Source organism: Portunus trituberculatus, chromosome 46 (assembly GCF_017591435.1).
Source record: "Portunus trituberculatus isolate SZX2019 chromosome 46, ASM1759143v1, whole genome shotgun sequence".
Lineage (NCBI taxonomy): Eukaryota > Metazoa > Arthropoda > Malacostraca > Decapoda > Portunidae > Portunus > Portunus trituberculatus.
In genome coordinates, this window is record NC_059300.1 from 22,045,516 (window position 1) to 22,110,799 (window position 65,284).

Sequence of the window (65,284 nt, forward strand, 5' to 3'; positions counted from 1 at the left end):
TATCTACACTTATCCAATCTTACTTTAAAAGTGTGCACACTCGTTGCAGACACTACTTCTTCATCTAAACTGTTCCACGTCTCAATACATCTCTGCGGAAACTATATTTTTAATATCTCTCAGACATCTTCCTTTCTCAGCTTTTTACTATGCGATCTTGTGCTTGATGTCATATTCTTCTCTCAGGATCAGTTTCTCATTATCCACTTGGTCCATTCCGTTGATCAATTTATAAACTTGTATCAGGTCTCCTCTCTCCTTCTTTGTTCCAAGGTTGGTAGATCCATAGCCTTTAGTCTCTCCTCATATGTCATCCCTTCAAATTCTGGAACCATTCTTGTAGCCATTTTTTGTAGCCTCTCCAATTTCCTTATGTGTTTCTTTTTATGAGGGGTCCACACTACTCCTGCATATTCCAATCTGGGTCTTATTATAGTACTTATCAATTTCTTCATCATTTCTTTGTCCATGTAGTGAAATGCTACTCCAATATTCCTTAGCAAATTATATGTTTCTCTAAAAATTCTATCAATATGGCTTACTGGTTGATTGTTTTCTTCCATCGTCACTCCTAAGTCCTTTTCCTTTTTGACTTTCTCCAGTTCTACTCCATCTCCCATCTTATAGATTCCCACAGGTCGTCTTTCACTCTTTCCCATTTCCATGACATGGCTTTTGTTCACATTGAATTCCATTTCCACTTCTTACTCCATTCCCAGATCTTATTTAGGTCTTCTTGCAGTATTTCACAATCCTCCTTTTGCTTTATAACTCTGCACAGTTTCGTATCATCCATAAACAAATTTATGTAGCTGTTCACTCCTTCTGGCATGTCGTTAATATAAATGAGGAAAAGTATTGGTGCCAATACTGACCCCTGTGGCACTCCGCTTTCTACTGCTCTCCACTTGGACTTCATATCTTTAACTACCGTCCTTATTTCTCTCCCCTCAAATAATTTTCTATCCATCTCAATGTGCTTCCTTTTAAGCCACCCTTCTCCTCTAACTTCCACAGTAATCTTGCATGTGGCACTTTGTCAAACGCCTTTTTAAATCCAAATAAATGCAGTCAACCCATCCTCTCTCTCTTGTACTCTATCAACTATTCTAGAATAGAAACTCAATAAATTAGTTACACAAGACCGTCCTTTTCTAAAACCAAATTGGCTATTTGATATTAATTTGTTGTCTTCAAGGAACTCGATCCATTGTTTCTTTATTATTCTTTCACACATCTTGCATATTACACTAGTTAGTGATACCGGTCTGTAATTTAAAGGTTCTTCTTCCTTCCACTCTTATATATGGGAACCACCTCAGCTCTTTTCCATTCTACTGGCACTGTTCCATTTTCTATTGAGCATTTTATGATGTTGTATATAGGACTTGCTAGTTCTTCCCTACATTCTTTCAGTATTCTGCCTGAGACTTCATCTGGTCCCATTGCCTTCTCTTCATCCAGTTCCTTCATTAACTCTTTTATTTCAAGCTTGGTTACTTTAATCTCTTTCATATAGATTGTCTCTCTATTACCCTGTGGCCTCTCAAATTTGGATTCTTTAGTAAAGACCTCCTGGAATTTTTATTTAATAGTTCTGCCATACTTTTGGGTCTTCCACCATCCCGTTCTCTCCTTTTAACCTTTCTATTGTTTCTTTTTGCCTAATTTTTCCATTTATGAATCTATAGAACAATTTTGGTTGCTCCTTACATTTTTCGACAATATCTTTTTCAAGTTCTTTTCCTCTTCCTTCCTCATCTTAATATATTCATTTCTCGCTGCCTTGAAGTTTTCCTTGTTTGTTGGATTCCTATTTCTCCTCCACCTTTTCCATGCTCCATCTCTTTTCTCCTTTGCCCTAGCACACCTTGCATTAAACCAATCTTTCTTTCCTTCTTCTTTTGGTCTATATTTTGGGACATATTCCTGACTCCTGATTTGTATATTTCCAAAAATAAGTTATATTTGTCTTGCATTGTCTCTGAGTTTTCCATCTCTTCCCATTCTACGTTTTTAAAATAGTTCTTGAGATTCTCAATATCAGCCTTTCTGTAATTTAATCGGTCTCCTTTGTATGAATCGTCTCTATCTTCCTTTCCTTCTTCTATATCTATTTCTAATATTGCATGGTCACTCTTTCCCAATGGGCACTTATATCTTATATTGTCATTCGTGTGTGTGTGTGTGTGTGTGTGTGTGTGTGTGTGTGTGTGTGTGTGTGTGTGTGTGTGTGTGTGTGTGTGTGTTGGTCCACTGGTACCTAAGATGACCAATAATGTAGAGATGAAAATATTTGTTTCTTCCTATGGCCATATTCTGCTTGCTACTGTTGTAATGAAATGTGTGAGGTCTTCTATCTGCCTACCAGCCAACAGTTCAGTTCTACTCTGCTGGTCATGTCCTCTCCCATAAAGTATGTAGCTTGAACTTTACTAATAACCTCTTTTTCTCACATATGATAATACATTTACATAAAACAATATGCAATATAACCATTCAAACCAACACATTTCAAGAATCTAAAATAAATATATTAATGCAAAATGACTTAATATGGTATATGTTTCTTCCTGACAGTAATATAAAACTGCACTATGACACAAATTACATAAAGTACAGCCAAACACATCAGTAAGCCATGAAATAAACTAAGAATCAAGCTCAATCAAAATAATTAACAAAAAATCAATGAAGCACACACATACTATATGTCTAATGTAGAACAGCACACACACACACACACACACAGTGTGTGTGTGTGTGTGTGTGTTTCGCATCGTAGCATTGATAAGTGGAATAAACTGAGCAGTGATGTCGTTGATGCGGTGTGTGTCAATCAGATGAAAGAGACATATGACAGGAATGGACAAGGAGACAGGACACAGAGAGCTTAGTTTGGGCCCTGTAATACACAAATAGGTAAATACAAATAGGTAAATACACACACACACACACACAGATGGGATGGGACCAGATGAAGTTTCAGGAAAATTATTGAAGGAATGTAGAGAAGAATTGATACATCCATTATATGATATTATAAGGTGCTCATTAGAAACCGGGGAAGTACCGGTATAGTGGAAAAGAGCTGAAGTGGTGCCCATTTATAAGGGAGGCAGTAAGGAAGAGCCTCTTAACTATAGACCTGTGTCTTTAACAAGTGTGGTTGGTAAGATTTGTGAGAGGGTGATAAAGAAATATTGGATACGGTTCCTGGAGGATCATAAGTTATTATCGGATCATCAATTTGGCTTTAGGAAAGGGAGGTCATGTGTAACAAATCTACTGAGCTTTTATTCAAGAGTGGTTGACAAAATACAAGAGAGAGAGGGATGGATGGACTGTGTATATTTGGATTTATAAAAAGCTTTTGACAAGGTACCTCACATGAGACTGTTATGGAAATTAGAGATTTAAGGAGGACTGAAAGGAAAAGTGTTAAAGTGGATGGAAAACTACTTGAGATGGAGGAGATGAGAACGGTAATAAGGGATGCAAAGTCGGACTGGTTGGTGGTGGAGAGTGGAGTCCCACAAGGTTCAGTGCTGGCACCAATACTTTTCCTTGTCTATATTAATGATATGCCAGAGGAGTAAACAGTTATATTAATTTGTTTGCGGATGATGCGAAGTTGTGTAGGTGTGTGAAGAGTGAAGAAGATTGTGAAATTTTACAGGCAGATCTGGATAAGATTTGGGAGTGGAGCAAGAGGTGGGAGATGGAATTTAATCTGAGCAAAAGTCATGTGATGGAGATGGGGAAGAGTGGAAGACAGCCAAGAGGGTCATATAAGATGGGTGAAGAAGTAGTGTTGAAAAAGGTGGAAAAGGAAAAGGATTTGGGAGTGATAATACAAGACCATGGGCAGTTTGAGGCTCATATTGACAAGATGTTTGGAGAAACATATAATTTGATTAGAAATATTGGATTAGCCTTTCATTATATGGATAAAGATATGATGAAGAAATTAATTAGTACGGTAATTAGACCAAGATTGGAATATGCTGGAGTGGTTTGGTCCCCTTATAAAAAGAAGCATATAAGGAAGTTGGAGAGATTGCAGAGAATGGCAACAAAAATGGTTCCGGAATTGGCAGAAACGACCTATGAGGAGAGATTAAAAGAAATGAATTTGCTTACCTTGGAACAAAGAAGAGAAAGGAGATTTGATACAGGTTTATAAACTGTTGAACGGTCTGGATGAAGTGGATAATGAGCAAATGATGTTGAGAGAGGAAAATTTAAATAGAACTACGAGATCGCATAGTAAAAAGATAGCCAAGGGAATATGCTTGAAGGATGTGAAGAAATATAGTTTCCCACAAAGATGTGTGGAGGTGTGGAATAGTTTGAGTGAGGAGGTGGTGTCAGCAAGGAGTGTGCATAGTTTTAAAGGAAAGTTGGATGTGTGTAGATATGGAGACAGGGCCACACGAGTATGATACCCAGGCCCTGTAAAATTACAACTAGGTGAATACAACTAGGTGAACACACACACACACACACACACACACACACACACACACACACACACACACACACACACACACACACAGTAATACATCCAGCCTTACGAATAAGCAAGTTGTAGAAAAAGTGTCACTTTTCATTGATATGGTAATTAGATGATTTTTTTTTTTCAGACTTCTGCCATGATTGTTCTGCACAGTACAGAGAATTACCAGGCCACTTCAAGAGACTCCCTCAAACAGCAGCCCTCAGGTAAGAAAGGATAATCTGTTAATCTGTCTTATCTAAAATTAGTTTTCAAACAAAACAAAATAAATACATATACATATTTCCAACTTAATGAACTTTTGTAACCAGGATGCTGATGAAGTTTTGCACTTTGCTTTGCAGGAAATAAGAAAGTATATGACAATACTTATAAATATATATATATATATATATATATATATATATATATATATATATATATATATATATATATATATATATATATATATATATATTTAAACATAGTAGTTGTATGTTGTAGAGGTGAAAAGCTGTACATATCAACTTGCCAGTATACTTTATTCAACATGCTTCTCCAAACAATTCACATAAAATCAAGATAAATGCAGGAATCAACTTATGATACTGTAAAAACATCTATACATAATAATTATAATAAATAAATTCTATAAAATAATAATCATAAGTTCTGAACCAAATGAACTACTGTAAAACAAGTTCAGAAAAGAATTAAAATCATGACAAAAAGGTTTTTCACTTATTTTAAAAGGTCTAGATCATCCAAGAGATTTTCTAAATCATTTGCATATAATTAGTTCACTTCAAAATTATCTTACTAAATTCTCTGACAATTATCACACTCAGCTTCTTGGTAACAATACTGCTACATACTAAACTGTTGAGACATGATGACCAACATTGTTATTTTGGGCATTAAAATATTAAGTGTGTGTTTGTGTGTGTGTGTGTGTGTGTGTGTGTGTATATATATATATATATATATATATATATATATATATATATATATATATATATATATATATATATATATATATATATATATATATATACTTATATCTTCCAAATATATTTTACAATGCATCTGAGATTCTTTGCTGTAATACATTTTTCAATATGTCACAACTCACTTTTTTCCTAAACAAAAGTTGAGCTCTCATATGTGCAAAGATGGGAATGCACTAAATAGTTGTACATATTTTCATACACCACAAAAAAAAAAATGTATCATGTTAAATATGATACTTAAACAGATGAATAAAAAATAAATACAATCTCAAATTATACTGTCTTGCAACATGGCAATTCACACATCATAAAGATAACACTTCTGCCTGTTTTGAAAAAAAAGTTAATCTACATGACTTGATCAAATGTAAAACATCACAAAACTGCACATTTCAGATTTCAAGATATCTGATTTCTTTGGCAAACTTCTAGGAATGGTGACAAGCTACTGCATTATGTTAGACTTAAGCTTCTAACCATTCCCATAGATATTATACATTCACTGTTCTCAAACTAGTTTTACCAATTCATATGCAAAATATGAGATTCTATACGGAAGTTGTACATGAAGAACGAATAACTAATCCAATGCACATACAATGCACTACACCATATAAAATTTTTCAATGCATTCAAAATATTCAACTTCTGTTATGTTATACAAATTCCTCAGACAGATCTATGAGGTTCCTGAAACCTATCCTTATGCATAAAATTGAATTTGAGATACATCACTCCTTTCCATCAAATCGGTACCATAACTGGTAAAGATACAATTTATTCCAATAAGTGACTGCTTATCCACAACAAAGCTAACTGGGAACTTCTAAAACCACACAAAAATTTTGAGCAAAGCACGGATTATAAAGCTGTAGAAGGAAAAGCAAAATGCTGACTTTTTGTTGGATTGACTGAAATACCCACCCTCTTCTATGAAAACAAAACATGGTTTAGAACCATGAAGCAACACTAGTGACAAAGACTAATGTAACATTATATTCAATGAAAGATTATAAATATGATAAAACAGTCATGCTAAGTATTAATTTTTTCCCATGGAATGTGTGTAATGAATAATGACTGACAATGTATTCAGACAGCAACACACAGGAGTTTGCAAGAAACAATTTATATGATTGGCCTCTGTACTGATCATACATTCTTTTTTCCTAAATGCTAGGAAGCCCAATGGTATAACAAACACTGTCCCCAACAAGTTTAACCATATGTTGTGTTCCTTTACTTCAATGAATCTATAGGAAATGACAAAACTGTTCAAATGTATTGATATTTGTGATAAAATCAACTAGGGGAGGGGTGGAGGCCAGTTATACAGAATTAAGGTGATATTAAGGAAGATGAAAAGAAAATAGAGATAACAGCCCATAGGGTTAAAAGATTACTTCTGACAATTAAGTATGACCATTCAATATGTACTATATATGGATGAGAAAGGGGGAGCATTTCCATAACAAGATGTCAATAAATTAAAACTACACTTCAAAATTTTGTATTTTATACCAATACAAGTTTCTGGAATGGATTTTCACCTTAGGAGATAAATTTTTCAATCAGATTTATAATAGTGTGTGTGTGTGTGTGTTTTATATATATATATATATATATATATATATATATATATATATATATATATATATATATATATATATATATATATAAATATACACACATTGATAACAGCAGTTGTAGTTGTAGTGTATTGGCATGAAAAGGGAGAAAGTAATGTGCAAGAGTGATAATGTGAGACAAAAGGAGCATTCAAAAGTGATGTTCACTGAAGTGATTACATAAAACACAGGAAATCAATCTGATGTTAAAAGGAAATAGTACAGTATGTTCTAAAATTGAATCCTTTCTCTTTTCTTATATGAACCACATAATATACAGTTAGATAAGATAATATTGTCTCTAATACCCATATTTATCTCTGACTGCCACTCTTATCCCATAACACAATGAAACAAATTTCACTGCCTTTCTTTTCAAATGTAAGTTTCTCTCAAATGCTCTACAGCTTTTTCTTTTTTTTCCTTTCCTACAATAAATCAGTTACTCATTCCAGTGACTAAATTATATTTACATAAAAGTATACCTTTCTCGCCACATAATATGCTATTTGTTTCCTTGTTAAAAGAAAGAGAGAGAGAGAGAGAGAGAGAGAGAGAGAGAGAGAGAGAGAGAGAGAGAGAGAGAGAGAGAGAGAGAGAGAGAGAGAGAGAGAGAGAGAGAGAGAGAGAGAGAGAGAGAGAGAGAGAGAGAGAGAGCGCCTGTAAGTAATCATCCCGAGTTTGGCACTGGAGGTATATATCTTTTATGGATCTCAAACATGTTCATGGAAAGTGTCATCATAAATTCCACTCAGGCGAACATGGTACATCACAATACTAGATCATTACCAATTTCAAACCACTAGACTGTCTCTTATTTGTTCTCTTCCATGTCATTGTGCGTACCATACTTTCTTCTCCCATTAAGAAGACTATTGGCCCAGTAATGACTTCACTCATCACGGCCCAGAAACCTTCATAAATTCCAACATGAGAATGAACTCTCCCTTTCTTTACATCCAGGTGGTAAGTATAAAAAAAATAATAATAATAAATACATAAATAAAAATATTTATCTTGCAACCTTAGATTGTTATCAACATTTTATTTTCTCTATGGTTCACTTTATTTCAATTATGTTCCAGTCCAACAAATTTTAGCAAGTAGCAGCTAATAGAATTAATATCGATGTCTATAACAGTGCAATGCAAGATTATATCTACAGTGGTATCTTGAGATAAAAGTTTAATTTGTTCCATGATTGTGCTCGTATCTTAAAAAGTTTGTATCTCAAAACAGTTTTTCCCACTGAAATGCATTGAAATGCCATTAATCCGTTCCAGCCTCCTTGAAAAGAGCACCCCTATTTTTTTTTTCAGATAAGAAAAAAGTCATTATAAATAATAATTATTGCACTGAAACATAATACAACATAACAAAAGATGATATAAATAGATAAAATACTATTATAAAGTATGTTTATCTCAGAGGGTGTGTTCCATGGGATGTTACCCTACCGCATTCCCAACTCTCACTTGGGACTGTTGATCAGCTGGAGTGTACAAATATAGCCACACACAGAAGACTGGGTGCTCTAATAATCACAGAAGAGCTCATTGACGATCCTGTAAACATTATTCATTGAATAAATGAAGTTTTAAGTAGGAGAGAGAGAGAGAGAGAGAGAGAGAGAGAGAGAGAGAGAGAGAGAGAGAGAGAGAGAGAGAGAGAGAGAGAGAGAGAAAATAGAGGCTAAGCCGCCAAGGCCGTAGAGGTTTGCTTACATTGTTCTTCCCTTTCCGTGATAAAAATTGGTGGAGGAGGTGGTAGGTGGAGATAGAAGAAATTTGTTTTGCCTTTTCAGTTATATATACATGCATACTTTATCAATGCATGAAAATATATGAGATAATAGCAAAAGTTTATTTAGTGTTCTTACCTTGAAGATACACGTTTTCGGCTAATGGTGGCAAATGGTGGAGGAGGAGGAGGGAGGGAGGAAAAGAGGCAGGCACCATTCACACATAAACTTTAAACCCTTCCTGGCGGCAGGGCAGATGAGCGAACTACCAAATAAAAAATCATCTATATATAGATGCTCCCAACTTTCATCCGTACATCTATACAGGCAACCCCACTTAACGAAGATTCACACAACGAAATTTTGCTACAACGAAGGTTTCATTTTACTACTATCTGCTCATTTAATGAACACCAAACTCGCTTTAACAAAGTTTTATCCAGGTAATTTTTTCCAAGTTTGAAAGCCCCGCCGTATCACGCAAGCCAACAGGCTTTTGAATACACCAGCACCTCTCATGGACAACACGTGCACCATTCATTCCCCCTGTTCAAAACAATAACAGCGTTAGCAGCAGCTCATCTTCCCTCGCTCAACTTACCACTAAAACGCCCTGCTATGTCGCCTAGCGTTGCTAAGAAGACCAGGAAGTCTCTTACTCTCGAAGTGAAGCTGGATATTATTCACAGAAACGAGGTGAGAAAACTAATAGCATTGCTTGCCACCATCTTGACTCCATCTATTGTCTCTACTATTTTCAAGTCAGCAGACTCTATAAAGAATGTTGGTGAGACCGTATCTTCCTTGCAAGGCAAAAGAACCACCTGAACTCGTGACTCTACAATGGATAAAATGGAAAGCCTTGTGGATATGTGGTACATAAGTTTTGTATGTGATACAATAATGCGCCCTTTGTTTACATTCCACAGGTTGTTGGTTAGTGTCTTTCCCGTTTCACTCTCCCTCCCTTCTCCCTTCATAAATTTAAGATCATCAACATTATAAAGTTATGTACAAACATACATTAGTGTACATTATAATGACTTAAATTAAACTACCTAAATGTTTAACTTCATAATTTTTACTTTCATTAAACCTTTCACTGTACTATGATGCACTCTCATTTTGTTTACTCTCAAAGTTCAAGTCAGGGGTTAAACTTGTTATAATTGGTTCGCTTAACAAAGTTTCGCTTAACGAAGGGTTTTTTAGGAAAGCAAACCCTTCGTTAAGTGGGGGTTGCCTGTATATAGTTTTCCCGCAAATGAGTATTCCTGATTGACATCTATATATAGACTCTGCCACAAAACTGAACACACAATTGAATCTATATATTATAGACTCTGCCACAAAACTGAGCAAGTGACATCTATATGTAGACTCTGCCGCAAAACTGAACAAACAATTGAATCTATATGTAAGTGTTGTTTGTGTTTGATTGCTGATAATACATGTCAATATGCTTGTATGCTTGTATTTTAATTACTTCCACTTTTCTTCATATTTTTCACATACATACTTGTTTTGTACCTATTCACTTTTAGGCAATGTTGCTGGCGTGTGATAGTTCTTTCTCTTTGATATGATAGACTAATGATAAAAAAAAAAAAGTGTAAATAATGCAAAAATTACCAGTATTAGCTTACAAGCGTAGCACATCCACCCTCAACAAAGCACAAGCGGTGACTGGCCTTGAGAGGCCATTCTGACCAGTGTTTGGGTGGTTGAGATGCCAAATAATTATTTATTTTATGAATTTTGTTATTTGTAGGGAATCGTCTATATATACATGATGCTACCACTTAGTGCAGTAAAATAAGAACAAACGTCTATATATAGACGATCTGACAAAAAATTCTGTTTTCGAAAAATCTATATATAGATCCTCCGCCAGGAAGGGGTTAAACATGAATTAAAACTGCACTTTCTTTAGAAAAAAAAAAAAGGTCAGTAAATAGTGTGACAATGATGAAAGAACAATCACAGTGTATGAGATCCACAGGAAACACGTAGATACTGGCTCAGCTGAGGCTGGAACGATGCACTGAGCCAATGACTATAGGGGCAACATCCCCAAGCATGACTCGTATCTCAAAATTTTGCTCGTATCTCAAAATAAAGAAATGACCGAATCGTAACTCATATCTCAAAAAACTTGTATCTCAAGGTACATACCACTGTATTATAAATATTTGGTCCCAAAGTCACTGTGCAGGAACATTCAATACCCTTCAATGCAAACCAGTGGAGAACATAAAGGTAACTTCAGACAGAGACAGAGAGAGAGAGAGAGAGAGAGAGAGAGAGAGAGAGAGAGAGAGAGAGAGAGAATGTGTGTATTTGCAGCTCCAGGTTTCCCTGAATCTAAGAGATTTACAGAGAACATATTATATATAGTGGCAGTAGTGTTTCTTTCAGTTCTCAGATGTTTAAGGAAGCCTCACATTTCTATACTAAAAAAGAATAATAAAATAAATAATTAAACGATTAATAAAATAAAAGATAAAAACTCACTAATATTATAATACATACTGCATGTATTCCCACAAGTTAACAATTCAATTTCTACATCTGTACTCTTGAAAACAACAAATTTACTAAAAATTCTGAAATTTGTGATACATGACTATCATTTCCTTTGGACAGAATTATACAGGGCATTATAACAATATATTCAGTATAGGCTTCTTCATCATGCTATTGTTATTGTTGGCTGTGAAATATAAATTGAACATTGATACTTCAATATTGTTTTAATCTAGAACATCATCTAATCTGGCATATTTTCTTTGTCTTTTAAGTATTCTGTAGACATGTGATACATTCACTGTAAACAGCTGCAACTGGCACTACAATCTCTGTACAATACCATGTACTACAGTGGCACAAATTTTCCTTTGTGAATGTGCACTACAGTGAGAGCATAAAAACATCTACCATGTATTTATACATTATTAATATGTGTCCATACTGAATTATATAGGCAAAACACACTCTTGTTGCTGAAATGTAAGGACTGCAGTAAATCAAGAAAGAAAGCATAATGAGTAATAATAAAGCACCAAAACATACTCAGTATGTGTAACTGTAAAAGTTCCACCACCGATCTGTATTGTAGTAGATTTTACATACTGTATAACATTACATTGACGAATTAGCATTAACAGAATGTTTTGACATATGTGGAGCAAGTAAACCTGAGAAGAATCTCAATAATGGGAATGATTCCACACTGCACTACCAACCCATTTTGTTCCACAGTGTGTGTGTGTGTGTGTGTGTGTGTGTGTGTGTGTGTGTGTGTGTGTGTGTGTGTGTGTGTGTAATTCACCTTGGTCGCCTGCTGGTCACCCAGCCAGTCTTCCCCATTACGGAGCGAGCTCAGAGCTCATAGACTGATCTTTGGCTAGGACTGAGACCACAACACACTCCACACACCGGGAAAGCGAGGCCACAACCCCTCGAGTTACATCCCGTACCTATTTACTGCTAGGTGAAGAGGGGCCACACATTAAGAGGCTTGCCCATTTGCCTCGCCACGCCGGGACTCGAACCCGGGCCTCTCGATTGTGAGTTGAGTGTGCTAACCACTACACTACGCGGTGTGTGTGTGTGTGTGTGTGTATGTGTAACTGGTGACAAAGAAAATTTTTCTACTGCTATAAGAGCAAAAGAAAAGTGAAAGTGTTGTAAAAGCTGGGCTGTGGTGTATCTGTTTGTTACCTGTGTAAAGGTTGTGACAGGATCACCAGCTGTGTGTGATATAAAGAGGCAGGAAAAGTTGAAGTAGTTCTTTGCTGATAATAATTCATAAAACCGTGAAAGATTGAAGGAGTACAGATCATGACTGATTAATGATGCACTGGTTTTAACACTGAGAGAGTGATGGCATGGGCATATTAAGCACAATGATGATGTACACGTTAAGGTGTTTAATTGAGAGTATAGTGAGGGATGGTTGCAGATTCAATAAGCACCATACCCCTACCATGTGTAAAGTGTGAGGAGAAAAATAAGAAGCAAACCAGGAAGGAACAGCAGACTATGTTGACAAATTCAGGCTTGTTTCTTATTTCTAGTTTTATGATATTTAGATATAACTTACATAATTTAGTACTGTAGCTGTTCAATTTCGTGTGAAAATATTTTTTGGCACATCAGGAAAACTAAAGGTGTTTTCAGTAATGTCACCAACAAGCCAAACACTTTGCTTGCAAGGCATATAGAACCAAACATACCCAGGATAGTGTTTGCCTTTCAGGACCTAAAAGGTAAACATCCAACCAGTGAATATTAACCACAGCAACACAGCATTTCAGGTTGCATGGGAATGTATTTTGAAGAATAAAAATATAGAATATATAATGCTCTTTGAGATGAGAGAGTGAAAGTTGATGTATAAAGAAATATTTTTTATTGTCATTTCACATAAAAAAGAACGTGAAAGTGACATAAGGGAAAATGCTTGCTTGCCTCCAGCCTAAGTTGTCAGTCACACTCGCTTCCCTCTAGTCTCAACTGTGGGTCACACTTGCTCGTCTCCAGTCTCAACAGTGAGTCGCACTCATTCGCCTTCAGCCTGAGCTGTGGAGTTGTACTCACTCACTTCCAGTCTGAGCTGTGGGTCACACTTGTTCACCTCCAGTCTCAACTGTGGGTCACACTCATTCACCTCCAGCCTGAGCTATGGTTTGCACTCGCTCACCTGCAGCCTGAGCTGTTACTTGCAACTTTTGAGTTAACATAATCATGTGTGGGTGAGGAAATATATATTTTCCAATATCATAACTGACATGAATCTAAAACAAGGGAAAAATTAAACTTGACTCATAACTCACACACGCAAACTCTACACATAAGTGCAAGATACTACCACCTCCCAAGTCTCTCCTCTGATCTGTCTGCTGCTCTACCCAAGAAAATTGACAGAGAACTTTACCTAATGGAAGAGTCTATTAATAATTCTTCCTGTATTATACGGAATTTCTACCCAGAGTCAGTTGGGTGTAAAGAAATTTTTTTCAAGGGAGGTGGCACTTTTTATCTGGCAGTGGGGCTGTGATTCAATTTCAGTCAAAACTCAAGCACTGTATGCCATGGCAGGCCACTACTGAAAATGCCTTATTTGCCCTTTTAGACAATAAGTGTACTAGAGATGACATGGTGTAAATTTCTAGAAATCTGGAAAAACTGCTAATACAGGATGGCTCTAGAGGTGAGTCATTTTACTTGAAGAATATGCATTCTTTGGCACACCACATTAATCTTTTCAGGCATATTGAATGTGTTTAGCATCCATGGATCAACTGTGTTAATCTGGGAAAATGGCTAATCTGATATGATTGTAGATCAGTAATTTGTACTGTGTGGCATGGCACACTTATGTTCTGTGGCTATTACCAAAGTGTGCCACATAATTTTCCTAGATAGGTATGTGTTCATAAGTTAGTGGTTTTTAGTAAAGTTGAACTACTCTGACTACAAGTGGTGTGTCATAAAAGTTCAAGTACCTTTAGTGCATCATTAAGATACTAAGTTTAAGAACCAATGCTCTGGAACCAAGGATGCAAAAATAATGATAAACAATCTTTTTTAATATGCATATAGAGAGGATCATGTGACTTATATCATCATATAAAGCTGTAGAGAAATACATACTAAACCCATTCCACATGGGAAGCAATGCTTCATGACACTCCATTAGTGACATATAGCCATAGGTATATTTCCAGCATTTACTTTTATTGTTCTCAATGAAGCTTCTCAAACTACAAATATTTTGTTACTTATAGAACATCTGACTACAACATAAGTAATTTTTTCAACTAAAGCACTTCAAAAGCCTTTCATTCCCATCCTTAGTAAGCTGCCAGTATGTTTAGTGAATTGTGATATATCACCTGAGACAGCAGCCTTTGGCTGGCAAGAACTAAAGCACTAGATGAAAAAAAGTATAGAAATACCTGTAAGTACTTATAAATAGAAGCACAGACTATAAAAGACAGCTATATGTATGTGACCAAGTTGTTGGGTAACTGATAGCTCAAGAAGAATACATATAGCCATACAACCTTGGTCTCTTCCAATTAGTTTGATGAGCTACCCACTTTTTTTTTATCCGTATGTTAATCATGGCTGTGGTAAGCATTAAGGGAATAGAATACTACTTTTCAGGGGTGCAGTAGTTCAATTGAGCGATGTGACTATAGTCCTGCTCCTCCAACAATGTGGATTGGGTGCGGCCCCCATGGGAAATAGCGGGAGGACAGCGCTGCCATACCTTTAATCCCTCGTTGGCTACCCCCCCTCTCTCCCTCTTCCTCCCTCTCTCTTACCCCTCCCTCTTCCTCCCCCTCTCTTTCTTCCTGGTCAAGGACACCGCAGCTGACCTCCCATCACCTGTATGGATGGCGGGCGTGATTGGTGTTGCTGCCGTGAAGATTTTAATGTAGTTTTTTTCTTACTTATGTCAGCTTATTTTAAAGTACTTTCCTTCACGATATAATCTAATTATAACTATGGAACTATTTACCCATCCCAAACCACAAGGAAACCTCTTTATAAGTATATATTTTTTTTTTAGAAACACTGTAAAATATGTATGCCACGTTTCTTGCCAGGCTTATGAATATATTATCAATAATAAGTTTACTGCTCTCTCATATGTTGTAATACTAAGGCTAAATGCGTATGCATATTTGCTGACCATATTTGCTAAAGTTTTACTACTATTAGAACTCTGCTGCATCACTGGCTATGAGACATGATTCACCACTGTACAGCGGGAATTCCCCAACAAGCCGCACCCAATCCACATTGTTGGAGGAGCAGGACTATGGTATCTCACAAAATACCCATAATTGCAAAATAACATTAATTCCTACATGAAAATTCATATAGCAAACACTGCAGGTAGACATCTATGTCACAGCAAGCATTGTGTAGCATCACTCCCAGAGAAAATATGGCCTTCATGCTCTTTCATCTTTATAGCTGATTAGCCACAACAAAATTATTCAACTGATACATTATATATTACAATTACTTTACTTCCTGCTTGACCACTAAAAACTATTTATGAATTAAATAATTTCAGTGTTTATTCTATCAGATCAATGTAAATGTAAAGGTCATGCTGTCCCTTGCATGAGTAGTCACTTGCTAAGTGTAAATTCACTATTACATTTAGCACAGGACACAACCCTATGTCACTTTTACTAGCTTTTACAGTGATTTCTCATTTTAATTACTCTATTAATATTTCTTTTTCTTTTTTTTTCAGATTTTTTTCACATCCTAACCAAAAAAAATAACCAATGTTTTGGGGAGAAGCTTAGAGAAAACAGCCAACTTTCAGAAACAGTATCCTCATACACTGTTACAATGCAGCCATGACACCAAACACCTACACCTACTATTCTCATTTAATTGAAAATAAATCACTGATAATAAGAAAGGTAACAAAATACTCTAGAATGAGGAATTTCACTAGTACAGTATCATGGAGTCATTCAACACACTGCAGTGCACCAAGTTTTGTGCTTAAATGGTTCCAAAAAAGTGCACAAAATCTGACTTCACAAGCAGAAGCATTGATCCTATGGAAAGAATCGTTGTTGGTCCTAGGGTCATCCAAAAATTTATCTAAATACTAGACATGTTACAAGACACTTTTTCTTTCCAAAATATCCATAAAAATCCCTATACATTCAGGATAATGGAGGTAGATGGTTAGCCAAGTTAGTTAAGTGAAAACAGACTTCACATGACATTATACATATACAGTGGAGACTCAATACTCAAACTTAATTCATTCCAAATGGCTGTTCGAGTATCAAAAAAAGTTTGACTACTGATTCCTATAAATCAGGTTATTCGTTCTAATCTTAGCAAAACATTAAGTTTACAAAAATTTCAATGTAATACTTTTTTACTATTTTTATTTGTACATACCATAAGTGAAGGCTAGTGACTGATAACATGGAAGAGGAGGGGAGAAAGGTGGGGAGAAGGAGGGAGGTCGTCAGAGAATGAGTCACCATCCATGAAAATGTTTGGTAACTTTTCTCCTGGTGTGATTCCTGTGAATCCATTAGTGGAGGGCTGTTGCTCTCAACTCTTGCACTCTCACTCAATTCCTTAGTTTTACCAATAATAAACCTCTTTGGTGCCATTATAAGTTTCTAAATGAAAAACTACAGCCAGACAGCAGAATATTGTTTTTCTCACTACTGCAGGCCTAGGGATCCGGTATACTGGAATATGTACTGGTATTTTGCTTCGGTATTATCGGTATCAGAACAGGACAATGGCGGTGGCAGGAAGGGAGAGGACAGTGCTTTGTTTACAACCATGTGTGCAGCCATTCGATTACCAGGTATTTTCACAAATAATAAGCCTTTGGTGCTATTGCAAGTTTCTAAATGAAAAACTAGACAGAACACAGGAAAATGTTAATCTGATGACTGCAACAGCACAACTGGCAGAGGGGGGGAAGGAGAGGCCAGGGAGCCTTTATTTACAACCATGTGTGTTGACGTTCGACTACCAAGTATATTTTTTGAGTATTAAATCAAACTTTTGCTTTCAAGTATTGAAAAGTTTGACTATTAAGACATTCAAGTACCGAGTCTCCACTGTACTCATTGTCATTAATTTCAATACTATTAGACCCAATGTAACCAATATGCTGTGCAAAAGAACAAGTATTTAACTAACTGACCTTAAGTAAAGTGAGATGGATAGCACATGATCCTCATATAGAGCTGTTTACTACACTGGTGATGGATGCCTCATGTGATTACCACTAACACAACAATGCAACAGCTCATTTTCTAGTTCATTTTAGAAACTGCTTTGATGAATATAGTAGACAAATGTTTCATACAATACTATGTATATGAATGAATTAATTCAAATGAAATTTCTACTGTCCATAAGAAATGCATTTTCTTTGTATTGATCAGTTTCTAGAAACAAATCCTCCTATATCAAAGGGCCATGGTGACAAAACTGGATGTAGCAGAGGTTAGCAACATTCTTATACTGTTGAAGTCATTTTTACAGGGAAATCTAATCATGGGAAATGGGGAGTTTTCATAACAAATCTACCAGATGTCACAGCTGCTACATGTCCCCTACTGACATGAAATAAAATATTGTTGTATTAAATCCTAGGCACATACAGATGCATAGAATATTAATTATTATGATACTGTTGACATTATATATCTACTTTTAAATATCCTGTATGGATATTTTTGGGAGACGTCGGTCAAAAAAAATATTTTTTGTGATTATCTTGCAATACTGCTATCAATATCTTAAATATGGCATATTACAGGTCTAAAATCTATTGATTTGGACAATGAAAAAGGTAAAAACTTTGACTGTACTATATAGGATGACCTTGCATACTCAGTAACATCTTGATATATGGATATAGTTATTTTGGTGGGGTTTTTATCATCACTTTCATAAGTCAAGGACTACTGTGGAGTGAGGGGAGAGGAATACGTATGTAAAGCTTTCCTCTTCCTCATGGCATAGTGGCATGGACATTACTGCAGGAAGTAACTGGATGTCCAACAATGTGTTTGTTAAGTTAAACAGGTGGTTAGCCCAGGTTAGGTTAGACAGCAACACTCTTGCCAGGATACTCAAGTTACCTATTCTTAATTAGAATTGTTGTTTCCATATACTAGGAAGTTGATCCGATCGGTCTGAACTTTTTAGTGACACAGACATGTCTTCATGTTTACAGTCAACTGGATCAATACACTCCAGATCAAGGGTGTACTCTTTTGGAAATGTGGACATGACCAAATAAGCCTCAATGCCAATTCACTAGAAATTCAACTTGTATACATTTGTTCATGAATACAGTTTACTTAGAAGGAATTATGTAGAAAAACATATTATATTGACTTATTGCATCTGTATGTTTATGGAATGACACTGTAGGTATATTCTATCTTACCCTTGTGTGAGCGAAGGGGACATGTATTGTACTGTCACCTGGTGGCAATCATTAGTTTTGAAAACTCCCTATTATGGAGCAGCTACAAACTAAGATGCTGGAAAATAACACATAACTGTATGTCATAAGTTAATAAGTTTTCTTCTACGCAAATCTTTAACAATTCTATTACTTTACACTAAATCAGAGATTCTTAGCCATTATTCAATGCTATCATCATTTTTACCCAAAAATCCAAATAATCTCTCCTCAACTATATAATGTATTCACATTTCAAATTTTTGTTTTTATTTCTTTAGTGTTTCAGGAAGAAAATAGCCAAACAGGTAATGCTGCAATTAAGAATAAATAGCAAAGAACAGACATTGCTTGAAAGACATTTTCAGAAAAGAGAAAAGGAAAAAAAAAAATAAATAAATAAATAAGACTAAAATATACCAGACTTTTTTTCTTTCAGTCAAAAGAAACTATATATGAAATGATTAAAGGGATCAAGCACAGCAGTCTGAAGTTTGGCCACAAAGAAAGAAAGCAACAAGACAACTAGGGATGTATTAGAGTGCAACACACGGTATGTGCAAAAAGACCTGCAGGGAAAGCAGGGTTATGGTATAAGAGAACAAGAGGAGGAAAAATAAGATGATTTGTGGATGCAATGAGAGAATGGAGAGAGAGAGAGAGAGAGAGAGAGAGAGAGAGAGAGAGAGAGAGAGAGAGAGAGAGAGAGAGAGAGAGAGAGAGAGAGAGAGAGAGAGAGAGAGAGAGAGAGAGAGAGAGAGAGGACATTTGCTACAAGTATTCTCTTGTAGGTCTTTGGAACAGGTATCATACTTAGTTATATGGTTATAATTGATGAATGTGTACTAAATAGGAAAATGTGGGAAAATATTTTTGAAGAATATATTCAAGAGAGTTCAAACTGGATAAAATTCTCAAGTTTCCTAGTTAACACTGGTTGACATTTGAATTTATAGCTATTCTACATTTGCATATGTGGGGACATAAGTCTGGTATACTGATATAAACAAGCAAAATGTTCAAAATAATTTTGAATGACACAAGTTTAGTTGCATGAAATTATAAATTAATCTAGCTACTAGTTAGCAATAGCTGAAGAGAGCCTGACATAACTATCAGAAATGTTTATTTAGAGGCCTAAAACTTATACAAGCAGTAAATCAAATCTATTAAGTGAAATTACTGATGTGTAAATCAGTACAAACTAGTATATCATAGGTTCCAAAAAAACATGCAATATGATCCTATTAAAATATTACTATCCAAGACTGGAGTTCTTGTGTGTAGAACAGAGATTGAAAACGAGTGGTTTTGAAGAATCAAATATGCATGACTACAAAAGAAACCAAGGTTAGAAATTGTTTAATATATCATGAGTCAAGTTTTATATAATGATGTTTCACCTAAACATGTACTATTTGAACCTTCACCTGTATATTTCTGAAACTATCTTCAGCAAAACATTTTTGATAATTGAACATTAACATTTATATTGCTATTCCCAGCTTAATGGAGATTGCAATTCCTCACAACATTAGATATATAAAGCAATTGCACAAAAGTAATCAAAGAATAGTTCAATCAATCTGCAAATATTAATTGTTTGGACAAAAAGGTGCCAAGCTGTAAATAAAGAGTAATTCTGTACTTCATGTCATCCAAAGACCAAATAAGATGAATGTTTCAGAAAATAAATATAATTTTGTGGTTTACAAATCTATAAAAACTTCTTCAATGCATAAATTAGGCTTACTAAAATTTTTAGCATGAAAGCATAACAATCTTTTAGTTATACATGGCAAAAAACAATTACATGGTAAGTATAGCATATTCGTGTGGAAGTCTTGTTAATAACATTTGCACACATGTTCAACCATTATCTGATGTTACTATCAAATCACAAGACATGTTCCATATTCTTATCAGGCAAACAATCTTCTTGCATAGCAAAAAGATACTATGCACTCTTTCCTCTCCTTCATGGAACAACAAACACAACACAACAATATTGCATAAAACATTTTAGGTATGAATTCTCAGCCAATGATGAAAATCTTTTGGGTAAGAATGCAATACCTATCAAAGCTGTTAAATACCATCATTTTATGTTGCTTTCTGTTAGTGTCAAATTTGTCACTGCTTCAATGTAACAACTCAGGTATGTAAGTATATTGTACAAGGCACTTTAGCAACAATCAGTGTAATTCTCATGCAGTCACAATACTCACTACACTTCATAAACAGTGCAATGCAGTTATATGTTGACAAAAGTAATATTTTTATGGTATGTCAAATGCAGACCATATAAATTCAGTTTGACAAAAAATATGTTCTACAATATATATTTACCCACTGCCACAACAGCCTACAGTCTGGTATGAGATCTCAACTACTAACCTAGAAGCCTTTCTTATCCTCATTATAAGAATATTTCTTTTACATGTAATTGCTAATGATCACTGAGAGGTACAGTACCAGGGAATCATTCACAGGCAACTAGTCATCTCTAATGAGATAAAAATAAATATCTTCAAGTTGGCCCACTGTGTTGTGCAAGTTGCTCCCTTTAGATAACATATACTCCAGTTTCCAGCTTCCAACAAACTGCTGGATAGCCAGTGGAAACAATGACTTAAGTAACACTTTACTTTTCACTCAATATATCACCATTGTAACTGACAAGTTCCATATATGACTTAGAAAAAATTTGACAAAAACCATTCAAAATATTCATAAACTAACAAGCACTTCCAGCATTCATATAAGTATGTGTATACACACACACACACACACACACACACACACACACACACACACACACACACACACACACACACACACACACACACACACACACACACACTGCCTTTGAAATATAATAGTATTTTCTTGTATACAACATTAAGAGAATGGGGAGAAAGAAAGTTAAGTATAAGAAAAAATTTAAAAAATAAAATAAAAAATACGAACAAGAATGTGACACTCGAGACGAGAGAGGTAAACAAGTGCAAGTAGCTTTTCTAATTCTCCTTCTTATTCTCTTCTCCCTCTAGTGAGTGGTCTGAAGGATCCGAGGAAGATCGGTTGTCTTCAACATTGCCTTTAGTGAGCGTGGTGGCAATGATACGCAAAATGAGGTAAGTCCAGTACACATGCAATACTAGCAATGTGCAAAGTAGCCCATTAAAAATATAGTAAGCAGGGAACATGGGCACAATGGTGGGAGCCTCAAAGAGTGTGCTATTAAGAATCCACAGTGGATAGATACCAACCCGTGTTATAATCCACAAGACAGCAAAGGTGGCAAACACAGCATCACAGAATGCTTTGTGGCCTGAGTAAATGCTCATTTTGGCCAGTTGAAGGGGGATATCTGCACAGTCATGAACAATGAGGACCAGCGTACCAATGCGAGTCAAGTTGCAGGTCCAGGAAAATGTGATGAGTGCAATAGTGACCAAGTGATGAAAAACATTTGCCAGAAGTCCTTACGTCGAATCTCAAAGAAGTGAGTGAAGGTCATCGACCAGTAGAAGGAAAGGGAGACCATATAGTACCACCACACATCTGTGTCCACACTGTGATTTGGATATTCATACCAGCAGTACCTGATGTCCCATAACCATGATTTGCCAGACATTACCCATAGGCCATAAACAAAAATGAATGTGTAGTATGTGCATTGCCAGGCACACTCCATGAACTTTGTGAATTTGTTGATTCGAGTGTGAGCTGTCCTCAGCCTCAGCCAGCGTTCCACCTGTCGTTCTGACCACCCAAGGAGGCTAGCACTGGCACTCACCTCGCCATCAGGAATCTTGGCCTTGTATTTAATAAACAGCTGTTCCAGAACCTCATTGGGTTCTACTGGGCGTGGCTTTACATCCCTTAAACCCACTGCTGTTGCAATGCGAGAGTATACCAGTTTATTCAGCACTAAGAAACGGAGAGCAATGGCAATGAACGCCATGACAATAGGATATGTCCACAAGTCACTCCAGTTGGCATAGTGGACCTTCTCATTGGGCACCAGGTCCTCCCAGGAGTAGTTCGGAGGCAGCCACACCCTTCGGTTCCAAAACCAAGATGAAAAACTGCGCCACATCCACGCTGCCATTCTGGGGAGAGGAAACTCCATCACCAACTTTCTCTTTTCTTCAATGGTATGTTAAAATGGGCATTCTTAGTTAAATAAGAACAGATAATCTGTTTGATCAACAGAGGCAAGTAACTATGCAAGGGTGGAGCTCCTTTAATTTCTGAATGAAGACAAGACTTCATTTCCTCAAAAAGACAAAAAAAAAAAATTTGCAAAACATCAACATATTTCAATTACAAGGAAAATTAAGTAAATTGGTAATAAAAAAAAACATAATCAAATAAAAAATTAAATTAAGGTATGATATATACCAAAGAATATATGCATACTTTAAAAGCCTGAAAATTTCTTGAAAAAAAATAACAGCCCAATGGGATCAGATTTCTAGTGTCATCTTCTCTTATGGCTCCTAAGTATATTGCATGCTGTGATATCTAATCCTCACACTGCTTCACCTGCCATGACATCTCTTCCTGGGTCTGTAATCAGTCAATCACTTAATGCATAAACTTGTACAGTATATCACTGCCATACACAAGAGCAATATGGCCACTACAATGAAGCATTCAAAGGATAGAGAATTGATCCTTAATCATAAAACTACTGAAAAAAATTATATATACAGTGGTACCTTGAGATATGAGTTTAATTCGTTCCATGATGGACCTCGTATATCAAAACAATTTTTCCCATTGAAATGCACTGAAATGCCATTAATCCATTCCAGCCTCCCCAAAAAGAGTGCCTATATTTTTTATAAGTGTTTTCAGGTAAGAAAAGGTAATATATAAATAATAATTATTGCACAGAAACATGATAAAACATAACAAAAGATAATATAAAATAGATAAAATACTCTTATAAAGTATGTTTATCTCAGAGGGTGCATTCCATGGGATGTTACCCTACCGCATCCCTAACCCTCACTTAGGACTGTCGATCAGTTGGAGTGTACAAATATAGCCACACAGAGAAGACTGGGTGCTCTAATAATCATAGAACTCGTTGATGATCCTGTAAACATTATTCATTGAATAAATGAAGTTTTAAGTAAGAGAGAGAGAGAGAGAGAGAGAGAGAGAGAGAGAGAGAGAGAGAGAGAGAGAGAGAGAGAGAGAGAGAGAGAGAGAGAGAGAGAGAGAGAGAGAGAGTGAGGGGTGTTGAAGTTTGTTTCCATTGTTCTCCCACCTCCGGGCTAAGCATGTCGGTGGAGGAGGTAGGCGGAGATAGGAGAAATATGTTTTGCCTTTTCAGGCAGCAGCTTGTATCTCAAGGTACCACTGTATATATATACAGTAAAGACTCAATACTCGAACTTTTCAATACTCAAACGCAAAAGTTTGATTTAATACAGTCAAACCTCGCCGAACACGAATCTCACGTATACACGAATCGGTAAAATATACCATATTTCGCCGAGCACGACTTTGACTCACGATTGCACGATTTGGTCCCCATTTTAATCTCCCGCTGGTCCTGTGGTTCTGTCTTATATATGCATATATGTTCACAAAACAACATTTCTATTAGCTTTTTACAAGCCTTGCCCCCAAGAAAGAATTGTTTCATAATGCATAAAGTGAAATCTTAATATAATACCAAAAAATAAAGCAGAGATGAGATGAGCCACAGACGAAGCGGGAGACTTGCGGCCACTCGGCCGCTTCTTCTTTTTCTTGTGACCCTTGTAGGTTGCGTGTTACTTTCATCATGATGTTTATGTTTCCACTCCTCTATTACCTGCTATAATGGATATCATATCTTAGTATTCACATATGCTCATGCCATGAAGATAACCTGGACTCTGTGGCAGTGAGTGATAATGAATTACAAATGAAATACCACGGTAATTCATACGCAGTCTTGAGATAAACAACAATCTTCTGCGTTGTCAGTAATGTTTCATTTAGAAATTTTTGACGACACTAAAGAGGCTTAATAGTGAGAGTGCAAGTGTTAGTGAGCCACAGCACTCCATTAGTTGATTAACAGGAATCACACCAGGAGAAAAGTTACAAAAGACATTTTCATGGATGGTGACTCATCCTCCAGGGACCTCCCTCCTCCTCCCCACCCTTCTCCCATCCTCTTCTATAGTCCTGCTCGTCTAAGAATGTGGATTGGGTGCGGCCCCCATGGGAAATAGCGGGAGTATAGCACTGCCATACCTTTAATCCCTCGTTGACCCCCCCTCTCCCTCTTCCTTCCTCTCTCTTACCCCTCCCTCTTCCTCCCCCTCTCTTTCTTCCTGGTCAAGGACACCGCAGCTGACCTCCCATCACCTGTATGGATGGCGGGTGTGATTGGTATTGCTGCCGTGAGGATTTGAATGTAGTTTTTTTCTTACTTATGTCAGCTTATTTTAAAGTACTTTCCTTCACGATATAATCTAATTATAACTATGGAACTATTTACCCATCCCAAACTGCAAGGAAACCTCTTTATAAGTATATTATTTTTTTTTAGCAACACTGTAAAATATGTATGCCACGTTTCTTGCCAGGCTTATGAATATATTATCAATAATAAGTTTACTGCTCTCTCATACGTTGTAATACTAAGGTTAAATGCATACGTATATTTGCTGACCATATTTGCTAAAGTTTTACTAATATTAGAACTCTGCTGCATCACTGGCTATAAGACATGCTTCATCACTGTACAGTGGGAATTCCCCAACACAGCCGCACCCAATCCACATTGTTGGAGGAGCAGGACTATAAGTTATCCATCACCAGCCTTCACTTACGGTATGTACAAAACAAAATTGTAAAAAAAATACATTGAAATCTTTATAAACTTGAGGTTTTACTAAGATTGGAATTAATTACTTGATTTATAGGTATCAATATTCAAACTTTTTAATACTCAGCCATTTGGAATGAATTAAGTTCGAGCATTGATTCTCCACTGTATATATATATATATATATATATATATATATATATATATATATATATATATATATATATACAGTAAGCCCCCACATTTAGTGATCCTATTAGTCTGCCGAAACCATCGCTAAATTGGAATTTCACCAAATTTGAATACTACTTTAAATAGGGAAAAATACCAATCAGTCTTTCATCTGCCCAAAGTCCCCATTTCGAGTCCCCATTTACAGCTGCAACATCGCCACCTTCACGAGAATCAGCACCCCCCGAACCACTAGTGGAGGCCATGGTGATAGCAAAACTTGCTAAACAGCGAGGATGGGAGCACAAAAAATTTGTTCACACACTGGATTAACACACACAATAGCTCACGTGTCAAGCGGGAATGCTGGAGGCACTGTGGGGCTGACGTCACGGCCAAACAGACACACGAATAGCTCAGAGCGAGCAAGAGGCAGGACAATTGGCTCAGAGTGAGCGGGAAGCGGGACAGTGTAGTGCGGTACATTCGCTAAATATGAGAGAAAATCGCTAAACTTGAGGGCTTGGCCATTTTCCAGACAGTCGCTAAATAAGGGTTTCGCTAAGCTGGATTTCACTAAATTTGGGGGCTTACTGTATATATATACAGTAAGGTCCCAAGTTACGTCAGAGTTACGTTCCTGAAACATGACGTAAGTCGATTTTGTACGTAACTTGAGTTTTTGTACTTTCAAAGCATATTATGAGTTTTCAACCAATAATTCTTTATGGTTATTCAGGTAAGTAAAAGGTTATATTGTTATATTGGTATATTATTTACAACTATGTAGGAATATATTGATTAGGGCCGCGAACACGAAGGACTGCAGGTTGCCGAGAGGGGTGGCCTGAGGCCGCCAGGAGGGTGGGCAGGTCGAATGTTGTGACGCCCAGGGCGGACAGCTGGGAGCTTTGGTGGTCTCAGTCCTACCTGAAGATCGGTCTATGAGCTCTGAGCTCCCTCCGTAATGGGGAAGACTGGCTGGGTGACCAGCAGATGACCGAGGTGAATTACACACACACACACACACACACACACACACACACACACACACAGGAGAGACTAAAGGCTATGGATCTACCAACCTTGGAACAAAGAAGGGAGAGAGGAGACCTGATACAAGTCTATAAATTGATCAACGGAATGGACCAAGTGGATAATGAGAAACTGATCTTGAGAGAAGAATATGACATCCGAAGCACAAGATCGCATAGTAAAAAGCTGAGAAAGGGAAGATGTCTGAGAGATATTAAAAAATATAGTTTCCCGCAGAGATGTATTGAGACGTGGAACAGTTTAGATGAAGAAGTAGTGTCTGCAAAGAGTGTGCACACTTTTAAAGTAAGATTGGATAAGTGTAGATATGGAGACGGGGCCACACGAGCATAAAGCCCAGGCCCTGTAAAACTACAACTAGGTAAATACAACTAGGTAAATACACACACACACACACACACAAGCATGATATGTCCTAAGCTGGAATATGCAGCAGTGGTGTGGTCTCCGAGCTCTTAAAAATATGTAAGATTGGAACGGATTCAGAAGATTGCTACAAAGATGGTGCCAGAACTAAAGGACCTAACATATGGAGAAAGACTGAAAGAAATGGGACAGCTAATCTTACAAGATAGAAGAGAACAAGGAGACCTAATAACAATGTCCAAGATAGTCAATGGCATTGAAAAGATAGACAAAGAAGACCTGGTGCTGGTGACAGAAGAAGATAGAAGGGCAAGAGGACATGTAAAGATTAGGATGAGGCAGTATGCGAAGGATATTGGAAAATAGTGTTCCACATGGAGGAAAAGTGGAATGCATTGAGTGATGAAGTTAATATAGCAAATAATGTGCATAACTTTAAAGAAAAATTGGATATATGGAGACAAGAGATAGGACACTATGGACCCCGCTCAAACCCTGTACAATACAATTAGGTAAATACAACTACGTATATACACACACACACACACACACACACAGGGGTCAGTATTGGCGCCAATACTTTTTCTCGTATATATACAGTACCCTCCCGAGTTTAGCGCTTGCTTTCCTCTTAAGATATAGCGCCAAACTCGAGGATCGCCAAACTCGGGGTATTGAAAACAATGTAAAAACGCTTATTCATTCTGGCCCGGGACGAAGCTGATTTTTTTTTCCTCCCCACTTTACTCCCTTATTTCAAAACATTCAGATTTTTCATGTCCTTGTTACGATAAGGGTGAGGGCGGGCAGCAGTGTACAGAACAAGTGGCTTCATTTTACAGTCTCCAGTTGCATTGACTGTAAAGAACACTGAAGCGTTGCTTACTTTCCTTGTGCCCTCTGGGCTTCCTTTCTTTGGCGATTATGGTTGATTTTGGTTGTTGTTTCCAGTGAAACCCAGTTTCATCGGCGTTGAATATTTGACGGAGATCGTAACCGCCATCCTCAGTCATCTGTTTCAAGACACCAATGAAACTTTCCACCTCTTCTGTAGATGCATCTGCTGCTTCACCCAGACATCGTGCCCTCTTGAACGAGTGTCTTTTTTTGAACCTTGAGAACCAGCCATTACTAGCAGAGAAAGGTGGAGGATTGTCAATGTTTAACTTACGTGCCACTGCAGCATATATTTCTCTTGCCTTCTGTCTTACCTTACCAGAAGATATGCACACATTTCGGTCATTTTTGTCAACAATATATTTCTTCAAATAGTGTTCTGTTGTTACCATCAACTTGCTTGTAGGATGCGTGATGTGAGCAACTTGAATCACAGAGCTCCTCGAGCGTCTTTCAGGAAACGTTTTATTTCCTCACGTTTCGCTCTTATTCCTCTAACAGTAGACTCACTAATGTTGAACAAGTTTCCAACGGCAACAGGTCCCATTCCAGCATCAAGCTTATCCAACACTTCGCCTTTTTCCTTCATGTTTAACAGTCTTTTCTTCTTACCCTGCCTCTCTGGCCTGCTTCCTTTTGCAAGTAGGTTTCTTCGAGCCACATGCTGCAGTGCCTCCTTTATTTCCTGACATCACAATTAATTAGCTTGCATATAAGAACTATCAAGATGCTGGTGGAAGAGGGCTAAGGACGCGTGCACACGTGGTCAGCTCAGTCAGCCAACTGCAGGAGTCTTGGGGCAACATACGTGACGCCGCCCGGAAGTAAACGCGACCGATACTTGTCAAAGCAGCGCGAAACTCGGGGCGACACAGCGCCAAACTCGGGATGGTAAGAATTTAGGACTAAGCGCCAAACTCGAGGATCGCGAAACTCGGATAGCGCTAAACTCGGGAGGGTACTGTAAATGACATGCCAGAGGGAGTGAACAGCTACATAAATCTGTTTGCGGACGATGCGAAACTGTGCAGAGTCATTAAACAAAAAGAGGATTGTGAAATACTACAGGAAGACTTAAACAAGATCTGGAAATGGAGCAAAAAAATGGGAGATGGAATTCAATGTGGACAAAAGCCATGTCATGGAAATGGGAAAAAGTGAAAGACGACCAGTGGGAATCTATAAGATGGGAGATGGAGTAGAACTAGAAAAAGTAAAAAAAGGAAAAGGACTTGGGAGTGACAATGGAAGAAAATAATCAACCGGTAAGCCATATTGATAGAATTTTCAGAGAGACGTATAATTTGCTAAGGAATATTAGAGTAGCATTTCACTATATGGACAAGAAAATGATGAAGAAATTGATAAGTACTAAAATAAGACCTAGATTGGAATATGCAGGAGTTGTGTGGACTCCCCATAAAAAGAAACACATAAGAAAATTAGAGACTACAAAAAATGGCTACAAAAATGGTTCCAGAATTTAAAGGGATGACATATGAGGAGAGACTAAAGGCTATGGATCTACCATCCTTGGAGCAGAGAAGAGAGAGAGGGGATCTGATACAAGTTTATAAATTGATTAACGGAATGGATGAAATGGATAATGAGAAACTGATCCTGAGAGAAGAATATGACTTTAGAAGCACAAGATCGCATAGTAAGAAACTAAGGAAGGGACGATGTCTGAGAGATGTTAAAAAATTTAGTTTCCCGCAAAGATGTGTTGAGACTTGGAACAGTTTCAGTGAGGAAGTGGTGTCAGCAAAGAGTGTACATAGTTTTAAAGAAAAATTGGATAAGTGTAGATATGGAGACGGGACCACACAAGCATAAAGCCCAGGCCCTGTAAAACTTCAACTAGGTAAATACAACTAGGTAAATACACACACACAGTTATTTTTGTTTTCAAACTTGAGAACATCAGCCATAAAGTTTGGTTTGGAATCAAGTTAATGACTTAATTATAAAAATATCTGTTGGCAAATGGTGATGACCTGATAACAGTTGATATGTTACCCAGTACATACCTATCAGGATGATGAGTCAGTTAGAAAGGATATTTCTTCAATATTCTTCGTAATGATATTTTCCATGCCCTCTCAGGCCTAAACCCTTGGAAGGCTTATGGACCTGATGGGGTCCCTCCTACTGTTCTCAAAAACTGTGCTTCTGCACTTGCACCTTGCCAGGCCAAATTCTTTCAATTATGTCTTTCGACTTTTACCTTTCCTTCTTATTGGAAGTTTGCCTACATTCATCCTGTTCCTAAAAAAAAGTGACCGTTCTAATCCCTCAAATTACCGTCCTATAGCTTTAATCTCTAGCTTGTCTACAGTTTTTTAATCTATCCTCAATAGGAATATTCTTAAACATCTGTCACTTCACAATCTTCTATCTGATAGCCAGTATGGCTTCCATCAAGGTCGCTCTACTGGTGATCTGGCTTTCCTTACTGAGTCTTGGTCATCTTCTTTTAGAGATTTCGTGTAACTTTTGCTGTCGCGATAGACATATAAAAAGCTTTTGATAGAGTCTGGCATAAAGCTTTTATTTCAAAACTGCCCTCCTACAGTTTCTATCCTTCTCTCTGCAACTTTATCTCAAGTTTCCTTTCTGACAGTTCTACTGCAGCCGTGGTAGACAGCCACTGCTCTTCTCCTAAATTTATAAACAGTGGTGTTCCTCAGGGTTCTGTCCTATCACCCACTCTCTTTCTATTATTCATTAATGACCTTCTTAACCAAACTTCTTGCCCTATCCACTCCTACGCTGATTTTACTTCACCAAATCACCCTGAGGTAAGCATTCCCACGAGATCAGCTGTTCCGTTCCACACCGTCAGTTGCTGGTTCGCACCCATACTGGTCGGACATTTGCACTACTGATCCGTATTTTTCTGCCAGACCTACTGCCACGTCATCAGAGACGTAGGTACATTGTATCATGGTTCTCAATTTGAATATATGGCATGGGTTGGGCCTGCCATTTGGCTACTTGGTATGGGTTGGGCTTACCAATTGTTCTGGTATGGATTGGGCCTACCAGTTAGCCAAGGTTCGCACATTACTTTGTTTCGTGGCATGGGTTAGGCCTGCCATTGTGCTATGGTAAGGGTTGGGCCTACCATTCTGCCATTTTCTAACAATTATTACATATTGGGGCAGCACAGATTACCACGTGCAGGTTGATAGTCATGTCTTGCTCCGGGGACGGCAATGCACTTCCGCTTGTGGCCTCTACCCGGGTTCCCGGCAGGAGGAGTGTAAGCAGGTCATCCAGAGATGGAGAGGAGAGGCATCATTCCCGTGGTATGAGTACCAGCTGCAGTGCTTCCCCGATGCATCATGGCCGTCGCCAATCTTGCCACGTGCAGTGGTCGCCTGCTCAAACACAGACCCCACCACTCACATTTCCATGCCTGAGCCATCCTGGCGTGTTGTGTTAGATGAACTGGCAGTGTTGAGTGCAGAAGTAGCAAAACTTAGTGCCAATACACAACCATCCTTGACACAGGAGGTGTATTTTCAAGCAAGTACTTCCACAAGGCATCAGTCACCTGCTAACTTTTCTGGGTTTGTTGATGATAGTAGTGAGGAAAGTGGAATCATGGAAGTAACCCATAGGGGAAGTGTTTTGCTTCAGAATGCAAAGAATTTGGGTCCTTCTGACACAGTTTCTGGGGACAGTGATGACAAGATTGCTAGGATGGTCAATTTCCTGTTTGACAAAGGCATGCAGGAGGAGGATTACAAGGCCATCTCAGAGGACGGGATTACCAATCGCCCTAACAATTGTCTCACGCTGGCTCCTGTAGAGTGCAACCCCAAGATCTGGGAGGCCCTCAAAACGAATGACAGGAAGGCAGACGCCCGACTCAAAGATGTAAGTGAGGACATTCTTAAGTGCCTTACAAAGGCACTTCTGGTTCTGGATCAGGTTGCACAGGAGGATGGTCACCCATTGGTTGAACAGGAAATGAACAGGATTATTGACGCTTTGGCACTCCTTGGGCATGCCAACCACAAAAATAACTTGGCAAGGCGGGAAGATAACCAAAAATATCCACACCTGTGTTCTGATAAGTGGCCAATGTCTCGCATGTTGTTTGGAGATGATGTATCCCAGTCTGCCAGGCAGATCGAGGACACGGAGAAGCTGAAACATAAGTTTGCAGCCAAGAAAAACCCTCTCCCATGGAGGTTCACTGGTGACAGGTCCAGAGGCTTCTGGGGGAAATCCACTCAGAAGTACTACTTGCCAAGGTTTCAGCCCTATGGACTGCAGAGGGGCGTCAAGGATAGCCAATGGCAATTCCAGGCTCATCAGGACCCAGACTCAAAAAACGCCAGGGGCCGGGGTCAGTACAGGCATTAACTGAGGTTAGTAACAACTTTGAAGCAGGTAGACTTCATAAGTTTGTTCATGTGTGGAGGAAAATTATTAAGGACCCAGTAATTTTGGACATGATGTTACACTGCCATCTGGATATTAATTTTTCTGACATTGTGCACTTATTCAGGGGGGAGTGTGCATATCATTTCAGCTTAGAGGAACAACTTATCATTAGTGAGGAAATAAAAAAATTATTGGAGTTAAAGGTACTGGTGGTTACACAGAGGAAGGAAGCTCAAATTCTTTCTCCCATTTTTCTTAGATCTAAAAGGAATGGTGGATACAGGATGGTACTTGACCTAAAATAACTAAACAACTATATCCCCTACAAACATTTCAAAATGGAAAACTTTGAGGAAGCTATTAGGCTCATCAATGATGGAGATTACTTAGCCTCAGTTGATCTAAGATAAGAGATGCATATTACTCAGTTAAAATTGCAGAGGACCAACAGGATTTTTTATGTTTTAAATGGGATAATACTATCTATAAATTCAGTTGTCTTCCCAATGGTATTGCTGAAGGTCTAAGAATTTTCACAAGTTGATGAAACCAGTGTTTGCATTTCTGAGGAAGAAAGGTTATTCTATTACTAGCTTCATGGATGATACTTTGATTTGCAATAATTCCCAGTCAGGATGTCTTGCATGTATTGGGGACACAATTGATCATATCTTAGTATTCATATACGCTCATGCCATGACGATAACCTTGACTCCGTGGCACTGAGTGATAGTGAATTACTAATGAAATACCACGGTATTTCATGATATCCATTATAGCAAGCAATAGAGGAGTGGAAACATAAGTATTGTGGTGAAAGACAACACGCAAGCCAAAAGGGTCACAAGAAAAATAAGAAGCGGCCGAGTTGCCGTGAGTCTCCGCCTCATCTGTGGGCAATCTCATCTCTGCTTTATTTTTTGGTATTCCATGTAAGATTTCACTTTGTGCATTACAAAACAATCCTTTCTTGGGGACAAGGTTTGTAAAAAGCTAATAGAAATGTTTTGTGAACACAAATGCATATATAAGACAGTAACACCACCTGGAGAGGTGGTGTTACCAGCAACTTGAGAGCAACCTCGTTACCATCCCTCCAAGCGTTCATGGATGCCATTTCGCGGCTGGAGGTTGCTCTGACGTTGTTGAAGAATCTTGAATCCAGCTCCCATTCTTCTTGTGCCTCATGTGCAGTCTGCCAGCACTGAGTACAGACAGAATCTCTTCAATCTGCCTATAATTCACCAAGATGGCCCCAAAACGTCCTTCATATTCTTCTGCATGTGGGGCTATTTTTGATCAGTGGATTTTTGATAAAGTGGTAAAGCTCAGAGGAAGATGGTGACTGACTGTGGTGTGAGTGGTGAAGGCAGTGACGCAGTGAGTGTTATGTTTATGTATTCTTTGTTTTGTTGTTTTCTCTTATCATTTTTTTGCTTTCTTTTGTCATTTCTTGTTTTTTCCTTTACTTTAAATACACTTCTAGTATTTAGAATGTTAAATAATAAACATGTTAATTTAGCCAAATAAATAGAGTATTTTGTACAAATTTTTTTTGGACCACATCCCGCATCCCCCCTATTATCTATTGTTTATTGTGAGAATTACATATTTGATCTACGCGAATTTTGATATACGCGATGCCTCTTGGAAAGCATCTATTGCATAAATCGAGAGTTACCTGTAATCTGATAAAGTTTTTTTTATGTAAGAGGGAAAACTACTTAGGGTAGAAAAATGAATATTAGAAAAAAAAAGGCCCACTGGAATTGTAGTCTCCTTAAAAGATTCAAAAGAATTAGTAAAAATTCAGGAACAAATGTCTCGACATCTCTATCTTAAAAGAAGTTAAGTCGTAGGAAGATGGAAATACAGAAAAAAGGCAGGGGATTCCAGAGTTTACCAGTGAAAGGTATGAATGATTAAGAATGCTGGTTAACTCTTGCATTAGAGAGTTAGACAGAATAGGGATGAGAAGAAGAAGAAAGCCTCGTGCGTTGTTCATCCTTTGTGCATGCATGTGTCTGTGCTCCTCGGCAGTGTGTATTTTTTTATTAAGTTTTGTGAACTCAAGATCCCGTGATCATGGGTCCCAAAAGTAAAAGTTTGGCGAGAAACACACAAAATAGCCTGTATTCACATACTGATTACACTTAGAAATTCAATAAACGAGTGAGTACAAATGGTTTTCTGCCCACAAGCAACTCTTCCTCTTTGCAATGCAAAAAGTCAAAAGTCTCTAGATATCATGGTTACCAAAATATCACAGGTTGAATGAGGTAGTATCATCGGTTTACATGGCCTTCCGTCCGATCGGGTTCAGCAGCCTTGGCTAGAGCGAGAGAAAACATGCCCTTATATTCTCTCTCTCTCTCTCTCTCTCTCTCTCTCTCTCTCTCTCTCTCTCTCTCTCTCTCTCTCTCTGCAGTCGCCTGTTCTGATACCACTCTCATTCAAAAGTTGTCTCCCTGTAACATGGCGAGAGACCTGAGGTATAGAAGTAAGGCTCGCAGGAGAGGTGGCGGAATCAGACACAGTGAAATCACTCGCTACCACCCTCCATCATTGGTGACACAGTGACATAGAACATATGTTTACTCCTGCCCACAAGCAACTCTTCCTCTTTGCAATGCAAAAAACCAGAAGTCTCTAGATGTCATGGTTACCAGAATATCACAGGTTGAATGAGGTAGTATCACCGGTTTATGTGGCCTTGCGTCCGATCGGGTTCAGTAGCCTTGGCTAGAGCGCGAGAAAACGGGCCCCTTGTATCCCCTCTCTCTCTCTCTCTCTCTCTCTCTCTCTCTCCTGTTCTGATACAACTCTCATTCAAAAGTTGTCTCCCTGTAATATGGTGAGAGACCCAAGGTATAGAAGTAAGGTGAGCGGGAGAAGTGACAGAATCACACACAATGAAATCACTGTCGCTACTACCATTCATCTTTGGTGACACAGTGACGTAGAGCATATGTTTACTCCTGATGAGTGTTGCGCTACCAGCTCACAAGCAAAGAAAACGGAAAGAAAATAGCCAAAATATAGCCGTAAAAAGCCTAAAGGTCTATCGATGTGTCCCGAGTTTTGCAGGTTAAGTTGTTATTTTGAGCAATATAGTTAATTTATATCATGCATACAATAAACATTGTAGTTATCTTATATTAAATCTATATTTGGTTGCTATTAAAAGCAAGTTATTTTTTTGGGGGGCGGGGGTAGGTAAATTCAGGGAGGTGCCAGGTGGTGGCATTGTGGATAAGGTGGTGAGCGTGGGATCGGGCAGACGTCCACGCGTAGGTTCGAATCCCACCACGTACAGCCTTAAAACACTTTGCCATTTTGTTGAGTGGTGTAAAGTTACCTATATATCACCATGATACCCAGGTTCTAGGTGGTTACACTCAAGATGAGCTTGGGTGGTGAAATGGGCCTTAATATGGGTACCTCTATAAATAAAATTGCCTGCGCCACTAATAGGCGGAAGCTGAACAGTGCTTCCAATACACTCTTCAAGTGTGCCTACAGGCACTATAGGCCTTACTGTAAAAAAAATTTATTCATAACACAAGAACGAATTAATTGTATTTCCATTAATTTCTATAGGAAAATTTACTTGATATACGATTTTTTTATATACAACTATCGTCACGGAACCAATTAAAATCGTATGTCGAGGTACCACTGTATATATACAGGCAACCCCTGCTTAACGAAGGGGTTACGTTCCTAAAAAAACCTTCATTAGGCAAAACTTCATTAAGCGAACCAATTATAACAAGTTTGACCCCTGACTGAACTTCCATTGAGAGTAAACAAAGCGAGAGTGCATCATAGTACAGTGAAAGGTTTAACCCTTGTGCGGCGGTGATCGTTCATGAACGATTGCATCGGTACATTTCATGCGGTGGTGATTGTTCATGTAATCATGATTTTTTGCGCCACTTCTTTAAACTTCCCATTTTCTTACTCAAGTCGGAGGGCGAGTGTATGTATCAGGCAACACTGTCCACGAGCTGAGTTGCTAGTTTTGCTATTTCATCTCGGTCTAGGCTCACATCTTTCCATCTTGGAGGAGACATCTGGCAACCCCCATGACACTGCGAGTGGAATGTTCCCTCCGCATGAGGGGAGATATCACACCGAGATGGATAGTGATATATACATGTCATTTGGGAGTGATGTGGATTTTAGTGAAAGTGAAGACAATGATTATCTGGAGACTGATGAAAGTGAAGACAGTGATTATGTAAAGTGTGAGGTGGTGAATGATCGAGACGGGGTGAAGGATTTGGAGTGTGAGGGAAGGAAAGATTTGGTAAAGGAGTATGAATGGGTGAAGTATTTGGTAGGGAAGGATCAGGAGGTAGAGGATTACGAGAGGAAGAAGTCTGAGAGGGTAGAGATGGTAGTGAAGAAGAGGTCGAGCGAGAATGAGAGGTACCACGTGATTCCATCATTGAGTGCAACTTGCCACTGACCATTTGCCTTCCCTACTTCATGCTGGCAGTGTTGCTACATCATTATGATCATCTAATTTATCAATCATCTTTCCCTGTTCTCATACAATCCACCCTCCTAACATATGAGAGAGAGAGAGAGAGAGAGAGAGAGAGAGAGAGATTAGGAGAGTAGGGAAAGGCCTAGAGGCAAAACAAGCTGACACATTCTCTCTCTCTCTCTCTCTCTCTCTCTCTCTCTCTCTCTCTCTCTCTCTCTCATTGGAAGTACAATTTCTTCACCCAAAAGATATGCCCAGAGAGAGAGAGAGAACTGGCGTGCTGTTATCACACTGAGGGTTGTTTCTCACGGCGGGTTACATGGTGGCTATCAGGAGGAATATTTGATAAACAATAACTTTGCTGTCAGAGATCGTAGCAAGCTGCAAAGTACATCAATGTATTCAGATTTTCAAAGAAACGTATTTTCATGAGTAAAACTATCTCCTGTGATTTTTTTAGGTTTACCATTTTACCCGCAGATGGGAATGATTAATTTATAATTACCCCATCGCACAAGGGTTAATGAATGTAAAAATTATGAAGTTAAACATTTAAGCAGTTTAATTTAAAACTAAGTCATTATAATGTACACTAATGTATGTATGTAAGTAACTTTATATGTTGACGATCTTAAATTTATGAAGGGAGGGAGAGTGGAGCGGGAAATACGCTAGCTTACAACCTGTGGATTGTAAACAAAGGGCGCATCATTCTACCGCATACAAAACTTTTGTACCACATTTCTACATGGCTTTCCATTTTATCCATTGCAGAGTCACGAGTTCAGGTGGTTCTTTTAGCTTGCAAGGAAGATATGATCTCACCAGCCTTCTTAATAGAGTCTGCTGACTTGAAAATGGTAGAAAGTAGATGGAGTCAAGCCATGGTGGGAAGAAATGCTATTAGTTTTCTCGCCTCTCTTATGTCTGTGAATAATATCCAACTTCACTTCGAGAGTAAGAGACTTCCTGGTCTTCTTAGCAACGCTAGGCGACATTGCGGAGCGTTTTGGTGGCATGTAGAACGAGGGAAGACAAGCTGCTGCTGACGCTGTTATTGTTTTGAAGTAGGGGAGTGAGTGGTGCGCGTTTTGTTCACGAGAGGCACTAGTGTATTCAAAAGCCTGTCGGCTTGCGTGATATGGTGGGGCTTTCAAACTTAGAAAAAATTACCTAGATAAAATTTTGTTAAAGCGAGTTATATATATATATATATATATATATATATATATATATATATATATATATATATATATATACACACACACAGTAATACTCCGCTTAACGAATGTTTGTTTAACGAATTTCCGGTTTAACGTACTATATAAAGTTAGACCAAAAATCCGCATAACGTACAACCACATCTGTTTTAGCGAATTTTATTGGTTTGAATTTGCTGGGTGAGGGAACGAACGCAGTAGTTTCGCTGTGATTGGCTGGCTCCCCCCGCCTCTGTCTCTAGCGCTCCTGGAGCTGGATTCAAGATTCTTTAACAACGTCAGAGCAACCTCTTGCAGCGAAATGGCATCCATGAACGCTTGGAGGGACGGTGACAAGGTTACTTTCAGGTTGTTTTGAGGTTGCTGGGAACACCACCTCTGGAGGTGGTGTTCCGAGTCGCCGCAAGTCTCCCGCTTTGTCTGTGGCTCATCTCATCTCTGCTTTATTTTTGGGTATTCCATGTAAGATTTCACTTTATGCATTGCAAAACAATCCTTTTTGGGGCAAAGTTTGTAAAAAGCTAATAGAAATGTTGTTTTGTGAACATAAATGCATATATAAGACAGTAACACCACCTCCAGAGGTGGTGTTCCCAGCAACCTCAGAGCAACCTGAAAGCAACCTTGTCACCGTCCCTCCAAGCATTCATGGATGCCATTTCGCTGCAAGAGGCTGCTCTGACGTTAAAGAATCTTGGATCCAGCTCCAAAAAGCTAACAGAAATGTTGTTTTGTGAACATAAATGTGAGAATGTGAGAGAATTTGTACGTAGCTCCACTAACTTCCATTGACTCATATGACATCATAAAAGTAGTGGTACACCGGTGGCCCAATATGCTGCCGTATATATATATATATATATATATATATATATATATATATATATATATATATATATATATATATATATATATATATATATATATATATTTTTTTTAATCCATGTGGTATGTTGTGGACTAGCCCAGAACGCATCCCCCTATTTCCATTATTTCCTATGGGAAAATTACGTCTGCTTAACGAATTTTCGCTCTACGAACAGCTTTGACACCCCCTATCCTGTCCGTTAAACGGTGTATTACTGTATATACAATGAGAGAGAGAGAGAGAGAGAGAGAGAGAGAGAGAGAGAGAGAGAGAGAGAGAGAGAGAGAGAATCCTTCGTAGGATGCCCCGAACTTGTTGTTTCCTATATTCAAAAGATACCATGTTGCCTGTCTGGAGAGTCTAGCCAGGTCCAGCAATCTCTCAGTCTTTTTTTATAAACTTTAAAATCCTAAACAAAGGTCAGGGTATTGTGAAACGTTCATGAAAATTTACATGCTACAATAATTTCAAAGAAAAGCATAATACCACACATATCAAGTACCAAAACCAATCAAACAGAGAGGCTGTTATCTCAAAGTCTGCACAATTTAGGGGCTGCAAAATTCATACAATATTTTCTATCATTCACTTTCACTATAGCATCCTCAAGGATGAGGCAAAAACTAATCACCTATTCTTCTGTTAGTTGCCTTGTAGAGTTTAAAGTTAGATTAAGGTTTGATTTAGTGCATAAAATTTGCTCATTCTCTTCTTATTTTTCTAGTTTTTGTATTATGATCCTTATTTGTTGTAATTCAGCTGGCTCAATATCTTGCATTTCTCCAATAAAATACTTGAAACCACACACATAAAAACAATAGTAAAATAAAAAGATAACACAGGTGCCTAAAGCAACTGACAGTAACCCCTTTCTCTATCCTCAATTTCGTTCCAAAGCTGGATGTTGCATCTGTGTGTGCAACGACTTGACTTGCTCTTGTGCCCACCCTCTTGAATCTTCCGAGCTTTCCACCATCTGGCTTCAACTCAATAGTTATTCACTAAATTTATCTATCTCTCCCCTAACTCCTCTGACTATAGTAAATTCTTTGACAGTTTAACTTCTAAAGTGGAGAACATTGTCTCTCTATCCTATCACAAAGATCTCCATTTATGGAGATTTCAATGTTCACCACCGGCTTTGGCTTACCTCTCCCTTCACTAACCAACCTGGTTAATGAGTCTTCAACTTTGCTGTCCTCAATGACCTAGAGCAAGGGTGGCCAAACTTTTCAGTGCTAGGACCACATTAGAAAAGATCACAATCTTATAGGGCCACATACTATATTAACCCAAAATCATTAATATTTAAGAAAAACAAAATGACAGGCTTCTAAAGAAAAGCCATTCTCACATGCATGTGCACAATTGTGAGAAGAAAACGAAATGCTCACAATACTATTTGGCATGATTATTAACTTGCTCTTTCAAATTTACTAACATTTGCCAGGCCGCATGAATTCTTCTGGTAGGCTGCATATGGCCCACAGGCAATAGTTTGCCCACACCTGACCTAGAGCAACTGGTGCAACACCTTACTCGTATTCCTAACCAAAGTGGAGATAAGCCCAACATCCTGGATCTTTTCCCTACCTCTAACCCTTCTGCTTATGCTGTTACACTATCTTCTCCGTTGGGTTCCTCCAATCACAACCTCATTTTGTCCTATTTCTCCAATTCCTCCTCAGGATCCCCCAAAGAATAGGTGCATCTGGTGTTTTGCCTCTGTAAGTTAGGGGGACCTGAGGATGTATTACGCTGATTTTCCCTGGAATGATTACAGTTTCTCTGTCAAAGACCCATCTCTGTGCTAAAGGCATAACAGAGGTGATAGTGTCTGGCATGGAGGTGTACATTCCTCATTCTTTTTTCTCATCCTACCCCTTCTAAACATTGGTTTAACATAGCCTGTGCTAGTACCACACATGATAGTGAGGTTGGCTATAAAAGGAACTTGAGTCTTCCATCACCTGAATCTCATGCACTTTATATTTCTGCCCGGAATTATGCCAGATATGTCCTTCATAAACAGAACATGTCAAAATCTTTCAAACACCAACTCCCCTCGCAACTTCTTTCATCTAGCCAAAAACATCTCCAATAACTTTACTTTCACTTCACAACCATTTAACTGACGTCACCGGTAGTAGACGAGATGTTCGTCATGCCAGCGCCACGTTAGTTCACTGCTAGTTGTCACGCTGTGCAGTTGCTCGCCGGTCCACTCTTCAGCTTTCTGGGTGTTTTTCCTTTCCGGCTTCGTCCAGTTGTCCTGGTTAGTTTCCACGGTCCTGCTTTTGTGGATTTATACATGTATGATCTTCAGACATATATGTCAGCACTATAATTTGTTTTCGTATGTGATCCAAGGACACGTGCAGCGCTGTTCGCCTTTATCCGTATGTGATCCAAGGGCACATATGTGCAGCGCTGTCACCTCTTTATGTATGTGATCCAAGGACACATGCGGTTAGCGTTCTCACCTCTTTACTTATGTGGTCCAAAGACACATATGTCAGCACTCTGGTGATTCCCTTGTGTTATCTATGTATTTATATTTTCACTTCACGACATTTAAACTGACGTCACTCGAGGCATTCAATGAGATGCCCGCCATGTGCGCCTCACCTCAGTTCACTGCCTACCTCTGTCCAGTCTGCTCGCTCTTCCAGCTGTCCACCCTTCTTCCCCTTTTACCGGCTTCTCCAAGGAGTTGCCCTGGTAAGCTCTTTTGATCGTCGTCCTGCTGTTGGGAGTATAATTGGGTGAAGAACACAATCTAAGGATTGTTGTTTATCTGGCTCTCTTTGTGACCCAGAGTTACTTTTTGGTTGCAGTGTTTTTCTCAGGCGATGGACCGGCCAGAAACTCCGTGACGACCGTCTTCGTCTTCGGTTAGCAAGCGTTCCAGCAGGGAAAATCCTCCACCTACAGGGGAGGAGAGAAGGAGGAAAGACAGACAGAAGGACGATGGCGCCAGAGTTGGGGCTTGCGCTTTGCCGCTCTCTGCTGCCGGCACGAGCCAAGATGTAAACATTGCGCCTCAGTCAGCTGGTCACGCCGCCAGGGACGACCAGCTGGATCGCCTGAGTATGGTTATCAGCGGCCTGATCGCAAAGCTGGATGCTTCCACGTCTGCCACTGCCTCTGTGGGGAGCGGTGCCAAGTTTAGTGGCTTCACTGCGCCTTCCTCAGGTGAGGAGGAGGGCGAACTCCCGGAGAGTGCTGCCGTCCCCTTAGAGGAGCTGGATCTGCTTGGTGGTGGCCCCCCAGCCTTCACTGCTGCAGATGGGGACAACGCTGATTTCCTTCGTGCCCTGGAAGAGTTGTCTGGTCACTTCCACGGGGAGGAAGAGAAAGGGGAGCCACTGTCTGAGCGCCTGGCTTCCATCTTGAACTCCAGCTTGCGGCGCAGATCTTCTGCTGACGGCGTGAAGGCTACTTGTGGCAAAATTAAACTCTTCAATAATGTGCCGAACTTGTCTGTCCCAGCCACTAATTCTGCCATTACTAACGCCATGAGTGCTGGGGGCAAACTCATAGACTTGCGTCTTTTTCACACTAATAGATTGATCTCCAAGGCCCTTGTTTCGGTGGCACAGTGTATTAGTGACATTGGTGAAAGAAAGGGGAAGCCTGTCTCCTCTTACTTGGATGGGCTGAATAATAGCCTTAGGCTCCTGGCCTCAGCTGTTAATTATATGAACCAGCTACGTAAGGAAGTGGTGAAAATCCATGTCAATGACTCGGCGCTTGCCGAGTTATGCAAGTGGGACTGTTAAGTTGGAGGGGAAGTGTTATTTCCCTTCGATGTCACGAAGAAGTGTGACGAGATTCGCCGCACTAGGATGCTGGGGAGGCCTTCTTTCCGCCCCCTTAGGACCTCTGCTCCTAGGAGGTTTGCCCCTTATTACCAGGCTTTCGGGCGGTCCAGCAACCCTCCTCAGTCAAGGCTGTCTTCTAGGCCTTTTTTAGGGCAGAAGCCGCCCCAGGGGAAGGGAGTGCGGCCTTACAAGAATCGCCAGTAGACAATGAGCCAGTAAGTTTCATCTCCTTTCCCTTGCTGAATACACCACATAATTTTGTTAGTGGTAAGATTTTTGCAGCCAGACAGTTTTGGCAGAACTTATCTACAGATCAGTGGATCCATGATGTTGTTCACGGTAAGATTTTTCAGTTCCATGCCCTTCCTACTTAAACAGTGCTACCTGGACCTCTGAACCTCTCTGCTTCTGATCGCTTTGCATTAGACTCTGCCATGCTGGAGTTTATTAGGCAAGGAGTGGTGGAAGTCTGTGACACTTCTTCCAATCAGGGTTTCTTTTCCAACATTTTTCCTACTATAAAGAAGGATGGTACAGCCAGAGTTATCTTGAACCTTAAAGAACTAAATGAATTTATTCCCCATATACATTTTAAAATGGATACTCTTAAAGAGGTCATACATTTGATTCAACATAACTGGTTTTTTGCTACCTGTGATTTTAAAGATGCTTATTTCTCAGGTTTTGTTAGGCCTGAAGATAGGAAATGGCTTAGATTCTTTTGGAAGAGACAATGTTATCAATTCACTTGTATGCCACAAGGCCTAACTTCTGCTCCTCAGATCTTTACCAGGCTCCTTAAACCAGTTCTCTCACACCTGCATAAACTAGGAATTACTGTGGTCTCATACATTGATGATTGCATTTTATTGCAGCCTCAAGCAAGAAACTCAAACAACATGTCTGCTATGCCTTACATCTTTTTTATTCTGTGGGCCTCACAGTTAATACATTCAAATCTTCTCTAGAGCCTTCCCAAGAGGTGGAATTTCTTGGGGTTGTGTTGAACTCGGTTAAGATGACAGCTACCTTAGCTTCACATAGAAAGGAACGGATTAAAGCAAAAGGCTTACATTTATTACAGGGTAACTTTTGTCTACATGACTTAGCTTCCCTCATTGGTTTGGCTGTGGCTGCTGACCACGCGGTGGAATTTGCCCCTCTCAGATACAAGTATCTAGAGATAATCAGGAACAGGGAATTGGCCCACAATTTGGTAACTACTTTTCAGAGGTTAGTTTGGACTCCCATGCCTTAGGTATCATAAAATGGTGGGTTGAAAACATAGATTCCCAGACTAAGTCTCTGCGTTCTTCCCCCCCTCTCTTTGAGTTGTTTGCTGATGCATCTTTGACAGCCTGGGGTGCTTCTGTGGGACCGTCTAAGACAGGTGACCACTGGGCCCATCACGACTTGGACCACATTAACTGTTTAGAGTTGAAAGCTATTCTCTTTGGTTTACAATCCCTTTGCAGGGAGCATAAAGACATTCACATCCGTCTTCGCTCTGACAATACTACTGCCATCGCTTGTCTGAACCATTGTGGAAGCACAAAGATTAACCTTAACACGTTAACAGACGAGATTTTCTCATGGGCTGAGTCACGTGGCATTTCACTATCAGCAGAGTTTGTCAAGGGACTTCACAATATAGATGCTGACAAGGAGTCTAGATTAAAAAATGTTGACACTGAATGGATGTTGCTCCCCCATATTTTCAGAAAGCTTTGTCAAAATAATTTTACGCCAGAAATTGACTTGTTTGCTTCTAGGCTCAATGCTCAGGTGGCTTCCTATGTTTCTTGGAAACCAGATCCTGCTGCAGCATTTATTAATGCCTTCACCCTTGACTGTTCCAACAGGAGCTTATATGCCTTTCCTCCCTTCAGTGTGATTTCCAAGGTTTTGAAGAAACTTCAGGAATCCCAGGCGACCCTGCTTACTACTCTTCCGCTGTGGCCAACTCAGGCATGGTTTCCGGTCGCTCTCCGCTTACTGGCTCGACCTCCCCTCATACTTCCTCGGCACTGTTTGATTCTGCCACAAAATCCGACACTCACACACCCACAGACTCGCAACTTGGTACTAGCTGCAATGTTATTATCAGAAGACACTTCGAAAACCGAGGACTATCACCAGAGGTTGCCCGATTTCTCATTGGATCATGGAGGCAAGGTACTTTACTACAGTATGGGCCACATATCAACAGATGGGTGTCTTTTGCTTCAGTAGGAAGTTGATCCATTTCAGCCATCTTTAGCCTCCTTTTTGGACTTCCTTTTGCTGGAGTTTAGGAAAGGCAAGGGACATAGCTATAGTTCTATGAACACCATCCGTTCTGCAATTTCAGCTATGGCTCAGATAAATGACCATCCTGCTGGACAGCACCCTCTAGTCAGTAGATTTATGAAGTCAGTCTTCCAGGAGAGGCCGTCTTTTCCCCGGGGGTCTTCCACCTGGGACCCAGATATTGTGCTTACTTATATTAAGTCCTTGGGACCAGACTTTTCATTGTCAATTTTGCAATTGTCCAGGAAACTTACAGTCTTAATGCTGCTGCTCTCTGGCCAACACGGCCAGACCCTACACCTGTTGGACATTAGAAACATGACACTTTCTTTAGGATAGGCGACCCATTGAAAACCTCTCATATGTCGGAATTATGCTTTGTGCCTTACCCTTCTGATAAGCTGTTATGTGTTCACACTACTATCAGAAATTACCTAGACAGAACATTGCCCAATAGAGGAATAACTACTTTTTTCCTTACAACAAAACGCTCCTTCCATATGGCCTCTCAGGACACATTAAGACGTTGGACCCGGGATATGATGATAGCCGCTGGTATTGACCTTTCACTTTTTTCTCCACATTCCACCAGATCAGCATCATCTAGTAAAGCGGCTTTGAAGTTGCCTCTCTCCACCATCTTGTCCACTGCTGGCTGGTCCAGAGAATCCACTTTTGCCAAGTTTTATCAGAGACCGTTGGAGGACCATGTGCGGTTTGCCACAGCAGTTATGACTGCTGGTGATCAAGAATAGATGGAGGGGTTCCATGTTTTGAGATCTTTTCTGTTTACACTTCTATTTAGCTGTGTTTTTTGATTGACACTTTTTTTAATTTGTTTGGGTTGTTATCCTTTTTCTACCACACATTATCTGTTCAGGTGTGTATGGGGTTTTTGGTGTATGATGTTGAATTACATGTGATTAAATTTTTGGGAGTCTCGTGTTTCTCTTTTCCCTTGGCCTAGGGAAGTCTTTTTTCTTTGAAGTAATGAAGGTTGGAGGAATCATTCTAAAGCTCTCATTGAATGCCTCGAGTGACGTCAGTTTAAATGTCGTGAAGTGAAATTGTAAGATTAAACGAGTACTTACCAAGTATGAAGTTTGATCATAATTTCACGAACATTTAAACTGCGTCACTGAGGTATTAAATGCCCTCCTTGTCCCTCCCTTTCTGTGGGACATCCTGAGGGAATGTTTGTCCTAGTTTTTGATATGATTAGCTACTTCCTCCAACCCATTTTCTTCTGAAGGACTGACGTGAGGCACACATGTCGGGCATCTCATTTAATACCTCAGTGACGCAGTTTAAATGTTCGTGAAATTATGATCAAACTTCATACTTGGTAAGTACTCATTTAATCTTACAATTATATAGTTCAGCTGGCCCCCCCCTTTTTATGTTTTTACCTGATAGTGTTATGTCAGACCGGGACAAGGACAAAGATCAAGGTACTCCTCAGCGTTCCTCTTCCTCTACCCCTGATGGGAAACAGCGTGTGAAGGACCCCCAGGGTACATACAAGTGGAGGAAGCCTTTCACAGGAGGGGGCAGCCCACCTCCTTTGGCCGCCTGCACTTCTCAGCCTCCTTCTCCCCCTTCAAGGGCGGGGCCGAGTGGTGTAAACACTCCGGCCATTTCTCCACCTCAAGATGCTGTTTTGGGCCAACTGTCTTCCTTACTGAGTAATCTCATCGAGAAGTTGGACTCCTCTATAGGTCCTCAGGTGTCACCAGGACAGTGCCATGTTCAGTGGGTTCCATGATGTCTCTTTGTCGGAGAAGGAGGCTGTTCCAGTCCCCGAGTGCCCGCCTCAGCTTTCTGTGTCTGACCCACTGGATGAATTGGATACACTCACCACTTCTCAACCTCAAGGTGATCCAGTGGTTGATGTGGCCTTTGAAAAGGCCCTCAAGGAGTTCGCAGGTGAGGAGGCTTTTTTTTTTTTTTATACCATGTGGGCTTTTCACAGGAATTTATGGGCTAAAGGGGATACTTATTAAGGATACCTCCTATTTCAAAGCCCACCCGCTAGGAAACCGTTGCTCCGAGTGAGGAAGCCCAACCTACACTCAGACCGTAGACAGGATTCGAACCCGTGCGCTTGGAGACCCCTTGGATCCCAAAGCACGCACGGATCCACTGTACCACGGCGGCCTTTGGGGGATCCTTTGTCTGATCGCCTGGCCTCCATCCTCAACCTGAGTCTGAGACGCTGGCCCTCTTCTGATAGTGTAAAACAGACTTGTGACAAGATCAAGCTCCCTAGCAACATGCCGAATCTCAAGGTGCCAGTTACCAACTCTGCTATCACCAAGGCTATGAGTGTTGGGGGCAAGCTAGTGGACACTCGGCTTTCCCTCACCAATGGTCTGCTTGTAAAGGCCCTGGTTCCCCTTGCCCGTTGCCTTAGTGATATTGGTGATGGGAAAATCCAGCCCATTTCCAGCTACCTTGAGGGACTCAATAACAGCTTCAGACTCCTTGCGTCCGCTGTCAACTACGTGAATCAGCTGAGGAAAGAAGTGGCAAGAATCCATGTGAATGACTCTGCTCTGGTTGAGCTTTGCAAGTGGGAGTGTGACGTGGGCCAGGATGACTTGTTCCCTTTTGACGTCATTAAGAAATGTGAGGGAATCCACAAGTCGAGAAAACTTGGACGGTCCTCCTTCCGGCCTCACAAGGGTCCTGGCAGGTGGTTTGCTCCACATCGGCAGTCGGCTAGACTTCCTTTCCCACCCTCCTACCCACAACAGACGCGGCCCCGGTCCCAGCCGAGGCCTTTTTCAGGGCCAAGGCCTCCCCAGGGGAGGAGGAGGCCCGCGCACAGAACTCTTCAGTGAGCTCTCCCTTGATAAGTCCTCTTGCACCTACATTGATTAACACTCCTGTGAATTTCCGTGGTGGAAAGATTTTTCAGGCAAGGTCACAGTGGCATCTCATGTCCTCTGATATATGAATTCATGACGTGGTTCATGGGAAACTCTTAGACTTTGTACATGCAGAGATGCTCCCCACCTCCCCTCTCCTTGTCTAATGCTGACAGGTTGGCTTTGGACACTGCCATGCTTAAATTCATAGACAAAGGCATAGTTTAATTATGTCCACCAGGGGGACCAAGGTTTTTTCTCTAATGTTTTTCCCACTCTTAAAAAGGATGGTACTGCTAGGGTTATACAGTGCTTACTCCAATTTTGCAAGTTCAAATTTTGAGATATGCCAATTTTGCGACCAAAGACCAAAAATTGCCATTTTTAAAATTTCCCCATCTTGCTCCTTTCTCCCGGTATTGCGAGTGGTGATGGGAGAGAGAGCATTCCCGCAAATTATATATTACTGTATTATATAGGCAATATTTTATTAATTTATTTTTATTTATCATATGATACTACATTATTATCATATTTATATTATATTTATCATAGTTTGGTGATTTTTGGATAGTTTTCATAAAAGTCTGGCGGTAATTCAACAAAAGTCATCTGGCAACACTGCCCCGCTCCCTCCCACCTTCCATTTATTTACGTACACCTCCACGGAGTTCTCTCTGCAAATTTGGAGGAATACTTGTGCTCGACTTTGTGCGACATGGCGCCACCAACCAAAAAGACATCAGGCTAACTTTGGAACAGAAGATGAAGATAATTAAGATGAAAAGAGATGGAAAAAGAAACTGTGATATTTCCAGAGAGTTTGGTGTGGGAGAATCAACTGTGAGAATGGTGTTTAAAAACAGTGAGAAAATTGAAAAAGCAGTAAAAACCTATGGTGGACAGATTTTTTATTCTCGTAGCCATTGTACAAACACTGTGATCATTTATATGGAAAGATACCTGGTTCAATATATTAACAGAAAGGAAAAGGAAGGAAAAATTAGGCGACCATGGACGAGGGGTCCACCATATTCAATTTTTCCCATAGGAATAATACTTCCAATTTTGCAATTTCCAAATTTGCGACTGACAATGCCGGCCCATTTCTTGCAAAATTGGAGTAAGCACTGTACTTAATTTGAAAGAGCTTAATGATCATATTGAACACATTCACTTTAAACTGGACACACTCAAGAATGTGATTCCCCTTATCCACCCCAGATGTTTTTTCATGTCCTTAGATTTGACAGATGCTTATTTCTTAGTTTAAGTTCAGCCAGAGGACAGAAATGGCTTCAATTTATCTGGCATAACAGGAAGTTCCGCTTCATTTGTCTACCGCAGGGCCTGACTTCGGCACCTCACATCTTCACTAAACTGTTAAAACCTGTCCTCTCGCACCTTCGTAAGCTGGGAATAATTGTGTCCTGCTATCTGGATGACTTTCTTTTCCTTGCTGACTCTGCTTAGTCTCTACAGGTTAATGTGACATATGCCTTACATCTTTTTGACTACTTAGGGCTTACTGTGAATCTTACTAAATCTGTCCTCACTCCCTCTCAAGAGATAGAATTCCTCGAGGTGATTTTAAACTCTTTGTCTATGACGGCCACCCTGACGGCCCATAAAGGGGCTATTACACTGGCCTATGATACGCGGAACGCGGGCCATGGTTCTTGGTACGAAACCAGTAACACTATCACACACAAGCTGCCCGTGTTCTTGTTATGCTAGGCAAACCGCCCACTAACCAAGACAAAGCCTAATCAAAATAAACCAGAATAAAACCATGCCGCTTATACATCAGCCTGTGCTTTGTCCAGGAACTGCATTTGCACTTTCTCTTGTTGAAGAAAAGTAAGTAAAAAAAAAAAACTAAAGAAAAGCTGAGACGTGCATGATGGAAACTTTACAGTCAGAGGTGGTTGCCATGAGCCCAAACTATCGACATGATATATATATATTTTACCTTTCTAAATTGATGAAATATTATTCAATATTCCAATATGAAAAATTTAGTCACATTCTTTTTAGTTCAAATGAAGTTTTTATTACATATATCATGTTTACTTTCCATTGGAATAGCATACGGAGAACCGGGATGGATATGAAGCCATCTCAACTTGGTTCCGCTAATCCCGGGCAAGTTCCAGCTATCTAGAGCGGATGTTCCTGGTTCCGCGTATCATAGGCCAGTGTGATAGGGCCTTAAGAAAGAACGCGTAAAGGCACAGGGTTTGCTCCTTCTGGAAGGGGATGTTTCCTTAATTGCACTCTCCTCTTTCATAGGTATGGTCGTGGCTTCTGATCCTGCTGTGGAGTTGGCCCCATTCAGATATAAATATTTAGAAATTTTTCGTAATAGGATGCTCTCTCTCCACCAAGGGAATTATGACTCGCATGTCATTTTGGATGGTCATGCCCGAGAACTAGTTACCTGGTGGGTTAATAATATAGACTCCCTAGTTAAGTCACTGCGCTCTTCCCCCTTCCAACTTGAAATGTTTTGCAATGCTTCCCTGACTGGTTGGGATGCTGTGGTCGAGGATGCCAAGACTAGGGGCCACTAGGCACATGATGAACTGGACCACATAAATTGTCTGGAATTGAAGGCAATCCTCTTGGGTTTACAGGCCCTTTGCAAGGATAGCAGGGATACTCACATCCGCATCTGCTCTGATAATGCCACCGCAATCACTGTGCTAGTATGAAGCTTAGTCTCAACACCTTAGTTGAACAGATTTTTGTGTGGGCTGAGTCTTTTTAACACAACATATACAGGGTTTGCATAACACAGAAGCAGACAAGGAATCTCGTGTGAGGAATTTGGATGCTGAATGGATGTTGCAGCCCCATATTTTCCGTAACTTATGTCAGCTTTTTCTCGTGTTCTCGTGCCTGAGGTGGATCTTTTTGCCACTCAAATTAACGCTCAGTTATGTAATTATGTTTCGTGGAAACCAGACCCATGTGCTATTCACACCAATGCTTTCTCACTGACCTGGTCACATAAGAAACTGTACGCCTTTCACCTTTCAGCATAATCTCCCGAGTCCTGCAGAAAATTCAGGAAGACGAGGCTACAGTCTTGACGATCCTACCTTTATAGCCAACACAAGTCTGGTTCCCAACAGCCCTCCACCTCTTGGCGGCAGCCCCTGTTCTCCTCCCTCGACATCCTCTAGTCCTACCACAAGATCCAACCCTCACACATCCTCGGGCCCAAGGGTTGGTCTTAGCGGCAATGCTATTATCCGGGAATCCTTCGCTAGTCAAGGCCTATCATCAGACGTTGCCAGATTTTTGCTTAAATCCTGGAGAGCAAGCACAAGGTCACATATCCAAAACTGGTTGCATTTTTGCCTCTGCAGGGAAATTAATCCTTTTCAGCCACCTTTGAATGTCCTCTTAGACTACCTCTTCCTTGAATTTCAGAAGGGCACAGGCCGATCCTACAGCTCAATGAATATCATTCGTGCAGCTATTTCGGCTGTAGCCACTTTCAACGATCAGCATGTGGGAGAACATCCCTTAGTCGTCAGGTTCTTGAAGGTTGTCTTTCAGGAGAGACCATCTTTTCCCCATTACCATATCACCTGGGACCCTCATCTGGTTTTAGATTACCTTGTAGGTCTGGGACCCAATGGGGAATTATCCCTGATTCAGTTGTCACGCAAGTTAACTATTCTCATGCTGCTCCTTTCAGGCCAATGCAGTCAAACCTTACATTTGTTAAACATTCGAAACATGACTGTCTCAGACCTTACTGTCTCTTTCAGGATAGCTGATTAAAGACTTCCTGACCAGGCAACCATGTCTCGGAATTGGTTTTTATGGCTTACCCCACAGACAGACGGGTGTGTGTAGTCACTTCCATTGTGAATTATCTTGAACGCACCTGTGCCCTCCGGGGACCGTTCACGGGTTTTTTCTTGACCACGAAATCCCCATTTCGAGTAGCCTCACGAGATACTTTGTGTCGTTGGACGAAAGACATGCAGTCTGCAGGCATTGACCTCAGTATCTTCTCTCCTCACTCTACCAGGTCAGCCTCAACCAGTAAGGCCACCCTAAAACTTCCCCAGGCCACCATCATCTCCACTGTTGGATGATCCTGGGAGTCCACCTTTACCAGGTTCTACAACCGACCTATAAGCCCCTTGGGACACTTTTCGAGTGCTGTCTTGTCATAGCTATGTAATCTGTATCCCATGCTGCCCTTCAGGGCTTTTTCTTGTCTTTTGTTTTTGTTCCTTGGGTTTTTTGGTTTGGGAAATATAGCATGTTACTCCTCAATTTGGTTTTTCTTTATTGTGTTTTTCCCTTTTTTGGCTGGCATAGTCGGTTTGAGGAACCACTCTAAAGCTCTCGTCTACTACCAGTGACGTCAGTTAAATGGTTGTGAAGTGAGATGGTAGATTAAACGAATACTTACCAAGTGTGAAGTTTTATCTTCATTTCACGAACATTTAACTGCATCACTGAGGTAGTAAACACCCTCCCTGCCCAACCCAATACTCTTGTGACACTACGTTCAGAACCTTAGCCTGTCTGCTCATCGGTATACTAGCTGCTTCCTCAAACCTATGCTCTAAAGGACTGACGTGGCACTGGCACGATGAACATCTTGTTTATTACCTCAGTGACGCAGTTAAACGTTCGTGAAATGAAGATCAAACCACACTTGGTAAGTATTCGTTTAATCTACCATTCTTCATCTTTCCGTCTTTTATTTCATCGTGATGGCACCAATGCCATCACTTCTATCTCTAATGCTGAACTCTTCTCTCAAATCTTTGCTAACAACTCTACCTTGAAAGATTTTGCAGTTGTCCCTCCCTCTCCTCCTTCCTCTGACTATTTCATGCCATCGATTAAAATTCTTTATAATGATGTTTTTCATGCCCTCGCTGCCCTAAACCCTTGTAAGGCTTATGGGCCTGATAGGATCCCTCCTATCATTCTCAAAAACTGTGCATCCATGCTTGCACATTGCCTGGCCAAACTCTTCCAACTCTGTCTATCGACTTCTACCTTTCCTTCTCCCTTGAAGTTTACTTACATTCGCCCTGTTCCTAAAAAAGGTTGATTGTTCCAATCCTTCAAACTACCACCCTATAGCTTTAATCTCTTGCTTGTCTAAAGTTTTTTAATCTATCCTAAATAGAAAGATTCTTAAATATCTGTCACTTCAATCTTCTATATGATCACCAGTATGGCTTCTGTCAGGGTCACTCTACTGGTGATCTGGCATTTCTTACTGAGTTTTGGTCATCCCCTTAGAGACTTTGGTGAAACTTTTGCTGTCAAGTTAGACATATCAAAAGCTTTTGATAAAGTGTGGCATAAAGCTTTGATTTCCAAACTGCCCTCCTACGGTTTCTATCCTTCTCTCTGCAACTTTATCTCAAATTTCCTCTCCAGCCATTCTGTTGCTGATGTGGTAGATGGCCACTGTTCTTCTCTTAAATCTCTTAATAGTGGTGTTCCTCAGGGTTCTGTCCTGTCACCCACTCTCTTTCTATTATTCATTAATGATCTTCTCCACCAAACCTCTTGCCCTATCCACTCTTACGCTTATGATACCACCCTACACTTTTCCACATCTTTTCAGAGATAACCAAGACTTCAGGAAGTCAACAGGTCACACAGGAATGACACAGAATACCTAACTTCTGATCTTTTTAAGATTTCTGATTGGGGCAGAGAAAACTTAATGGTGTTTAATGCCTCAAAAACTCAATTCCTCCATCTATCAACTCAACACAATCTTCCAGACAACTATGTATCTCCTCTTCTTCAATGACACTCAACTATCCCACTTTTCTACACTGAACATCCTCAGGCTATCTTTTACTCATAATCTAAACTGGAAACTTTACATCTCATCTCTTGCTAAAACACCTTCTATGAAGTTAGGCATTCTGAGGCATTTTCACCAGTTTTTCTCACCTAACCAAATGCTAACTCTGTACAAGGGATTTATCTGTTCTTGTATGGAGTATTCATTGCAAGTTTGGGGATTTCCACTCACAAAGATCAATTAGACAGGGTGGAATCAAAAGCTTTTTGTCTCATTAACTCCCCTCCTCTGACTGACTGTCTTCAGCCTTTTTCTCACTCCCGGAATGTTGCATTTCTTGTTATCTTTTATCGCTATATTTTTGTTAACTGCTCTACTGATCTTGCTAACTGCATGCCTCCTCTCCTCTTGCAGCCTTGCTGCACAAGGATTTCTTCTTCCTCTTTCCCCTGTTCTGTCCAACTCTCTAATGCAAGAGTTAACCAGTACTTTCAATCTTTCTTTTCTTTTCTGGTAAACTCTGGAACTCCTTACCTGTGTCTGTATTTCCAACTTCATATGACTTGACTTCATTCAAGCCGGAGGTTTCAAGACATTTGTCCCTATCCTTTGGCTAATTCTTTTGGCTCTCTAAGGAGACTACCAACTGAGTGGCCCTTTTTCTTTATATTTTTGTTATCCTTGACCAGTTCTCCCCTCTTACATAAAAAAAAAATTAAATAAAAAAAATAACTGACCTGCATTTCAATGATTTTTTCAACGGTCAAGGGTTTTTCAATAGATTTAAGATCCTTTTTGCATGCTGAATGAAAAAATGTCATTCATTTTCTTTGGGCAGGCCTGGTTTTCACGATATACTCAATATTTATTCCAGCACATATCTACAAAAAGGCGCTTTCATCCAAGCATTTATGAGCTTCACTTCTTCTGATCATAGTTATTATTTCTCTTTTCATGTCTAAATTTCAATTACAATGGATCAGAAGTGTAAGAACCATTCTAATAGATTTTGTTACATCTGTGGACATGTCGTTATTCCTGACTGTCAAGCATATATCACGGAATTTGTCAAGAAGGCTTATTGCGCTTATTTTGGAGTCAAATTAGGGTACCAGAATAAGCCATTTGCACCCCATATCTGCTGCAAAACATGTGTGAACTAAGAGTATTGGAATAACAGGAAAGGAAGAGTATGCCTTTTGATGTCTCAATAGTGTGGAGAGAAGGGATGAGTAATGTTACTGAATGCTACTTTAGCATGGCAAATTTCAAAGGCATCAATCACAAGAACAAGCACCATGCTCAATACCCTGATGTTCCTTTTGCCATAATGCCATTCTCTGACACACCAGATGTTTCTGTTCCTGAGCCTGTTGTCACCATGGAATCAAGTTCTGATTCCAAATCTAGTGATACGATTCATACAGCTGAGTGTGATGCATACAATAGGATGACTGACTAGTACCAATGACCCAGACCAAACTCAACAACCTGATACAAGACCTGAATCTTTCCAAGGAGTTTGCCCAGCTACTGGGTTCTTGTTTTCGAGAGAAACATCAATTCATCCCAGGAACAACATTCTATTGGTATCAGGACAGCGAGAGAGAATTCAGAAAATTCTTTATGTTCGATGAAGTAAAGTGCTGCTTCCACCCCTACACATCAAGCTCAGTCTAATGAACTTTGTGAAAGCACTAGACTGGGAAGGTGAAGGATTTGCTTTCCTCCATCAGAATTCTAAATGAACAAGCATGGAGAAGCTTAACCCGTACAGCGTCAGAGACGAACGAGATACGTCGGCTACTCTGAGCGAACCGGGCGTCAGAGACGTATGAGATACGTCGGCGAGCTTCCTCGTGTTTTTGGAGGTATTGCGTCCTCAAAACCTACAATTATACTGCCATCATGCACTGTAGACATTGCTCATGCTGCCTCCTCGTCCCTGCTAACATGAATGCTTCCTGTATTTATTTATTATATATCTGAACTTTAGCAGTTTCTGCTGCCTTTAGCGCTGTGTAGCGGGAAACTGACCCTTCAACTCCGCTAATATGAACAAAGCGTAATTTCCATTACTTACTCTTACCATTTCAGATGTTTTTGGTAACTGTCATATTGTGGTAGTGAGAACTTTGTATGACATAAATAAGAATTTTCCAATCGCTTTGTTATAAGGAAAAACAAGTACATATTACTCGGAAAATATTTGCACCACGAAAGGCAACACTCCATCACGATATCTCGTGTCTATTTTTAGTCACAAACACTCCCAAACAGTAAAACATGACATGTTGTTTTTCTTTCAACTCAGGAAAGATATTATGCATGTGTCCAACTCGGGGATCGACTGGTGAGAAACGAGGAAGAGAATAAACTAGTCACATAAGGCTTTGCTAAATCGCTAACCTTAGCGCAAAACATCTCGCACCAATTAATATCACTTCCAGTCAGTTCTGGGAGGAATGACTGTCATTTTCATTTGTTTCACATCATTTAAGACTGGTTTAGCAAAAAATAAATAAATCCATGATGTGGCCAGCACTGGCGAAATCACAAAGTCTCAGATCTGCTGACGCTGTACAGGTTAAGGCAAATATATTTGATGGTCCTCAGATAAGGGAGCTCATAAAAGATACTAGTTTTGATGATGCATTAAATCCTGCTGAACTCTCTGCCTGAATGTCTCTTAAGTCGGCCATTGCAAACTTCCTCGGGAACCACAGAACTCCTCAGTATCAGAAGATGGTTGATGAGTTGATGGAGAATTTCCACAAACTTGGTGCATGCATGTCAGTGAAAATACACTTCCTTTGGTCCCATATGGACTATTTTCCTGATAATTGTGGAGATTTTAGTGAGAAACAGGGTGAGCAATCTAACCAAGATATCCATGTTAAGGAAGAATGCTATCAAGACCAATAGAATGTCAACTTTCTGGCAGACTACTGTGAAGAGGGATGTGGTGTCTGCTGAAGAGACCATTCACTCATGAATAACATTGTACTCTTCTTACAACCTATTTGAAATATCTTATAGACTTTCTGTGAATAACTCAGTCCAATATTTGTTATTATGTGTTTTTTCACCAACAAATAGATTGAAATACAGCTAGAAATTTTTGGTATGTGCTCATATTTCAAAAATTTGATCTGATTAGGTAAAATGACCGTGATTTTCAGATTCCATGAAAAGAACTAAACTCAGATAATATACGTTAGACCTTGAAAAGAGCGTAGACTAGTGTAATAAAAGAAATATACCATATTCCCTCAAAATTAAATGGTCTTGTCTTAAAATTAGTGGTACAATTCTAGTTTCTGCCCATACTCCCCCCTCCACCCCCCAACAAGCTTGGGGACAGGTGGGAATGGGGGATTTTGTGTGGGGTACATGAAATGTGTCGGAAATGCGTATTTTTTTTGCATAAAATGGAAAAAATTCCAATTAAAAAGTCTACATGATTTTCATTACAAGTTTCATGACGTTGATGAAGCCAACAACAAGCCACGGAGCTCCATCACACTTGGAAATAAGCATTTGTTTATTGCTGGGGTTTGTGGGTAACTAGTGAATAGGATTCTTATTGTGTCTATAGTTCTTTTGTCCAATGACGTGCCACCACCTCTTAACACCACAAGCTGCGCCAATGGGAATTTGCTGTATGTATTCGAAGGCGGGGCACAGCTGGGCAGACAGGTGCACAGAGATCTGTGTGCAGTTGAGCTATGGCCACCAGTGACATTAGTTGTAAAGGTTGCGAATTTGATTACTGGGAAATCATCGCTCCTGCGATGCAAGTCAGTGTACAATCGAGAAGAGGACCAGCCAGGACCTTCATCCTTTTGTTAAGGTATTGTGAGGAGGGGTATTGGTAGAGGTAGGGCATACTGTGTGAAGCTATAAGAGAACCGTTGAGGGGAGGGAAGCTGCCCCAAAGCAAGGATACGGTAGGTTAGGGTTAGGTTAGTGTTGGGGGGGTCCGAGGGGGCACAGCTTCCCTAGCTAGGTTTGGTTACGTTATGTTAGGTTTTTGTTAGGGTTAGGTTAGTGTTGCAGGGGGGGTCCGGGAGGGCGCAGCCCCCCTGGTAGGTTAGGTTACGTTAGGTTAGGTTTATGCTAGTGTTGTAGGGGGGGTTCTGGGAGGGCACTGCCCCCCCGGTTAGGTTAGGTTACGTAAGGTTAGGTTTTTGTCCTTAGATTTTTTTGGATCGCCATATCTCACCTCTTTTGGCTGCCCCCTCAAAACCCCCAATTCCCCACGTGCCCCCAAGCTTGTTGGGGGGAAGGGGGTAATAGAAAAGAATATGTAAGGAGTTGCTGTTCTATAGATTTACCGAATTACCAAAATTAATAAAATTAGGAAACTTGTAATGAAAATTCCGTAGACTTTTTAAGGGGAATTTTTCCATTTTACACAAAAAATATGCATATCCGACGCATTTCATGTACCCCACCCAAAACCCCGCATTCCCACCTGTCTCCAAGCTTGTTGGGGGGTGGAGGGGGGAGTATGAGCAGAAACTAAAATTTTACCAAATTAGTAAACAAGCTTTATATCAATAATCACAATTCAACTTGTAGAAACTGCCCAAGATTTCAGGGAAGACTGGATATTTGTCCAAACAATCAATGAGATATTTTTGGCAAATTTTTCCAATACATATTCTAAATGACTCCCTGCACTAGCTGTCCTCTCTCATCCAGCACTATGCTAGGCATATTTTCCTAGACCAGTTCCCAGACATAAATTATAAGGCTAAGGTCAGCTCTACACCGTCAGACTTTTGCTACAACTTAACTGTGCAGGCAAAACTGGCACAGTTAAAATAGAATCCTGCTAAGGCCTCCACATAGTACAACTTTTTGGTCAGTAGCATCTAGTAGACAACATGGACAACAAGGCTTTGGCTGTTGTTGCACCACAGTGTGCCATTAAGAAAGAAAAATATGTAAAAGGTAAAGCCAAAAGAATATCTGGTGTAAGATATGGCTGTTGCAGCAAAAGATGTTTTCACACAAGAATCAACAGAAGAGATGAAGGTATAAAGTGATGATTGGGTACAGTTACCTTTGTACAATAGAGGAAACTTATTTGCATAATTTCTTTGGTTGCTCTCCTTCGACTGATCAAAAGGATCCATGAATAGGAGAGCCATTATCCCTGATAAACATCTGACTGCTACACTTAGATTTCTGGCAGCAGGGGTTCAGAAACAATTCAAAGTACATAATAGCATGTCACCACAAGCACACTGTGTACAGCACTTACAAAAGGAAAAGAGAAATAGAAATACTATGTACAATATATCATATTTTCTTCTCTCATGTGGATTACACTTTCTACTTCTACAGTGTAATTTGAGCACAAAGTTGGATTTGCCTCCACACCATTCAGTTAACTTTTCCATCTACAGACATCGCACAGGCCAAGACTTTAGACTGTAGCTAGAATTCCACAGGTCAACAAGCTCCATTTTGACTGTGTACTCTTTGCCTGAAGTTAGACAGAGCAAACACTGAGCATATTGAGCTGGCCTAAGCTTCACTTGTACCCTGTACTCACTCTATTTCCATTCAAACACTTCTTGACTTCGATGAAAAATTACCCTAGAAAATTCATGAATTTCTCCCTGCTCTAAAACAAAACTTAAGGAGTTATTCTAGATTTCCTGCAGAAATAACACAAGGTACATCAATTAATGCCTTGCATATCTCGCATCTCTGCTATTTGTAGGTCTATGTGACCACCGGAAGGTTGGAGGCTAGCTGGCAAGGCTACAGAAGTCACCAGAGCCCTCACATGACGAGGCAAGCCACCGCCGCCGCTTGTCCCATCAAATTAACTAATGTAGCTCACAGGTGTCAAATGTGGCCTCTTCGCTGGAGTCATGTCATAAGCATAAGCAATGATGTGCAGCGTCTGTCAAGTGACGCCTAACCACTGGCAGCAGCAACAGCAATCCGTACATAACAAGTACATAAATATTGTGGAGTGGCCATCCATGACTCCTCCCTCGGCTTTCTCCGGCAATACGGCTCTACATACCAAACTAAACATCCAAAAATTAAATTTGCGAAGTCCAAAGACAAAACTTAATTATGGTAAAAGCATTACGAACATGACTTACCTTTAAGAAGTGAAAGAATACAGACACCTCAGCTCACACCCTCCGCTGCACCTCCTTGCCTACTACTGAAAAATTTATACATTCCGCATCGCATTGTCCCGATTGAGAAGTTCAACATTACTTATTTTCCATATATATATATATATATATATATATATATATATATATATATATATATATATATATATATATATATGTGTGTGTGTGTGTGTGTGTGTGTGTGTGTGTGTGTGTATATATATATATATATATATATATATATATATATATATATATATATATATATATATATATATATATATATATATATATATATATATGTGTGTGTGTGTGTGTGTGTGTGTGTGTGTGTGTATTCATCTAGTTGTAATTTTACAGGGCCTGGGTATCATACTCGTGTGGCCCCGTCTCCATATCTACACACATCCAACTTTCCTTTAAAACTATGCACACTCCTCTCTGACACCACCTCCTCACTCAAACCATTCCACACATCTTTGTGGGAAACTATATTTCTTCACATCCTTCAAGCATATTCCTTGGCTATCTTTTTACTATGCGATCTCGTAGTTCTATTTAAGTTTTCCTCTCTCAACATCATTTGCTCATTATCCACTTCATCCAGTCCGTTCAACAGTTTATAAACCTGTATTAAATCTCCTCTTTCTCTTCTTTGTTCCAAGGTAAGCAAATTCATTTCTTTTAATCTCTCCTCATAGGTCATTTCTGCCAATTCCGGAACCATTTTTGTTGCCATTCTCTGCAATCTCTCCAACTTCCTTATATGCTTCTTTTTATAAGGGGACCAAACCACTCCAGCATATTCCAATCTTGGTCTAATTACCGTACTAATTAATTTCTTCATCATATCTTTATCCATATAATGAAAGGCTAATCCAATATTTCTATCAAATTATATGTTTCTCCAAACATCTTATCAATATGAGCCTCAAACTGCCCATGGTCTTGTATTATCACTCCCAAATCCTTTTCCTTTTCCACCTTTTTCAACACTACTTCTTCACCCATCTTATATGACCCTCTTGGCCGTCTTCCACTCTTCCCCATCTCCATCACATGACTTTTGCTCAGATTAAATTCCATTTGCCACCTCTTGCTCCACTCCCAAATCTTATCCAGATCTGCCTGTAAAATTTCACAATCTTCTTCACTCTTCACACACCTACACAACTTTGCATCATCCGCAAACAAATTAATATAACTGTTTACTCCCTCTGGCATGTCATTAATATAGACAAGGAAAAGTATTGGTGCCAGCACTGAACCTTGTGGGACTCCACTCTCCACCACCAACCAGTCCGACTTTGCATCCCTTATTACCGTTCTCATCTCCCTCCATCTCAAGTAGTTTTCCATCCACTTTAACACTTTTCCTTTCAGTCCTCCATAAATCTCTAATTTCCATAGCAGTCTCATGTGAGGTACCTTGTCAAAAGCTTTTTTAAATCCAAATATACACAGTCCATCCATCCTCTCTCTCTTGTATTTTGTCAACCACTCTTGAATAAAAGCTCAGTAGATTTGTTACACATGACCTCCCTTTCCTAAAGCCAAATTGATGATCCGATAATAACTTATGATCCTCCAGGAACCGTATCCAATATTTCTTTATCACCCTCTCACAAATCTTACCGACCACACTTGTTAGAGACACAGGTCTATAGTTAAGAGGCTCTTCCTTACTGCCTCCCTTATAAATGGGCACCACTTCAGCTCTTTTCCACTCTACTGGTACTTCCCTGTTTCTAATGAGCACCTTATAATATCATATAATGGATCAATCAATTCTTCTCTACATTCCTTCAATAATTTTCCTGAAACTTCATCTGGTCCCATCGCTTTATCATCTTTAAGTTCCTCCAACATTTTATATAACTCCTTTTAGGTATCTTAATGTCATCCATGTGCACATTTCCTTGTACATTCTGAGGCTTTACAAACATTGTTTCTTTAGTAAATACTTGTTGAAACCTATTATTTAGCAATTCCGCTATATTCTTAGGGTCATCTACTATCCCTTGCTCTCCTTTTAATCTTTCAATGGACTCTCTCTTTTAAGTTTACCATTTATGAACCTGTAAAACAATTTTGGATGTTCCTTACTCTTGTCTACAATATCTTTTCAAATTTTCTTTCTTCCTCCTCCTTACCCTCACATACTCATTTCTCGCCACTCTATAATTCTCCTTATTTAGTATATTCCTGCTCTTTTTCCATCTTTTCCAAGCCACATCTCTCTTTTCCTTAGCCTTAACACAAGTTGCATTAAACCAATCCTTTCTTCCTTCCTCTCTCGGTTTATACTTTGGTACAAATTTCATAACTCCTTCTTTATAATATTTCATAAAAATCTCATATTTTTTTTTGCACTTCTCTGATTTGTAACATCTCCTCCCAATCTAATTTTCTGAAATAATTTTTCAAACTTTCTGTGTCCATCTTTCTATAATTCAATCTACCACTCCTGTATGTCTCATCTCTCCTTCGCTGTGTTGTTGCTATCTGCATTTCCATAACCACATGATCACTCTTCCCAAAGGACATTTGTATTGTATATCTCCACATAGGTACACTTCTCTTGTTAACACCAAATCCAGTCTAGCCGGTTCATCATCTCCTCTATATCTAGTATTTTCCTTCACCCTCTGTTCCATCATATTTTCCATCATTAGATTAAGAAATCTCTCTCCCATGCTTCCTCTCCAACACCACTTACTAGATTTTCCCAATCCACTCCTTACAATTAAAATCTCCTACTTGTATCACCTTTCTTTTTCCAGATAATACACTTTCCAAACTCTGTAAAGTATCCTTGATCATATTGTCGTATTCCCTTAATGTCCAAGAATTTGTTTTAGGAGGTACATAGGTCACCATGATTATTAATTCTTTTCCATCACTTTTTATCCTTATGCTTATCACTTCTGCATTGTTCTTCCCATACCAAACCTTATCCACATTTATCTCCTTCTTCGTCATAATCATAACTTCTCCTCCACCTTTACCCTCTCTATCCTTTCTCCATATATTATATTTATTATCCAAATTTACCTTTGTTTTTTCATGTAATTTTGTCTCAGTCAAACACACTATATCAGGCTTCTCCACCATCATATAGTCTTGCAATTCCAATCTACTTGACAGTATCCCATCTATATTAGTATACATTACGGTCCACCCACTGCTCCCTCTAGGGGTTCCTCCGTATTCCTTCTTTCCACATACCACTTTCTGACTCTCTCTCCTATAACTCTCCAAAAAAACTTTTCTTTTTCCTCCTTCAGACCGCTCATCATTTTTCCTTCTCGCCTCTTCCAACAATTCCTTATATCTTCTCCTCTCTTCCTCATTTCTATTTTTCTTACGAACACCTCTTTACAACCTTCTATCTTTCTTAACTTTGATGTTCTATATAAAATGTCCTCCGCAGATTGTTGTGACTTCAGTACTACTTTAATCGGTCTCCTTACTCCCTCCTTATACGGACCCAGTCTATGGATCTCTTCCACTTCTTCTTGTAGGTCTTTTTTTTCATCATCATTTAGATTTTTGAACAGATCTCTTACCGTTTTTAATTCTTCCTTAATTCTCTTAGGCTTATATGTTATATTTTGTTCTTTCATCCCAAATATTAACACACTCTTCTTTTCTGCTATTTCCCTTATCAATGTTTCCTTATTCTTCATAACATTAACCAGTTCCTTGGACCTTTCTTTTTTGTCTTCCTTCAACTGATCTTTAATTATTTCTTGTAATCCAACCATCTCTGCTTCCCTCGACTCAGTCCATTGTGTTTTCTTCAGTTCCCATCCCTTTCAAACCTTTCATTCTGCTCACTAATCATTTCCTTAAAGTCATCTTTCTCCTTTACTACTTTCTCCATTTTCTCCTCCAACCGTCTCTTGTATTTTTCAACCTCCACTCTCAAGTGTGCATTCTCATCCACCAATCGTTTTCATTTTCCTCCAGTCTCTTAACTCTTTCCTTCAAAGCCTTGCGGAATTCTCTATCCTGCTCCTCCTCACTCCTCTGAACTTAATATATATATATATATATATATATATATATATATATATATATATATATATATATATATATATATATATATATATATATATATATATATATATATATATATATATATATATATATATATATATATATATATATATATATATATATATATATATATGAGCCTTCCATCTCCTGAATCTCATGAACTTTATATCTCTGCCTGGATTCATGCCAAGTCTGTTCTTCAACTTGCCAAACACTCTTTCATAAATAGAAAATGTCAAAATCTTTCAAACTCAAACTCTCTAGTGACTTCTGGCATCTACCCAAAAACATCTCAAATAACTTCACTTCTTCATCTTTCCCTCCTTTATTTCATCCTGATGGCACCACTGCCATCTCTTCTGTCTCTGAACTCTTTTCTCAAACCTTTGCTCACAACTCCACCTTGGACGATTCTGGGCTTGTCCCTCCCTCTCCTCCCTCTGACTATTTCATGTCTACAATTAAAATTCTTCGTAATGATGTTTTCCATGCCCTTGCTGGCCTAAACCCTCGGAAGGCTTATGGACCTGATGGCGTCCCTCCTATTGTTCTCAAAAACTGTGCTTCCGTGCTTGCACCTTGCCTGGCCAAACTCTTCCAACTTTGTCTATCGACTTCTACCTATCCTTCCTGCTGGAAGTTCGCCTACATTCAGCCTGTTCCTAAAAAGGGTGACCGTTCTAACTCCTCAAACTACCGTCCTATAGCTTTAACCCGTCAGCGCCCAGTGTCACCTATAGGTGACACGATTTCCTTTTGCTATATCTCCGAAATTTATTTTAGGTAGCCATTAAGTTTAAGTTTTCTACAAGCCCCATCATGTCTGTTTTCTTTGATATACTCATCACCCGCCAGTGTCTTTGTACATAGACACACCAGAAGGATGAAGATGATGCTCTGAGGGAATTTCACCAAATGTTCAAGTTCTTCTCTTATAATGGCTGAACACAGAGTTAACTCCCATAAGCTTGTTGACGTTAACTCTTCTTGAATTTTGTCTGTAAGATGATCTAGCGACCTGGCACGCGCCAATTGCGTTACATCGTCTGCATATTGAATTGTTAGTGAGTCGTTGTAAGTGGGGCGGGGCAAGTC

General features: G+C 39.5%; 1 protein-coding gene across 1 annotated transcript; it reads right to left on the reverse strand.

Moving 5' to 3' along the window:
* Nucleotides 1-15,461: 15,461 nt before the first annotated feature.
* On the reverse strand, nucleotides 15,462-60,205 carry LOC123520080 (ceramide synthase 6-like). The gene is given in 3 exon segments (XM_045281968.1): nucleotides 15,462-22,343; nucleotides 22,346-22,992; nucleotides 60,110-60,205. Coding segments are annotated over 2 exon segments (1,095 nt in total). The 5' UTR covers nucleotide 22,992; nucleotides 60,110-60,205; the 3' UTR covers nucleotides 15,462-21,894.
* Between the last annotated feature and the right edge of the window lie 5,079 nt (nucleotides 60,206-65,284).